This window comes from Nipponia nippon, unplaced genomic scaffold (genome assembly GCF_047370975.1).
Source record: "Nipponia nippon isolate SJK-2023a ecotype South Korea unplaced genomic scaffold, ASM4737097v1 scaffold_21, whole genome shotgun sequence".
In the NCBI taxonomy this organism is placed as follows: domain Eukaryota; kingdom Metazoa; phylum Chordata; class Aves; order Pelecaniformes; family Threskiornithidae; genus Nipponia; species Nipponia nippon.
This window is the reverse complement of record NW_028262338.1, coordinates 768,207-837,144: the sequence shown is the minus strand read 5'-3', so window position 1 is coordinate 837,144 and position 68,938 is coordinate 768,207. Positions and strand designations below refer to the sequence as shown.

At 59.0% G+C, this 68,938-nt stretch overlaps 1 protein-coding gene across 4 annotated transcripts; it reads left to right on the top strand.

Annotated features, from left to right (window-relative positions):
- The first annotated feature begins 23,118 nt into the window (after positions 1–23,118).
- CXXC5 (CXXC finger protein 5) lies at positions 23,119–62,295 on the top strand. Of its 4 annotated transcripts, none has more exons than XR_015705323.1 (3): positions 23,119–23,252; positions 55,209–56,338; positions 61,281–62,295. XR_015705323.1 is itself a non-coding variant. In XM_087760212.1 (3 exons), the coding sequence occupies exons 2-3, from the start codon at positions 55,469–55,471 to the stop codon at positions 61,323–61,325; spliced, it is 828 nt and encodes a 275-aa protein (XP_087616338.1). In that variant the 5' UTR covers positions 23,119–23,252; positions 55,209–55,468; the 3' UTR covers positions 61,326–62,295. The 4 variants fall into 4 exon arrangements, 3 of the variants coding, with proteins under 3 accessions (XP_087616338.1, XP_087616335.1, XP_087616336.1); XM_087760212.1 differs by having other exon boundaries at positions 55,209–56,254; positions 61,284–62,295; XM_087760209.1 differs by having other exon boundaries at positions 55,209–56,254.
- Positions 62,296–68,938: the final 6,643 nt, after the last annotated feature.

Sequence of the window (68,938 nt, the reverse complement as noted above, 5' to 3'; positions counted from 1 at the left end):
CCTTCAGCCCTTCTAAAAATAACAGCTCAGAGCACGGCAAGCGCTGGGTGCCTAACTGGAACCAGCTTTCCAAACTCCCAGCTGGAAGCAGCTTTCGAAGCCTACACCAGCCTTTCTGGGAAAGAGCAATTAAAAATAGCGAAGGACTGAAAGAGGCGTCCCTGCTGCCCATCCTGCCCCTGACCGGGGAGGACATGGAGAGCTGGGTTCGGAGGGCAGGCGCTTCCCCTTGCTTGTCTTGTAAAGACCAGCAGGGCCTGGACCAACGGAGGCAGGGCTGGACGAGTGTCATGGGGGGGATTCATTTCACAGGAGAAAGGGGAGGTGGTGGGGCCAGAGCCCCCCCAGGGAGAGTTGCTGAGGCTATTCCAGCCTTTTTCCCAGCTGGTTGCCAGCATGCTTGAGCTGGAGTTGGCATGCAGCTGGGGCTGCATCCAGGCTGGAGCCCAGAAGGGCAAAGGCCAGGCTGTCCCCAGGGGGGGAGCTGGATAAAGCAACATCCTGCAGCCCCCCTCCAGCCGGCCAGGGTGGCAGGATGGCTCTGGGCCCAGGCAGGGGGCTCTGAGCACCCCACACGGGCTCCAGCCCATCCACCCACATGAGCTCCAGTCCATCCTCTTTGGGGCTCAGCCCCACCACTCCCGCGGGTGCCCACGGGTGGAATGGGTGCTGGAACCCTGCCCATGCTGTGGCTGGAGATGGTGCCATGCAGATCTAGCCAGTGGCACTCACCCGATGCCATGTGCTAAGCCCATCACCTCTTTGGTCAACCATCCGTCATGCTGGCGTAGAGACCATGAGCCCGAGCGTCCCTGCTCCCACTGCGCCCCCAGCTCCACGATCACCCACCTTCCCCACCACCAGTCTTGTGGCTCAGCCCCTCCCCCACCGGGGATGGCTTGGCCCGTTGGGCAGCTTGGCTGTCCCCTTGGTGGGCATCCTCCCGGAGGCTCAGGGCTGCTCCAGGCATCCGTGCTGTCATGCTTTCCCCAAGCTGTGGGTCGCCTGCCAGAGTCTGCCTGTGTTTCCTTCCACCTCCCTAACGAGAGCAAATGGGGCCAGGGCAGAGCCCCCGAAACACCCCCAGCGGCGGCTCCCCTGGCATTTGTTTCCTCTCCGCTGCATTCGTCTCATTACGTCCTAATTCTCTAACGAAGGGCCATGAGAGAGGAAGTCTTGCAGAAGTACGTCCTGGCAACAGTCTTCCTGCTACGAACCCTCGCATCAGCTCCGACAGAACATGATTTCCTTGGGACCCGACAAGACCTAGTTCATGTATTTGGACTGGCATAAACCATGCAGCCCTCTTTTCCCTCTGGATTGAACAGGGCCCCAGATGTCCTCCAATTTTGCATTTAGCAAGGTCGCAAATGAGGGTGTCCTACACCCTCCTTTAAAATACCAGCAAAATGCTCATTTTTTCCTGCACCATCAGCACCCAATGGATTTTAAAGCACCTCTGAGCAGCCCAAGCTCTCCCTATGTGGTGGCAGCTGCCAGCTGAGCGGCCACCACTGGTACCCACGGCCAGACAAAGTCCTCCTGGGGCCTGTTGGGACATTTTGTTATCATCCTGGGATAGCGACTGTCCTGTCCCAGCAGGGTTTCTGAATACAAATGTGAATATCTGCCATCACAGGTTCTCCTTAGCAATGGGCTAATGCCTCTGATCACCTTTTCTTTATTGCTGCTAGGGAGAAGCCCTCACCCTTTTCCTTTGCTCCATGGTCCAGGGAGCTCCTTCATCCCTTGGCTTCCCTCACCAACTTCTTCTAGCTCCTGCAGACTCCTTTTTCTCCCTCATCGCCTGATAATGTCCTTCAGATCTGTGAGAAACGGTCCATGCGTGGGGCCATGTGAGCCCCTCCGGGCTGGGGCAGGGGGCCGGAGGAGGGACAGGTGAACGGACACCAATGAGTTTGTGCAGTTGGTGAGGAGCAGATCTGCCACCTCTTGGCACAGTGCTCAGCCTGGCTGCCTGCTAGCCATCCCTGCCAGCTCAAACAATGGATGTGCTGCCACTTCTCGGTAATAAAATCCTTCCTCCCCATACATTTATGCACAATCAGGGGCTTTTATTGAGTTTTTTGTTTTCTTTTAGAGCCAGCCGCATCCATGCAGCGACACTGGAGACACCAGGCAGACAGAGCAGCATGGGCAGGTCTTCTCTGCCACTGCCGCAAGAGCTCCAGCTCTGCAGGGCTGCAGTGGGAGATCTCTTCCAGACCATCAGGTACATGCTGGGATGATACATGTATGGTCCAGGGAGAAGAACATGTTGCTAATCTGGATCTGTTCTTCCATAGATTGACATCTTCTATACATCCACCTCTCCATCCTTCCCCTCCTGTTCAGCACCACTTGTTTCTCTGATTGAAGGTGACGGCCAATGATAGACTCCTCCATTGCTCTCTGAGTGCCAATACCCATTCCCAAGGGGACAGGAAGGAGCTCTGGTGAGGGAGCACAGCCAGCTTGCTATTGACCCCAAGAGCTCTGCTCAAGGAGCACCTCTCTGGATGCCTTGGAAGCAAAGCCAGAAGCCCAGAGAAGTCCTGGTGCTCCTCACCGTGGGATGGTGATAAAAAGCTGATGCTGGCCCTGAAGTGGCCTGGGGGCTTGCATACTGTGTTGAGAAGACATCCAGCACTGAGAAGACATCCAGCACATTTGGGACATGGAGAGAGCCCCACTACAAGATGACCACTCGGTAATACCTTCACGTCTTCAGAGCTGCCAGCTCAGCTCCTCGAGCGTGTCACCACATATGCCTTGCTTCAAGCCACCTGCGTGGCTTTCTGCCCATGGAGGAGCTGGTCCCCCAGGGCAGCTACCCCCAAGAGCTGCTAAAATGCCGTGAGCAGGGTCATGACATGGGCAACCACTTCTCAGGACGGCATCTCCTGGGGACAGCAGCCAATGGAGGGTGGACTGAGACTGAACTGTGAGCTGGGCTTGACCTAAAGGGATTGTTTCAATGAGGTGCAGGAAAAAATGAGTTGGGCAGGAGCCCTTCAACCACAGGAGACAGTGGGAGAGGGCTGTGCAGGAATGAGAAGGGAGGAGGTGGCACCCTGAGAGGAGGAGCCCGTGTTGGTGGAAGGCTGGAGGGGTGAAGGTGCCACAAGGTGTGTTTAATTCCCTGGATGGCTTCAGCAAAGGACGTCCTAGCAGCATGGCGCAGTTTCTCCCAGCTGTGCTTCTCTGCAATACAGCCATCCCTGCTTCCCCAAAATACTTGGGAGGGCTGGAGTAGGCCAATTCCACCACCCTCATCGATGCTGCAGGGAGCCTATTTTAAGCCTTGCTAACGTAGGAGGATTAAATTTGGCTGGCTGAGACACGTCCTGCTCCCAGCTGTCCCCCAGCCTCCCCTGAGGTTGGCAGCTCTGCTGCAGGCACGGCTCATGATGCAGGAGGCTGCCCTGGACCTCCAGGGTCATCTGCCCTGCACAAGGGGAAGCCAGAACTGGGGCATCTTCTCAGCCGCAGAGGCACCCGGCTCGGATTGATGGCAAAAGCTCTTCCAGGCGTTGGTGTCAACGGGTTGACCCACGGGGACTTGGTGGGAAGCACCGTGGGGTGAGCCCTGGTGAAATGGATGGATTTGAAGTGAGACGAGGTCTCCAGGCCCACAGTCCGCTCTGCAGGCACCAATGCCTTTGCTGGGGGGAGCTGAGTGATGGGGGGGTCCATGCTTCCCCCCCCATCCTGGACAGCCCACTGCCAGGGTGAGAGCAGAGAGCCAGCCCTGGGGCTGCCTGCCCCTGCCCTGCCTGCCGAGGATGCAGGTGCCCGGGGAGCCCTGCCAAGACCAACTTGGTGGTCCACCTCCACAGGCATCGGGCTCCCCACAGGGCATGCGGTCCTGGTGCTCACCCTTACTCCTCCAGACCCCCGCATACGCTATACATTCCTGGTCAAGTGCGTTGTTTTATTAATTTATAGAGTGCTTGTTGCTGGAGGCCTTGCAGAAGAGCCTCATGGAAAATTGCATTTTGCCTCTGCAGATTTATCTGCCCAGAGCCTGCAGTGTGTATATTTAAGTGAGCGTCACACCCAGCCATCGCTGGCTGCATTACCAAACGCCATCTGGAGGCTGGGCAGCGAGGGACAAATGTTCGGCTGGAGGAAATGAGGCAAGTGGTGGAGGGGAGAGCGCTGATTTACACCTGGTGGGGTAGACCACGACCTCCTCCTGAGCACTGCAACGGCCTCCGTTGCTGAATCCTGCTGCCACAGGGAACATCACTCGCTGGCTCTTCCTCCATTTGCTCATTTGGAAGACGGGGGGTAATAATACCCATCACCTATTTGCGAGGCTGTTGTGAATTTTCATGAGCTACCATCTGAACGGGGCTTTGAGCAGGAAAACTGCTGTATCAGCTCTAGGCAATGATAAACAATACTCAGCATTTACATATTCAAAGCACTTTGATTAACTCTTGGGGTTTAAGGACTTGAGTCGATTCCCACCCGACCGTAATGGCAGCTGGACAGGGTTAGCAGTGGTGCTGGGTGCAAGCTGGGGGGGGGGAGCTAGGGCTTCACCCCACCGGGCAGAGGCAGGGGAAACCCCTCGCCGAAGTCAGGCAGAGCACCTCCTGCCTTAAATCCCTGCCTAATAAAGGAGAAATAAATAAGGCTTGTCCCCGCCTGCAGGAAGGGGCGAGATCCCGTGATGCGAAGCGGGCATGGAGCGTGGAGTATCATCGGTTCTGCCGCAAAAGCTGTAACTAGGTGTTAAATAGCTGTGAAATTCTAACTTGATTCATGCAGGAGTTGCCAAATAAAGGGATTTTTTTTTTTACTTTATTTTTGGGAAAAAAAAAAAAAAGAGGGAAAGATGGGCCTATGCCTTCCCTGATGCAAAGTGCCATAGATATGGTGTGACCTCCTCCCCAGCCCACCTGCTAATGCCACGGGGGCAAAAAGCAAAGGAGACCAAACCCAGGAGCATGATTTATCATTTTATTCAGCAGACTTTTTTCTTTCTTACTAAGTCTTTTCAGTTCCCTGATTTTAAATGCCCCCCTCCCGCTCCCGTCCAGCGGATAATCGGTCTCCCCTGGGGTGCCTGCTGCAAGAGGATCCTTCAGCATTATTATTAAAATCACTGCCAAACAAGAGCAAAACCTGGTGAAACTTTGGTCCTGCCGTCACTCAGTGACTTCAGATCAGGCAGCAGCCAGGGGTTGCCTGCGCAGGGGAGGGGGTGTCCACGGGGAACTGCCAGCTCCCAGGCTAAAACCCTTCCTAAGCGCTGTCGAGCTGCCCCGTCAGCTCCGTCTGCCATTAATTAAAGGCACTCTCGGAAAAAGTAGCTCTCCCTGCTCCAGCACTGGGGGACGGCCGTCATCCCCACTGCATGATTTCGGCACATTCTCTCACCCCAAGGCAGCCAGGAAGATGCTGCTGCAATGTCCGACAGCTGTCGTTTTATACTGCCACTGTGTCCCCGGCCCCGAAAATCCGGTACTGGCTGGGAAACATAAAGGGCAGAGACACAGCCATCCCTCCCGGGTGGCTGCAAGCGGTGAGCTGGGCTGCGCTGGCCGTGGCGCATGTGCACTGCGAGCCAGCCTCTTTGGTTTCCTATATTAAAAAAGCTTTCCCTGCCGCCAGGAAGGAAACTTTGGGCAACGTCCCCTGTGCAGCAGCCTGAAAGCAGCAGCCGGAGCAAAGCCCTTGCCAGCTCCAGGGACAGCAGATGCTCAGAGCTGGCAGGGATGGGGCGAGCGTGGGGGTCTGCATGGGCACAACCGCTCTGGTCCTCGTCCCAGCACTGGTGGCTGGTCGTGGAGCTCTTTGTGCTCGGTGGTGGAGACACCTGCGAGGAGCTGCGAGGCCCAGGGCTGTGGAACGAGACCAGCAGGAGGGCCGGATCCTGACGCCGCGTCTGAAACGGCTCCGTGAATTGCGGGAGGGGGAGACCCCAAGCAAAATGTCCCAGCTGGTGCCTTCTGCGGGAGGAAGGACCTGGGAGGGCAGGGGAACGGCCCAGGCTGGGTTTGGGGTACCGGGCTGATCCCATCTGCGTCCTGCTGGGCACCGAGGACACGGTGACAGGGCAGCGAAACTCACTGCCGGCTCCCGGGGGCCCGTGTGCCCCCGAACCCCAGCCCCCAAGCGGGTCCTCCCGGGCGGCGGGGCGGCTTCCCGCTGACCCCCGCACCCTTAGCGCGGCCCCTTCCGCGGGGACGCCGGGGGAAGGGCGCGGGCGGGCGCGCCCCGGGGGAGCCACCCGCGGGCTCCGGGGCGATGCCGACCGGGGACACCGGGGGGGCGGACCGGGAGGGGCAGGACCGGGGTGCCGGGTGCCGTGCCGTGCCGCGGTGCCGCCCGCGCCGCGATCGATCCGCATCGACCGTCCCCGCCGCGCTGCTCCACTTTCCAGCCAATGTCAGGCGGCGGCGGCGGCGGCGGCCCGGGGAGCCCCGCCGGTGGCACCGCACACCCCGCCTGGCGCGCCGCCCGCGCCGCGCTGCCCCGAAGAGCCGGCCTGGACCAAGCCGCGCCGCGGAGCCGCACTGCCGGGCCGGCAGCCGAGGGAGGGCAGCGCGGCGCCGGCAACGGCCCGGGCGAAGGAGCGGGCAGTCAGCTGGGCACCGGACCGGGCACCGGACCGGGCGCTGAACCGGGCACCGGACCGGGCACCACGCTGGGCACCACTGCGGCGGGCACTGAACCGGGTACCGGACCAGGCTAAGAACTGGGCACTGGGCTGGGCACTGCTGCACCGAGCACCAAACTGGGCGTCGAACTGGGCATCAAACCGGGCAAAGAAGCAGGCACCACAGCGGGCAGTGCCGGGCCAGGCACTGAATCAGGCACCGAACCTGGCGCTGCTGAAGCAGGCACTGATCGGGCATCGGGCCGGGAACAAACCCAGGCACTGAAGGAGGCATCGCATCAGGCAGAACTGTGCCAGCACCGAACTCGGCAGTGCCACACCAGGCACTGACCTGGGCACTGAACCAGGCACTGTGCTGGGCACAAAACCTAACTGGGTACTGTGCTGGGCAGCACCCAGGCAGCACCAAACTGGGTACTGCCACACCAGGCACCGAACTGGGCACTGAACCAGGCAGAGTGCCAGGCAACACCACACCAGCACCAAACTGGGCAGTGCTGTGCTGGGCACTGTGCTGGGCAGTGCTGTGCCAGGCACCACACTGGGCACTGCTACACTGGGCACCACTGCCCTGGGCACCATGGCACCTGGCTGCACTGCACCAGATGTAACCACACCAGGCATAACCACTGCACTGTGCTGGGCGCTGCGCTGCACTGGGCATCACAGTGGGCACCGCTGCACCAGGCACCGCACTGCTGCCCTACACCTCACCAACATCCTGCAGCATCACCCTACACCAACACCCAACACCCTACACCACTACTCCCATTCCACACCATCCCACTCCTCCCCCCAATCACACCCCAGTACCCCACCCTTCCACCCAGGGTGACGCTGTGCCAGGTCCGCACCCTGCACACCGCTGCCCTTCACACTTGCTCCCTGTGCCAGCAGACCCCCAGGAAGGTGCACATGTGCCCCCCAGGACACTGACACTGCAGCTCTGTCCCCATAGCATCCATGAGGGACAGCTTCTGCATCCGCCCAGCCCTGCCACCCCGAGAGCCTGTCCTAAAGGTGCAAGTGCCACCCACTGCCCATGGTTAACTGGGTGCAGCAGCAACAGGTCTGCCATCCCTGAGCTGCCAGGATGGGCGCAGCAGTCCCCCACTGCCCTTAATGCCTTTGGGATTTTGGGAAGGAGATGGATCCGTGGAGCTGGGGGCTTCTCCTGGCTTTATCCCAGTGGCCCCCACAGCACGGCCAGGCCCATGGTCCCCTCCAAGTGCCCACAGTGCTGGGAGGGTGCCATGGCCATCATGCAGCTGCAGGAGGATTGCCGGCTTGCGTTATTTCCGTGATAGCGCCGAAATATGTCCAAACACTGCCTCCATTATCTCCTCCTTGGTTCTCGGCGTAAGCGGGAGAGCGACCCGGGCATGTTTTGAAACGCAGCCTTTGCGCTAGGTACACAAACCAGCAACTTTTGCTTACCACGGAAACGCTCGCCGCTGACTTAATAGAGCAGCTTTTGATTGTGTGGGTAACGCTTTTGAAACCCGTCCACTGCTCGCCTCAACCGCTTTACAACTGGCAACGCAAACAGTTGAAAAACAAGGCTGGCTGAAGCCTGATTTGAAATAAGCTTCTAATAAAGGTCCTGCTGGAGGAGCTCCTCTTCGACCGTATGTTAGGAGCACCAGTGATGCGTTTTTTGAGGCATCCTTTGTGAAAAAGGAAGGGAAGGGGGATTTTTTTTTAAGTATCTAATGCCACGGCACTGAGTACTTCAGAGGATGGTTTTAAGGAGCAGCAAGTAGCTGGAGGGACTGGGAGAGGGAGAAATGTTGGGAGCAGCAGGAAAGGTGGGAAGCTGGGGGCTCCCAGGCTGCATTCAGAGCTGTGGGCACCTGTCCCCACTGATGGATCTCAAGCCTGGGCTGGCATCACCCGTCTCCTGCTGGGATGCCCCATGCTGCTCCCCGAGGCCAGGAATGTCACTCTGCTGGAGAGGCTGGCTCAGGCTGACTGCCCATGCGGGACCATGCCAGCACCCCGGCAGCGTGCAGGGCCTCTATAGATCATATCGTGTATTGGGTAAAAGTGCTGTGTGCAACTGGTCTTCCCAGCGAGAAGGCAATGGGTGCCAGCTGAAGCAGGCAGCGAGGGGGGCTGGCGGGTCCCAAGGGTGGGTTGGAGCACCCCCGATGTGCCATCATCACACGTGGCTGGGGCCAGGGGAGGTGAAGCCAGGACCTCGGGGTAGCTTTGGGAGGTGACTCAGTTTCCCCGCACTGACGCTGGCAGGGGGCCCGGCTGCCCCCACCTGCTCGCCAGGAAGCTGGTGGCAGTGGTGGCAGTGGTGGTGGCCGTTGGGCTGGCAGGCGGGCGGTTGCAGAGGCTTCCTGTTTCTGCAGGATCTGGCTGGCATTGTGCCGCACAGCGAGGGGGGCAGAGCCTCTTCTTGCACCTGCCCAGAGCATCTGCTAGGGAGAAAGTCTCCATGGCAACTCTGCTGGTTCCTCCAGCCCTGTTCCATGGGGGACAGGGGGCTCTGCCTCTGCCTCCCCCCGCACTCAGCCAGGATGTCCCCATGGTGGGGACAAGCCATGAGTGCCCTGGGATCTCTGCTTCTGGAAGAGGAAGGCTTTGCCGCAGGGCAGCCTTTTGCCATAGAAGCCTGCTGATCCCTCCCTGTGGGGGCTCCATGTCCCAGCCCATCAGCGATGGGAGGTGAGATCTGGGCTTCACCACATTTAGGGGGCGGTTCCCCATTTTGCTCCTAGCTTCAGGGAGGGCGGATGGTTTCCCATCTTCCCAGACACATCCAATCAGGACACACTGAACCTCCCTGTGCCTCAGCCGGAGTTGAGACCTTTGCCCTTTCCAGAGGAGGGGGAAATTTTGGGGAGCTGACCTGAGGTCCAACACAAGTGGGGCCAGGGGTCCTGAGCCTGGAACTAGCAGTGAGCCTGGCTACAGGGTGCAAAGTCCACACTGCTCATTTGGGCATTCTACCCTGGGAATCCTGATCGGGGGTGCTGGCAGTAATGAGGGGCCCTGGCACCTCCCCCTCGCCTTGTACAGGTGCAGGGGAAGAGATGGGAGATGCTCTCTTGGACATGGAGGTCCTTGCCTGTCTGGTGTCCCTTGGGAAGCTGAGCAGGGTGAGCACCCTCAGACCTCAGTCTTGCTCTGCCCTTGCTGCAGGGGCTCTCTGAGGGACTGCGGGTCCAGGCTCCACAAGCTGTGGGCACTGGAAGGGGCCACGGGCGAGGTGGGAGGAGATGGTTTTCCGCCAAGACTGGAGAGGAAATGGAGGGAAATGAAACTGGAAGCAGCATTTGTGAGGGCTACAGAGACTGTCCTTACATCATCTGTCCCTGCCATTTATACAAGCACAGATGCACCAGGGGAAATACTGTGTTTTTGAAGGTCTGGAGTGACTCAGTGCCTTGTAAACCCTCTTGTGGTTCCAGGAGCAACTGGGATGCTGGGGGATAACCCCACCTCTCCGAAGGCCACCAGTCCCTCTGGGGACCTACCACCCCTGCAGCCCCAGTCTGGCTGTTGGCACCTTTTCTCCTCCTTCCTGGGAGAGCCGAGCCCTGGGGGACACCCCTCCATCCCTTGCCTCCTTGCTGAGCCCCTTTCCCAAATCAGGGCATTTAGGCGACCCCTCAGCTGCTGGAAACCCACAGTTTGTGCATTTTTAAAAGGGGAAAGTAAATTACACTGCCAAGTAATTGAATGAAGGAAGCCCAGCGCTCACTCTAGATGAGGGTAGGAGCATTTCTCACGTGCGGACAGATTGCCTCTCTACAGCGGGATGCCCGAAGGTTTCATTTCTTCAGCCAGGATGCTGCCAGTCCCCATGATGAGAGGCAGCCTCTGTCCCAGAGGGTTTGCAAAGGGAGGATAAAGAGTGGCACAACTAAAGGAATGGCCTCTCTGTTTTATAAACGGGGAAACTGAGGCACGGAATGATTTAAGGACTCAGTCAAGCCATGTGTGACGTCAGTGGTAACTGATGTCAAATGCCGATGGCCTGAATCCCAGGCTCTTGTCTGAATTGCTGCTGAATTTTCCCAGAGGCAAAAAATAGCAATTTTGATTGCCTCTGAAGCACCCGTTGAGGATGCTGAGCCCTCAGGAAGGAGGGAGCAGTTAGAGGAAAGTCTCCCAGGACACCAGCTTGAGCACGGGTACATGGTCCAGCCAGGGGGGGAACAGGGGACAGAGATGATGTCCTCCTCAGGACCATGTTGGAGATGGATATTTGGGATCATCCGTGAACTGGAGTGAGTGTCAGCAGCCAGACCTCCATGGAGCATCAGCTAGGATGCATGGTGGTCCCCTTCCAGGAGGTCATTCATGCTTGGAGAGCTTGGGGCAGCTTGTACAACCTGCTGGTGCCACATGTAGATGGGGTCCTTGCTGGGACGGTCCCTGTGCCCATGACCAGACTGGCCCAGGAGCATGCAGTGGCCAAAGCAGCGCCAAAGCACTGCCCCAGGGATGAGGACCCAGCTGCTCTGGGACACATAAATCTGACCCCACAGCTGGGGCATTGCTTGAAGGAACCTGGTTTCTACCTCTGGGCAGCATTTGTCCCTTGCTGGGGACCTTGCTGGTGGGCTTGAGCTGGGTGCTGGGGATGGGGTGTCCCCTTTCTTGGCTGCTTGAGGGACATGTGCGCGCTCAGCCTGGCTTTGCCCCCGTCCTGGCTTACGTGCCAGGTGGTGCAAGAGTGTGGCCTTTGCTGCAGGCAGAGCGAAGCGCTTGTTGAGAACTGCCCATGTGTGAAGATAAAACGAAGGGAATGTCACGTCCTGGTGCTGCCGTCTCCAAGAGCAGCCGAGGGGGCTGGGACCGTGCCGGAGGCCAGCGCCGCTGGCGCCCGAGCAGCGATGGGCTGAGCTTACTGGTTTCACCCCTCTCAGACATTGTCTCTGTGGTTCGTGCAGAGTACAAGGACTCCAGGACCTCCCCAGGGGTGTCTGAGCCCCAAACCCTCTCATTTGCCCCACTGTGGAGGTTTGCGTCCCTCCCATCCTGCTGTGCCTGGACTCCAATGGAGGCCCTCAGCTGGCTGGGGAGGGTCGCATTCTGACCAGGTGCTGGACTTTCAAGCAGGTCTGAAGCACGGCAAAAGTGCTCTTGAAAGTGAGAGCTTTCATGAGCTACCCCATGGTTGGATGGCAGCAGCACCCGTGGGGTGGCTGGCATCCCTGCTCTGAGCTGTGATAGTGCTCCCGGCCAGGAGGCTGGGGACAAGGAGCTCGGGTGCTTGGGACCTGGGCAAGGGCTGGACAAAATGTGCTCATCACCCTGATTTGGACCGGAATCTGCTATTTTAGTCACTGTGACCTAATGCTCTGTAGGTGCCTTTGAAAATAGCCGGAGGGCAGTTACAGGGGCTGGGTTTCAGCAGGGCTCCCGAACCTGAGCCACAACAGAGCAGCACCAGAATCCAGCAAAACAGGGCAGTTAGACAGAGAAGTCCTGAGGAACTGAAATTGCTGAATGTGGAGCAAAGGAAAATGTTTGATCCAGATAATGCCAGAGCACAGGGTCGTTGCTCTATGTGAGAACAGGAAAAGATGGCAAAGTCCAAGGGAATGATGCTGAAGTCATCCACGTTAAAAATGGCACCAAAATCAGCCTTTTCCTGTGAAATAATTTGGCTGGAGTTAAATTGTTTTTCCTGATGGCAGCCAGCTCCTTTAGGGGTTAACGGCAGCCCTGTTTAGAGAACTGTAAAAGGTGTTTCCGAAATATTTCCACTGCCCCGTTGTTTTTATGGCCAGGAAAGGCAGGGCAGGCCTGCCTGGGCAGGAGGGGGCTGCTGGCTGGCCGTGCAGATGGAAACCAGGTTTGGGAGAGCAAGTGGGAATTTCGTGCTGGGCATTGGGAAAGTCACCCGACAGTGGGGGTGGATGCAGGAGGGAACCCCACCCATTGATGCACCCCAGATGCCACGAGGGTGACGAATGGTCCTCCATGGCTTGGGGGACAGTGTGAGGCTGCTCAGACGGAGGTGTTGGGGTCAGCTCTGGCCAGCTGCTTTCAGGTAGGGTTATGGAGGGTCTGGAGAGCCTGTGGATAGGGTTGTTTTTTGGGGGCTTGTGGAGTCACATTCAGCCAGCCTGATTTTCCCACCCTTGCCCGGTGTTGATGTGTAAGACCTTCGTGAGTCTCAAACAAGTGAGAGGATGGAGAGGTACCACACCCTGCTGATGGCGGATCTCAAAGTTGAAGGGGGGCAGACACACAGAGATTTGCAGATCTGAAGGCCATGGGAGATGTTGTGATGCTGCCCAGGTGCTCTCCTCTGCGTGCCCTGGGCTATTCGACTTCGTCGATGTGCCCTTGAGTCAGGCTTGGACACAGGTGGAAGGCAACATCCTGAGGGACACAGAGGGTGCTGGCCACTGACGTGCTGGACACTCCAAAACTCACCCCAAAAAGCATGTTGCAGAGAGTGTGGCCAGCAGGCGAGCTTTGCTCTGGCCCATGCCGAGCATCAAGGAGGTTCCCTCCTGCCTGATCCCTCCCTTCAGCCACCTCTAGCACTTGTGCTTGCTCCCTCCTGCTCTCCTGCGCAAGCCTCGGCTGCCCCTCTTCCCCGTGCTTTCAGGCTGGAGAGATTTCCAAGTGCTTTATGCTTAAGCTCAGGCCCAGAAATTTGTGTCCAGGCTGCGGCAAAGAAGCAGCAGCCAAGTTTGATTTGGGCAAAAAGCATATTGAATTCCCTGACCTGTTCAGTGCAGGACGTGAAATGGGAAGGTGGCTGAGTTGTCGCCTCTCCAAAGCATCTTTGCATTTGCAGGGGGATCGCAGGGGAGCCCAGCTGGGATGGTGGCTGGGTGGGGGGGCATGTGGGCTCTGGGCTCCACCGTACCTGGGAAAGGGCATTTTGGGGTTAAGGATAAATAAATAAAAGAGGTAACGTTTTGCGATGGGATTTCTGCAGACCTGTGTCTTGCATCCAGGGCCAGCTTGCAACCGTGTGCATGGGTGGCCAGCAGGAGCAGGCACTCGGTGGCCAGGCTCACCTGGCCGAGTTGAGGGGAATTTTTATTTTCGCTCTGTGCCTTTTCTCACTCTCAGAAGTAATGAAATGCAGGAGCCAGCATTAATGCACCATTAAGACTGCAAATTTCAGCACACAGCCATCAGGAAATGCAAATACTTGGGTCTACTGTCAGCTCTACCTCTGCCATGACAGCAGAGGAAGGTGCTGGCACATGGCTGACCTTTGCTACCATGATAAAATCCCCGGTAACGCTCAGCTTCTGTCTCTCGCCTCCCTCCCCAAACCCTTCATCCTCCCCCACCTATGTCTGGGCTCAACCCCCCTGCCAGCCCTGGGGGGTACAGGGGCGAAGGGGGTGGCACAAGGTAGTGTTTGGGCTCATCTGTGCCCGTCTGTGGAGGGTCCTTGCTTTGGGACCCTGTGCTCATACCTGTGGCTTGGGACGCTCCTGGGGGGCTGGGGTTCCCGGGGGGGTGGGATGGGGGAAGGCAAGCTGTGCTGCAGGTGCTTTGGCTGTGCAGGGATGTGTCCCCAGGCCACCGAGGGTGACAGCCTGAGGAAGAGAAAGAGAAGGGCTGTCAGCGGAGGAGGCTGCAGGAGTCCTTTCTGCAGCCGGCAAGCACCGCCTGTTCTACCTCGCGATTGTACTGTGCTTCACTGGCAGGGACCTGCTTTTCCATAAATTTGGGTGGAAGGGAGAGTTTGGCAGAGCCCTGGGCTGCAGGGAAGGATTTACGGCTGCTCTGGCTGCTCTGTGTTCTCCTTGCAGGGCTGGGGCTCCTGCAGAAATGCCCTGTGGGAGGAGGAGGAGGAGGTGGAGGAGGAGGCGATGGAGGAGGGAGCCTGTACTGGCATCCATCCAGGGAACGGGGTCCCAGCCAGCACCAGATCAGGGGAGCATGGGGGCTGGAGGAGGCAGATCTGTGGTGACCATGGGGTTGTGAGTGCCAGGGCAGGGGTGGGACCCCCATGCTGGGCTGGAGGTGGGTGATGCTGCCCAGCATGGGCACGGCTAGACACTATGTCTCCCAGCAATGGGGAAGTGGTGGGGAGACACCTTGTCCACCTCTGGGAAGCCAGTGGCATCTCCCAGCTCCAGCCTGGCCACGTGCCGCGGGCCCCTGGAGCACCTGGAGCCCCTGGAGCACCTCATCTCCTGGAACACCTTGAGCAAGGCCACCAGCTGCTGCAGGTCCCAGTGATAAGCACCATCCTCCTCAAGCAGACAACAGCATGCTTCGAGGTGCATGTTCGCTGACAAACAATGGGTTTCCACCACCACCCCATTGCCTCCTGCCTGGCTGGCAGCCTGGCGGATGGTCCTGGGTGTTCCCCCCGGCTCAGGTGGTGCACGTCCGTGCATCCCTCCTGGAAGACATTGAGCCCAGAAAGCATCTGGGGCTGGGTCACGAGGATGAAAACATGCTCTGATAGTTCCAGCTTTCTCTGGGCTAGCAGAGGTGATGAGTTGTGCTGCCCCAGACTGCTAGGAAAGGACATTTTCCCTCTTTCCACCAAGGTCTGAGTTTTCCAGGCAGCCTGAAGGAGCACTGGGGCTTTCCCAGCAGAGCCTCCTGGCTCTTCATTCTTCCTCTCTCTCCCACCCACTCTCTTTAACTTGAAACAAGAGTCACCCGAGGAGGGAGACGCATCTCAAATGTCCCTCCTCTCTCTTTTGTGGTGAGTGCAAAATAGGTATCGGCCACGTTTCCAGATGGAAACGTGAGGCCTGAGGATGGATAAAGAGTTTTCCAAGGCTTTGGAGCAAGGTGTGGACAGCGCTGAGAATAGCATCGCAAAATCTCAACTGCCAAGCCCTTAGCCTAACCAGAAGGTTATTCTTCTTCCCTTATGCTCATACATATCCATTAGGATGAGACCATATGTGTGAGATGTAGATGAATTTCTTTCCTCTTGACAAGTCCAGTTGGTCTTCCTAGGTAAGTAGATGGTGGTCTGTTCCCATCCAACTCTAGGCTGGCTCTTTGCCGCGATTTCTTGGGTTGCGTGTGCCCTGGAAGAAATGGAACTACAAGTGGGAGCTTCAGGCCTAGCTCTTCTCCACCCTCCAGGGCTTTTGATGCCAGACATCCCTGGGGAGCTGCAGAGGTGTTCCCTGAGTGTGGGAAGTGGGTGAGTGCAGGGAAGTCTTCAGCGGAGGAGAGCAGCAAGGTGAGGGCGGTGGGGAGGAGCTGCTGGCCGGTCCTCAGTAAGGACCCATGTTCCCAGCTAGGTCACAGAGGGCTTCCTGGTGAAGAGGTGGCTTCTCTGACAGCAGGAGCAGCAGGTGAGCGCACCCCAATGCTCCTGCTTTTCAGGTGGCTGCACAAGGTGTCTCCCAGAAGACCTTGATGGCACCCTTGCACATCTCAGCTTGCCCAAGAATTTGGTGCTGCCTTTGTGGTTGAACTCTGATGTTGAAGGGTCCCTTGAAGATGAAGCAAGGAGAGATATCCTGGAGGTTTCTGAGGTGGTTAAGGATGTAATGTGAGAGACATCAGTTATTGCTCAGCCTCTAAGCCTTCTTTCTGGAGGAAGAAACATCTGGACGTAACAGGTCCTTTTGACATCTTCCAATCCATTATAGGCTGCATATCAGCGCAGAGGTGGCATCGGCCTGGATGATGGATGGTGTTTAGGTGATCAAAGGGGGACATCTTCCTATACTCATAGAGTCGGATCTGTCAGCTTCTTTCAATAGCATTGATCACATGTTGCTGCTGACGTTTTTTACGGGCAGTAAATGGGAGCAGAGAGGAGTGCGGTTGGTTTGGGGCACTGCCCCAAAATGTAAGAGTCGGGGCATGATTGCTCCTCAGGTCTAAGATGGTGGACCTGGGCAAAGAAGACCAATCCAAGCGGAGAAGGTGGCATTTGAGAGTCCTTTCTGCAAGGAAGGGTGTGCATGGCTCATGTCCCTGGCTCCCCTGTCAACAGTGTCTCAGTCAAGGCTCAGCTGCAGCAGCATTGCTGGGAAGAGGGGATGCAAAATGGGGGGGAAATGCCTTCTGGCAGGATCTCACAGTGGAGGGACCCACTATGTGCCTTTTCTCAGAGGCCTTGTGACCGTGGGAGGTGACAGAGCATCCTTTGTCTGCCAGACCATCTCAGCCTCACTCAGACTTTCTTGCCACCAAACAGGGTGCCAGCCTGGGCACTCAGCGGGGTGACCCAACCTGCCTCTGCAGGGACACAACAGACAATGGAGGTTTCCGTGCGGAGCCTCATAACCCTTAGGGTTGAACTCTGCTCTGAGGTTACTGTGCTTCTGGGGCTCCCAAGAGATTCACTTTTCCAGAGCATCCCCCCAGGTTGGTGTCCTCGCTGGCAAGGGGCTCTGCTCCCAGGGCTCCTGGTGGGCCAGCTCCCCCAAACTGGGCCCTGCTGTGGTGCAAAGGGTTCTCTGTAAAATGGGGATGGTCCCCTGCTTAGGCAACCCAGAGATCATCGCCTTCTCCTGTGCCCATGGACATGCTGGCTGCTGGCCCATGTACACCAACGTGTCCAGAGGGATGCTGCCGTGAACCAGGTCTTATGTTACAAGCTCCAGGCCATTGCTTCTCCATGGCCTTCAATAAAACACAAACGTTCTCAGAAGAGACTTACCATCATCCTCAGGAACCTAGATCCCCCCTGCCTGCTAAGGCTGCCTGCAGGAAAGGTATATGGGCAAGACCTGGGGTGCAGGCAGAATGGAGGTTGATGTGCTTGGCAGAAGGTGATGTCCTGGCTGCCATACTGGCAAGGAGGAGGCCAACACCATTTTCACAGTTGTTTCTCCACGGCTCCTGACTCAACATGTCCAGATTAGTTCTTGCCATAAGTAACTTTTGATATTTCCCAGGGAAATCACTTAACTTGCACGTCTTCATCTAAAATCACGGCTGCCCTGACCTATTGATGTTTGCTTGTTTGGGTGGACGGCTGCTGCAGGAAGAAGCAGTTTGGAAAGGCCCCTCCGGCCCTGCAGTCCCCGTGGTGGGGGCTTAAGAGGAGGGACCATGTCGAGCAGGTGTCCTGTCATCCCGGGTGCTGGGTCTGAAGGATCCTGTCTCACCACAGGACTGATGCTGGATTCCAGACAGTGACACAGGGCTGGCCAGGAGATGAAATGCTGGAGGACACGAGCAGAGCAGACTCCCTCTGAGTCTGGCTTGCTCTGCATTTTAGCTCCCACCTGAAGGGCAACCACCCTGGTCTGAGAACGGGTGTTTTCATGCCACTAGTGTCTTCCCAGACCCGGCTGCTGAGCAGCCGCTTGGGGTGAGCCAAAAATCTGCAGGCATTAGGAAAGCTCCGGTGTTAATGTGACCCAGGACCAGTGTCCCCTGCCTGTCTGTGCATCACAGCACTTGCCTGTCCCTCTCTCGTTGGCAGGGTTTGGGCAACGCTTCCGTAAACCCCCAGCAGCAGCAGATGTAGGCAGCAGGAGCCACCAGGAAAGGATCCGAGCCGTGCCGACATGCCCCAGCCCTGCGGCTGCCTGCCCTGCCTGCGCAGGCAGATGGCTTTTGCAGGGCGCTCCGGATGTTGGAGCGAGGCTATTTTGGACCACGTGGGCGTCTGAATTCCAGGCGAATCCCCGGCTCAAAAAAAAAAAAACCCAATGCCTGCCAGGGTCCCCGGAGGTGGAAACACTGCAGCTCGAGTGTCCTCGTGGCTCTCCTGCCGCCTGGCACGTAGGCGGGCCTGCAGCTACGCCTGCTCGCCCAGCAGCCCACATGGCCCCCGGCTCCACGGTGGAGAGCCATCGTGCCCACTCGCCCTTCTTCCAGCAAAGGCTGCTTGTCCAGGGCACCCGGATGGCCACGGTATCCTTTGACACCAGTGCAAGCAGCTCCTCAACCCCCAGAAAAGGATGATTTGGCTGTGTGTGTGTGTCTTGCCTTGCCTCCCTGCTGCAGGCTGGAGGGGGATGCTCGCCGGCCCCTGCGGCTCGCCATGCCATGCTCCCCCTGCTCTCGCCCGTGCAAGAGTGGGAGAGGGAGAGGGAAAACAGCTTCCTGCCCTTCTCCCAACCGCCGGCGCGGCGTCTGTTTGCTTTGAGGCCCAGGTCCCTCCTGCCAGGACATTCCCGGGCAGCGGCTGCTGCCGTTTGCAGAGAAGCCAGAGGGACAGCCTGGACTGTGCCTCCCCAGCTGCAAAGGCCAGCGCTGCACGCCTGCCCCTGCACCCGCGTCCTCCTCCCCGAGCCCCCTGGGGACCCAGGTTGGGCTCCCACGAGGGGCACGAACCAGCCAGAAATGCCGTGGGCAGCGAGGGCTCATGGCCACCGCCCAGCCCTTTCCAGGCTGGTCCCTGCCGAGTGGCTGCGGCACGTCCCCGGGAAGTGGGGCCAGTGTGAGCCGCTGCAGCCAGTGCCCGCCATGTGGGAGACAGCTGGGGTTAAAAATTAACACAGACAGAGCCTCAATTAATGGGCGGCAGGGGCCGGTGGAGGGCTACGTGCTGCTCGGGGCACCCCCTTCCCAGGACTCAAGGCTTTTGCAGCTGGGAAGGTGGGGATTCCCATGGCCCCCCAGCCGGGGCACAAGGGGGTGCTGAGTCCCCTGGGCTTGGCTGGGCACAGGCAGAGCCCCATGACCCCGGGGCAGCCTGTGGCAGCTGGCTGAGCATGATGGTGGGTTACTCCAACCCCAGGCGCGGTGGGCACGCTCTCGGAGTGTTGGCACCCAAAAAGTGCCAGCTGTTCCAGCTCTGCTTTCCAGCACCATCAGGGCCAAGGGGAGCAAACTGGTTTCTAAAAAAAATAAGGGGTTTGTGCCAGCCTGACCCCAGCTTGCTGGGGCAGGGGGTCTCCAGGCACAGCATTTGGAGGAGCTCATCTGGCTTCCCAGTGCTGGGTCCCAACAGGTTCCTCCATCCCGGCAGCTGAAGAAATCCAGCCCCCTCCCTGAAATCAGGGATGTCACCAAGGTCTGGGGCTCCTGGAGCAGCGTCTGGCCAGATTTGGGTCCCCTCCACCAGAAGACGCCCCACACCTGGCCTGGAGGAGGTGACAAGTGAGTGCCAGCTCTGTAACCCACTTGGATGGCAGCAGCCGGGCTGGGGGGGGTTTCAGTTGGGTATTTTGGAGCATGTTTGCACTCTGGAGGCTGTTGGGATGCGTCTCCTGCTCATGCAGCCTTGGCAGCCCTGCAGCTGCTATCCCGTAGTACCCTGCTGCCACCCGCGGGGGCCACGGACCTGCGTGACCCCCCCTCACCGCTGCAGGGTCAGGCCGCCCAGCATCATCTCCACGTCCTGTGTCCCCTCCCGAGTTATTCCCAGCCCCGTGCCTCCGCCTGGAGCTGGGCAGAGGTCCTGGATTCGCGCCCTGGCCAGGGAGGAGGCAGCGCAGACCCTGCTGTGGGAGCCTCATGCCCGGCATGGCGAAGATTTTGGCACTGGTTCTGGCAGGCAGAGACTGGAGGCTGCGCTACTGTTTGCAGGCGGGCTTTCCACCCTGTCCCCTTGTCATCTGTTCCTGCTCCCCTCTCCTTCCATCCCTGTCCCCTGCGGCCTCCATCCCCATTCCCCTTGCCCTCCATCCCTGTCTGCCTTGCCTTCCATCCCCTTTCCCATCATCCTCCATCCCTGTCTCCCTCATCCTCCATCCCTGTCTCCCTCATCCTCCATCCCTGTCCCATTTGCCCTCCCTTCTCATCCCTGTCATCCTCCACCCCTGGCCCCCTCACTCTCCAGCCCTGTCCCTGTTATCTTCCATTCCTGTCCCCCTTATCCTCCATCCTTGCACTCCTCGCCCTCCATCTCTGTCCCCTTTGCCCTCCATCCCCACCCCCCTGTCCCCCACAGCCCCCAGCACGCCAGGGGATAAGGGTCCAGTAGCAGGACGGAGGCTCACAGGCTGTGTCCCCAGGAGGACACCCTTGCCCCCGTGCCATGGGGATGTGCCAGCTTGAGGGCACTGGGCGACCCTGTCCTCCCTGGGGCTGGAGCATTGGGTGCTGGGCAGTGGGTACCAACTCAGGGATGCTGGGGAGCCTGAAAGTTTGCTGGGGAGCACTGGGCTGCAAGCAAGTGGAGCAAGTCCCTGCTTCACTCCGTGCCTCAGTTTCCCCTCTCTTAGAGGACTTCAGCCCTCAGTAAAGGCAATTTTCATTCATGTGAGTTTTCCACATATGCTGAACGATGAAATCCCGCTGTGGCCAGGAGAGGACCTTTGGTGGGCGGCAAGCTCCAGGCGCAATTGCTGCGGGCCCTGCCTTTGCAAGGGCGACATCAGTGCCCTGCATCTCATGGTGGCATCAGGGGGTCAGGGTGTGCTCAGGTCCTTAAAAATAGCAAAAAAAGGCCAAACGAAACTCCCTGGGTGAAGCCCACTGGGGTGAGAAGGTGTCGTATGCTGGGCAGCATCACTGGTGTCACCGCAGCTGGGCTGTGGCGGCTGGGGCGCGGTGCTAGCGGGATGCTGTGCCCTCACCTGCGTCACCGGTGCCACCCGCATCCCGCACACCTGGCATGAGGCTTTTCCGCTGCCTTTTTTGGGGGGCCGAGAGGCTGAATGGCGGAGGCAAGCAGGGGAGGAGTGCGCCGGGGAGGGCAAGCGGAGGAGCTGAGGGTGCTGAGCCGGGGCTGGCGGGGATCCCAGCTGGGGACCGGGCACAAGGGGTGCGCAGGAGGACAGGGCAGTGGCCCCCATAGCTGCCACCCAGGAGGGAGACTTTTGGGAAGCCAGAGCATCATCACAGCGCCCGCGTTTGAAAATCCCAGTCACTAAATATGCGAAAGGCGCATAATTAACAAAACGTGGATCAAATACAAACAGTGTATCCCTGTTGCTCCCCCCCCCCCCCCCCAATCTTAGATTTTTTTTGTTTCATTTCGAGGCAGGAGCAGGGTGGGAAGCGATTTCGCATTCCTGCGAAAAAAAAAATCAATGGCAACACAAACCCAGTTTCATTTTTGTCAGGGTTTCTGCTTTTGGGAGGTTTTGGGTATTTTGCTGGCAACCGAAAAGGCTGCAGGAATTGGGGGTGGTGGCTTTTTTTTTTGGGCTGTTTGTCCCTGGAAAGCTGCTCTCAGCTGAGGTGTGGGGGTTTAATGAATTTTTTAAACTTCCAATTTTTCAGTGCCGACCCCTCAAAGGGGAAAAAAAGAAATCTTCCCCCCCCCAGTAGCAAAAACCAACCCTGCCAAAAAGTTGAGCAGAAAACTTCTGGGCCAAGCATGTGTCCCCCCTGTAGGGGCCAAACCTCGCGGGGATTTGTCCCTCCCTCCAGGTGACTTACTGGTAGCATCAATTATTTGCCGTTTATTCAGGGGGATTTCAACTGATGCTGCACCTTGGGGACCGGCGAGGTCCCTCCTGGTGGCGATGGCAGGCTCAGGGCTCAGGGGCTCCGTGGTTGGGGTTCCTGACCCCCGGACCAAAGCAATGCTCCCTGTGGACCCTGGCGCGGCGGTGGGATGGGGGGGCTCTGCACCCCGGGGGCCCCCCCTTCTGCACCCCAGGCACTCAGGGGTCACCCTGGCTTCTGCGCCCCACTGCCAGCTGCACCCCACGGGGGGGGACAGAGGGATGGGGCACATGCTGGGGGCGTCCCATGGTGGGGGACAGAGGGATGGGGACCCCACAGAGGGGACAGAGGGATGGGGGCCACCTGCCGAGGTGAAGCTTCATGGGGTGGATGGGGGATGGAGGCGCACCCTGGGGTGACACCCCACAGGGGCAGATGGGACATGGGGGTGCGCAGGGGGGTAACATCCATGGAGGTGGATGGGACACAGGGGGGACACCATGGTGACACCCATGGGTGCAGCTGGGACACGGGGTGCATGGTGGGGTGAAACCCACGGGGGACAGGTGGGGCATGGGGTGTACAGGGGGGTGACACCCGTGGGGGTGGATGGGACACAGAGAGCACACCACAGTCACACCCCCCGGGGGCTGATGGGACATGGGGGGCACAGTGGGGTGACACCCATGGGTGCAGATGGGACACGGGGGGCACACTACAGTGGCATCCTGTGGGCGTGCGTGGGATGTAGAGTGCACAGCAGGGTGACACCCGTGGGGGTGGATGGAACATGGGGGGGGCACACCATGGTGACATCCTATGGATGCTGATAGGACATGGGGGGGCACCCGTGGGGGTGGCTAGGACCCCGTGGGGGGGCACACCACAGCGACACCCGTGGGGGACGGACAGCCCATGGGGGACACAGCGGGTTGACACCCATGCGGGCAAGCGAGACACGAGGGGCACACCGCGGTGACACCCGGGGAGGCGGCGGGGCCCGGCGGGGGGCACACCACGGTGACACCCGTGGGGGGCAGATAAGACACGGGAGTCACAGCAGGGCGAGACCCGTGGGGGGGCAGATGGGACACGGGGCGCACGCTCCGCCAACACCCGTGGGGGCGTGTGGCCACGGCGGGGCACGGGCGGGGGGCACCAGGACACGGCGCCGGGGGTCGGGCGGGGGTGTGCGGCGGGCGGCGCGCGCGTGGGGCGGCGGGGGGCGCGCGCGGAGCGGCGCGGCGCGGCGTGGCTAGGCGCGCGGGGCGGTTCGGTCCGGTCCGGGTTTTGCCGGCAGCCGCGGGCAGCGGCGGCGGCGGCGGCGGCGGCGGCGGCAGCGCCGTGCAGCGCGATTCGGGGGCTGTGCACTCCCAGAGCGAGCGGCGATGTGGAGGTGGGTGTGCGGCGGCGGCGGCGAGGCACCGTGCCCGCCTCGGCTCCCTTCTCCCCGGCGCCGGGCAGGTGCTGAACCTCCCCCCTCCCCTTCTCTCTTTCCCCAGCTCCCGGGCAGCCCCCGCCGCTCCCGGCAGCGCTGCCCGCAGCGGCGGCTCCCGGACCGCCGGTAGGTGCCGGCCCCCGGGGCCGCTCCGGCGGGCGGCGGCGGAGTTGGGGTGTGCGTGCGCGGGGGGTGGTGGTGGAGAAAGGGGAGAGGGGGAGAAGAAAAAGTTTGGCGGGGGGAGGCTGCGGCTCGCCCCGCTCCGCCCGGCGCCGTTACCGGGCTGCCCGCGGCGGCGGCGGCCGGGCGCGGAGCTGGCCGCCTGCCCGCCTGCCCGCGCCGGGGCCGGGCCGGTGCTGCCTGCGCGGCGCCCGAGCGGCCCCGCCGCTTCCCGGGGGGGGACGGCGGGGTAACGAGCAAAGTTTTTCTCGGTGCGGCTGAACCCCCCCGTCCCTCGTCCCCTTTGCGGGAGCCGGGGGGGGAGGGATTGGGGCGAGTCCCGTCCGCCCCCCCCCCCGCCGCCCCGGGGCCGCCGCGGCATCGCCCGGTGGTTTCCCGGGTGACAATGGTGGCGGCGGGGCCGGGGGGCGGCGGGGGCGGCAGCGCCGCGGCGCCGGAGAGAGGCGGCGAGCCCCGGGCAGCGGGCGGCGAGCGGGGCCGGCCGCTGCCACTCGCGGCGGGTCTCGCGGGGGGGGGGTGGGAGGGGGTCAGCGCCCCCCCCCCTCCCCCCGCCCCGGCGCCTGTGGCTTGCGGCGGCCCCGCCGCGCTCGGGTTCCCCGCGTGGGTTGGCTCCCGCCTCCCCCGGGGGTGCGCCCGGGTTTCAGCGGCAGTTTGGCTCCTCCACCGGTGACCGGCAGCGGGGCGGCCGTGGGAGCGGCGCTGCTCGCCATCGCCCAGCCATGTGCAACAACTAACCCAACTTTATTATCCACCACCCCCCCGCAAGTAATTCACCCCCCCGCCTCGCCGTCAGATGGGATTTGCAAACCTCCCGCTCCCCCCTACCTCCGGCGGGGAGGGCACCCAACACACCCCGAGACCCAAAGATCCAGCCGGATCGCAGTGTCCGCCGCCTAATATCCCTCGTACGCGCCCGGCACGGGTGCTGCCAGCCCCAAAGCCATCGTGGGTTTTGTGAATTGTGCCTGAACCCTGGGAATTAGAACTCTGCCAAACAGGCCCCACGATGGTGGTTTTTTTCCCTGTTATTTTTATTATTACTATTTTTTTTTCACCGCATCCCGCAACCGGCGACATCCTTCTTGCGGGCCCGTGTTTGCTTTGGGTCGGTTTATTCTTTGCTGGGATGATTGATTGGGGAGAGAAGGAGCGGGGGTGGGATGGGGATGGGGGGGGCAAAGCTCCGCCGCCCGCCCCGCTCCGCGTCCCACGCATAAACAAAGCTGCGCACACATCCTGCGATAACGGATCACATGTGTGCGCCGCGCCGTCGCCCCTGACCCCGGCCAGGCAACCTTTACCCCCCGCCGCCTGCTCCCTGCAAGCGACCCTGGGAAGGGGGTGGGGGTAAGATGAGGGGGGCTGACATGCTGCTGGGATGGTGGGGTTTGAGGCAGGATTTGGGGAAGGGGGGGGATGCACAAGCCTGGCTACCTGGGGTGCGGGGCCGAAGCCGGCGGAAGTTTTGTTTCTCTGGAAACGGGCCCTTGCTGTGTCAGCAGCCCCTTTGTGCCGCTTTGTCCGTTCCCCCCCCGGCCCCCTCGCCCAGCAGCGGGGCCGCACCTGGGGCTGCGGAGGGACGGACCCCCCCCCTCCACTCCCTGTCCCTTCGCTGCTCCCCGGGGAGCTGAGTCTCATCCCCCTCCCCGGGAGGGCAGCAGTGTTGAGAAGAGGAGGGGTCAGATGGGAAGGCGGGGGTTGGGGGGGGGGGAAGGTGGTGACCCCCCAAAGGTACCGCTCAGCAGGAGCGTTCGTAGGCATGGAAACCCTTCTCCGTCCATCTGTCTGTCCGTCTCTCCTTAAAATTTCTATCCGGAAAAGCTTTGCAGAACCATCTTCTTTAGCAGCACCCTCTGTTCCCAGCATCTGAACCCGACAGGGATGCCAGCTCTCGCCTCTCCGGAGGTGCCGGCAGCTCTTGCTACCGCATCGGATTCAAATCGGTCGCGGCGTCACGTGGGCCAAGCCTCGAACCCAAAAAGTGTCACCATGCGTGGTGGCTCTGGCTCCCGGCAGATACCCAGCGAAGGCCCGGCAAACCTGGCATGCTGGTACTGGCGTTGCCTCGACGATGCCACCCGGCAAGCTGGCAGATGTCGCGCCCTGACCTCGGGGCCGGCGTCGGGGTGTGTGTGGGGGGGGACACGATGACGGGACGATGGGGACGGGGACGCGCTGGCATGTGACAACAAAAGCAAAGTAACAAAGGACCCGCTGGTGGCGCTCAGAAGTTCATCCCGGCCCCCTGCCGCGGCCGTCCGGGGATTTGGTGGCCTTGTGGACAGGGTGGGGGTTTTGCCTGTTTGCTGGCCGCGGGGGTGCAGGCAGGGGTTTTTGGGGGGTGTTTGTGCCAGGGGCTGTGCATGCGTCCACCCCCCCCTGCCTCGGTGGGAAGAAGGCAGGAGGCGGCTGAGTCGTCCTTGACATGGATTTTGTGGCGGAGATGCAGGCAGCCGGCACCGCGCTGCCAGGCGCCTGCCTGCACCTCCTGCCCGTGGTGCGAGGTGGGCGGGCAGGGGAAGAGGGGCTCTGGGCACCGTGCCCCGAAATTCAGCTTGTCCCTCCTCTTCCTCCTCCTTGGCAAACGTGGGCGGTGGGGGAGATGCCGTGAGGGCACGGGGGGGGTGTTTTGGGGATCCCCCACCCTGGGGGTCCCTCGCCGACTGGCATCCCCTGGTGTCACTGAGGCCGTTCCAGGCTGGGGACAGGCAGGTGTCGGCGGGGCAGGTGCTGCTTCCCTGGAGCCTGGGGATGCTGCGGGACTTGGGGGTGGCGTCCCCTCCCCAAAATTGTCCCCTCTGCCAGATCTCCTGCTTGGGGGGCTGGGAGGAGGGCCGGATCCTGGGCGCTGGGCTCTCGCAGCCAGCATCCCCCTCGCACCTCCTGTCGTGGCCGTTCAAGGCTCAGCTGAGGCTGGATCTGGACCCAGCTGGTCCCGGACCCTCCATCTCCGTCCCCCCGCCCCAGCAGGGACATTCCCCGGGGTGGCGGGAGCGGGTGCCTCTGCTCCTCTGCATCTCCTCATGTCGCCGGTGCATTTGTTTTCCCAAACCCCGGCTGCAGGAGCAACCTCTTGATTAAGTGTATTAATAGTTAAACTTTCAGCTCATAGCTTAAACTCACCAGACCACGAAAAGCTCCCTCCTTTACTCATGCTCTGTTGCTCAACTAAAATATTGCACTCAAAGGGTTGGGTTTTTTTTTCTTTTCCCCTTCTTTTCCCCTGACTCGACTTTGACTCCTGGGAGCGTGGGGGGTCTTGCAGGGCTCCCCGCCTGGGGGGGACCCCCAGTTGTCCTCACAGCCACCCCTCTGTGATGAGCCCAGGCAGAGAGGTTGGGGGGGGGGCTCACCTGGCCTGGTGTCCCCCCAGTGAATGGGGCTCTTGAAGCCCAGCCAGGCCAGGGAGGAGGATGGGAACCACCACCCCGGGGAAGTGGTGGCCTCCTGGCCTGGTGGGGACACAGGGACAGGTTGCAGTGGCTGGGGATGGGATGGAGCTGCTGGTGTGTGGGATTGGCTGTTTTCCTGCCAGGCAGGCGATGGGGCAGGAGGAGTGGTGAGAGGTTCAGCCATGCCAAGTGCCAAGGTCCTGCAACTGGGTGAGGACAACCCCCAGTCCCAGCACAGCCTGGGGACAGGGGGGTTGGGAGCAGCCCTGCGGAGAAGGACTGGGGAATACTGGTGGGTGACAGATGGGACATGAGCCGGCGTTGTGCACTGGCAGCCCAGAAAATCAACCGTATCCCGGGCTGCATCACCAACAGCGTGGCCAGCAGGTCAAGGAGGGGATGCTCCTCTGCTCCACTCTGGTGAGACCCCCCTGAGGCACTGCATCCAGCTCTGGGGTCCCCAGCACAAGCCAGACATGGACCTGTGAGAGCGGGTCCAGAGGAGGGCCACCAAAATGGTCAGAGGGCTGGAACAGCTCTGCTATGGAGAGAGGCTGAGAAAGTTGGGGTTGTTCAGCCTGGAGAAGAGACAGCTCTGGGGAGACCTTATTGCAGCCTTTCAATACTTAAAGGGGGCTTATAAGAAAGATGGAGAGAGACTTTTCTCCAGGGCCTGTAGTGACAGGACAAGGGGCAATGGTTTTAAACTGAAAGAGGGTAGGTTTAGATTGGACATAGGGAAGAAATGTTTTACGATGAGGGTGGTGAGACACTGGAATAGGTTTCCCAGTGAAGTTGTGGATGCCCCATCAATGGAAGTGTTCAAGATCATGTTGGACGGGGCTTTGAGCAACCTGGTCTAGTGGAAGGTGTCCCTGCCCATGGCAGGAGAGTTGGACTGGATGGTCTTTGGAGGTCCCTTCCAACCCAAACCATTCTCTGATTTGATGAAGGGGAGCAGTGGCATAGGATGGGCAGGAGGGAAGAGCAAGGGAGTGACTGGAGGAGGAACCACCTCTGGGAAGAACCAGCCAGGAAAGCCTGCGTCCAGACCAGTGGGGAGGAAATGTGTGGGTTTGTTCCTGCTCAGGAGTGGCTCTGCCATGGGGAATGGGGCAGGATCAGGCCTGCAGGAGACTTTGCCTTCACCAGAGGGATCTGCCCTGGTTGGGAGGTGGGCTGTGACTCCTCGTGCTGGGGAAGCTGCCGGGTGAGCATCAGGACATGGGAGCGAGGAGCAACCTGCATCCCCATCCATGCCCCGTGTCCCTTGGGGTGCTCACAGTGTTGGAGCCCTGGGAGAGCTCCAGGGAGAGCCAGACAGCAGGACAATGTGACCCCAATGAGTGGCTGAGGGTGACCTGCGGGTCCCATCACCTTTGGGAGAGTCCAAAGGGCGTGTTTTGCCCTTGCCAATGGCCCTCGGACGACTGAAGACCAGGGTCGAAAGAAGCTTTTGGGTCCATCAGCATCTCGGTGCCGATGGTGTGACCGTGCCATGGAGCAGGTCCTTGTCCTGCCCGATATTCTCTCCTTTCGGGGCACTGCAGGACTGCGGGGGCACTGATAGTGTCTTTGGAGTGGTTTCATCCTAGCTTGCAAGCAGGTGGAGGGCACTGATGGTCTGAGATGACAGCCCTCGCTGCACATGGGTGGCAGCCAGTAATTATGTGAATAAAAGGGGTGTGTGTATGTGTGTATATATATATTTTTATATATATATATATATATATATATATATATATATATATAAGGTCACAAGGTTTTCAGGAGGCTGCCTTGGTGTCTCTGGTTTCCACCCATCCGTCGTTATGACATGGAAAAGGGACTTGATTAATGGCCCTGCTGTGTCCACCTTGTGAAGGCTTGGCTCCTAAGCCATGGTCTTCCCTTGGGATTTGTGGGTCCGGGTCTATGTCCTTGTACTTGAACAGTGTCACTTGTACCAAAGCATCTTCCATTGCCTGAACTTGGATATCCTCTGTGCTGGGAGGATGAGGACCCATCACCTCCATAGAGTGATGCCTATGGTGTGGAGGCCCAGGCGTGTGAAGGTACGTGTTGGCCTCGACCCTGGAACTGATGGCAAAGAAAGAAAATGCCATTTTCTGATATTCCAAGGAGGATGTGCTTTTCCATCTCCACTCTCCTGGCTCAGAGAGGTGGGAGCTGGAAAAGGGCTTAGGTCACTGGCTCTGCCCCATGTCAACGTTGTGATACACTTCTTCAGCAGCAGCACAATGTGTATGATGGATGGGACCTGCACCATGGTGTGAGACATAGCCTGTCATTTCTGGGTCACTTCTGAGATGGCCTTCGTCCCAAGGGTCTGATTGTCACCTTCATGGCACCAGACACTGGGTGGTGGCAGGGCTGGGGAACAGTGCTGTCCTGGTTCCACAGGCTGCGAGCTGCTTCTGGGTGAATCCAGTGGGTTCTGGGTGGCTGCTGCCACCCATGAGACCCCAGCTGACCCTGGCATACCTTTGCTCAGCACTTGTTGGGCTTCCTGGGGATGGCCCAGGCTTGAGTGAGGGTTGGGTTTGTGTTCTGGTATGATGAGATAGGGCGTGGTCACCTCCAGTGTCCTCTCGTGCTCCTGTCTCTGGTCATCTCAGTTTGCTGGTGGTTGCGCGCTGTTGGAAGGCAGCCCTGGTCTTGGCTGTGGCTGTGGCTTGATGGATGTTTCATTTTTGGCTTTGCAAACCTGCCTTGAGTTCATGCCTCTGCTCTAGCTCTTCATAGGGATATCTGGGCAATATCCATCTCCTATGGTCTTCCTTATGAGAGTCTTCAGCTGTGCCCAAACGAGCAACACAGCTCCACCTGCTCAGACCCCAGGTCGTCTCTTGATGTCTCCAAGGGTCCTGGGGTCATCAGTTCTCACTTACTTTTGTTGGGACTCGCCCATGTGGCTTTGGTGCCTCTTTCTTTGCCTCAGAGGCTGGCTGAGAAAAGCAGTTTGGCCTCCAGGTCTGAGTCTCGAGTCTCTCACTTGAACATCCTGAAGGCTGAGGGGTTCTCACTTGAACATGCCAACCCTGAAGGGTCCCAAGCATTTGCAGATCCAGGTGCTCTCAGCTCTGCTGCCTCTGTGCCCCATAGGCTCTTCTGTGCTGCACCCGCTTGCTGCTTGGAGGCAAGTTCTGGCTCTCCAGCCTTTCCTGGAGCTGGAGCGTGGCCAGGGAGGACCATTCATGCCTAAGGAGCGTTGATGTCTTGGGGATGGCTCGAGATGCTTCGACGCTGGGTGCAAAGCCCGATGGAGGGAGGTCTACACCCGTAGGAGGTGCAGACCAGCACTCTGCCCTTTCCTTTGCAAGAGTCTGTCTTTGGGTTTGGGTCCAGGTCAACGGAGGACAAATGAACTGTGCCCGCAGATGTTGCTTGGAGGCTGTGTGGGGTCTTGCCTCATTTCATAGACTCAAAGAGTGAGTTTAGAAGGGACCTTCAAAGATCATCTAGTCCAACCAACCCCTCAGAAGATCTAGGGACACTAGATCAGGTTCTTCAAAACCCCGTCCAACCTGACTTTGAACAATTCCAATGATGACAAATCTACAACTCCTCTGGGCAACCTGTTCCAGTGTCTCACCACCCTCACCTTCAGCCAGGGTGGCTGAACCTGGGGCTGCAAGTGCCGGGCTGGGTTGTTCTTCCCCACCTTCCCATCCTGCATCTGTGTCATGTTCAGCTGGGATCACAGCAGGGAGGTAGATCCCAGGCACCCATTGCTCCCGGGTTCCCCATGGCCTCTCTCTGTTCCTGCACCCCACTACCTGCTGGGGACTTTTCCCCCAGTTCCCGCAGCACGTAGGAGTGAGCGGCCGAGGATCGCTGGCTTGGGGAGCGCTCCTCTTGCCCTCTGCTTTACCTTCTGCATCTTGCTAATCTGATGACCGGAGGTATGCGAAGCATTTCAAATATGGCCTCGTTAGCTGGCTCCGGACAGAGCACGCAAGAGGCGTTTCTTCACACTCCTATTCCAGCCGACTGTTGCTGTTCCCTCCTCCCACAGGCATCCTACTGCTGTTTGCCCTGCGCTGGCTGGGATCAGCATGGCCAGTCGAGCCCGTCCTGCCTGGCCATGGGTCGGATGCGTCCCTTTGCAGGTCGGCTCTCAGCTGTGCTGGCAGCTGTGGGCGGGCGTTGGGTCCCATGGCGATTTGAGAACATCGTTGGGTGCATGAGCGAGAGACGAGTGCATGCTGATGCTGGGGAGCGGGATGTCCCCTCTGCCCACAGCCTTGGCGGGTGCCCAGGCCTCCTGCAGCACGCCCAGCCTGCTGGAAAGACCTGGAGGGGCAGCCCAGGGCATGCATGATGGGTGGCCATGGCGGGGGGGGAGTCCTAGGAAGCCCCCTGGGAGCAAGAGGCTTTCTGAAAGGCACTGGGGTGGGGCATGTGGGATGGTGGGTGCTGGCTCCCGTGGGAAGCACCCAGCATAGGGAGGGGACTTGGCAGGGAGTGTGGTGCAGCTCTGGGCACAGGAGAGGGGGGACCCTGGGATCCCCAGGGAATAGGTGCTCCCCAAGGGGCCTGCAGCCCGTCTCTGGATGGCTCTCCAGGGTGGTTCTCGTGGTGCTGTGCCCGTGAGGGTGCTGTGGCACCCACGTCGGGGTCCTGTGCCTCTGCCTGACCCACCCCCCTGGGATGGTGAGCAGAGCATCCTGTCTGTCTGTCCATCCGTGTCTGTCTGTGCCTCCCCATCCACTCTGTGCCCCGGTGCATGTCACCAAATTGGCACGCTGAGCTGCCCACTGAAAGGGGCCCCATTGCCAACAGTGCTGCCGTGCTTCCACCTGGCTGGGCCGCCTGCCTGCAGTGCCAGTGCTCGCGGGGACCCTCCACTTTGGATGTCCCCAACATCCCCTGCCTTGCTGCGGCAGCGTGAGCCTGGCAGCGTCTCCCTGCTTCTCTGAAGGAGCTATTTAAAGCTGGGGCAGGGGGAGAAAAATAAATGTAGAAGATGAAGTTGATGAGGGTGGCTCCGGCCGCCCTTGGGGACAGCTGGCCCAGTGTCGGCGTCCCTGGGGAGGGGATGCCATGGCCTGGCACAGCCTGGCACAGCCCAGGCAGGGCTGGGAGCCGGACGCCAGGCGTTTGCACTTTAATGCATCAGGACAGCTTGCAAATTCCAGCCTGGCGCGGCAAGGTGCCGGCTGCGGTTGAGCGTGCGCTGTCTCGCGGCCGAGAGGGCCGTGCTGCCATAACCGGTTAGCTTGCCAGCTGCCAGCAGGGTGCAAGGGCTGGTGGGGGGCTGGGGGCTGGGGCAGAGCTGCGGGCACCCCCTGCCTCCCCCTGTGCTGGGGGGGACTCTGCACAGCCCCTCGCTACAGCAGAGGTGGGAGGCAGCCCCGGTACGGTGGTGGCACAGGAGGAGGTTGGCCTGAGAAGGGCAGATCTGTAGGGACCCTTGTCCCCCCATCTGCAGAGACCCCTGTCCCACCATCTGCAGAGACCCCCTGTTCCCCTGTCCCCTCCTGTCTGCAAGGACCCCTCTCCCACCCTTCTGCAGGGACCTCTGTCCCCTCCTTCTGCAGGGAACCCTGACCCCTCCTCCGCCCCTCATCTGCCCCCCTTGTCCCCCTTCTACAGAGCCCCCTGCTCCCTCATCTGTAGGGACCTCTGTCCCCCCTTCTGCAGGGACCCCTGTCCCCTTTCTGCAGAAACCCCTGTCCTCCCATCTTCAGAGCTCCATGCTTCCCCCTGTCTTCAGGCATCCCTGTCCCCCACTTCTGCAGGATGTCTTCAGGCATCCCCCCCGCCCCATCCCTCTATCTTGAGAGCCCTGTGTCCCCGCCATCTACAAGGACCCCTGTCCCCCCCATCCACAGGAACCCTTGTCCCCCTGTCTGCAGACCCCCTGTCCCCACCATCGGCAGAGGCCCGGGGTGATTCCTGAACGTGTCCCCCAGCACCAGTGATGACCTGGAGGCGGTTCAAGGGCAGCGTGTCCAGCAGGCTGGGGCCTGGCAGTGGGGGATGCTCCTGGGGGTCCTCGTGTACCTCGGCTGTGGGGGCGTGCAAACTGGTGGCGGATGGTTTTCCACCGAATCCTTTCTAAGAGGTGGTTTCTCATCCTTTCCCTAAATATTTCCAGGCTTTTCCTCCATCGCCTGGCATGCCCACATTTCCCCGCCACCACCTCACCTCCCTTCTCCCCATTCTCACATTCGAGTTCGTTAAATAAAAACGCCTTTAAAAACACGTATTGGCCACCCCACTGAGAAAAAATGGTGTCACCTTGAGCGCTAAACCTGCGGTGCCCAGGGGCCTCGGTGCACACTCGCCGGGCTCTGGGTGCTCCCCGGCCCCGCTCCGGCCGGGAGCAGCTGGTGGTTGCTGCATCTTGGGCCAGCAGAGGATGGGGCTTTTTTCCTTTGCGAAGGCGTTGGGGGATTAGTGAGAGGATTAGTAAATATGACCCCAGGTAAAGATTAAGACCCCCCCAAAAAAATGGAAAAAAGGTGTGGTTTTTTCCCTCAATGCTGATGCACCGTGAAGATTAAAACAGAATGAATTCATGCTGCAGCCAGTGGTTTGTTTAGGGGTGGGTGGGTGGCAGGGAGGGATGGGGGGATGGGGCAGTGATGGGGGCTGTGTCTGCGGGTCCAGAGATGCCAGAGCTGGGGGGGAATGGGGGACCTGGGGTGCCAGTGGCTGGTCCCCGGGGGCCAGGCTGCCTGTGGCTGGTGCTGGCTGCAGGCAGCCACAACCAGCAGCAGGTTACGGGGAGGGGATTTTAGGGGGGATGACATATTGATAACCACTGCCAGCCTAATCCTGGAAATAACTGGCACTGGGCTGCAGGATGGCGGCTTCACCAGCTTGTCCCAAAGGCCAGTAGCTCAACAAACAGGGCTGGGAAACACCTCTGGCAGTGGGGAATAATTCCGCCCCGCCGGCCTGCGGCTGCCCCTGTTAGAGGTGGGACGTGCTCTTGTCCCACCCGAGCTCCCCAGGCTGCAGCCAGCAAACCATCCCACCATGTGGCTGCCTCCGAGGATAACGGGGGACCTGGTGCTGAATATTCAGGTGATAAAACTCCTTGCCTTTGGCCAGGCCCTCCTTCCTCGGTGGCTCTGGGGCCATGGGGCCAGGGAGGGTCCTGGCAGAGCCCCAACAATCTTGGCTTCTCTGGTGATGATGGGATGAAGTGCTGGGAAGGGGGGACAAGGGGGTCCCCACCACACTGGGGACATGTCCCTTCCCGCAGCCAAGAGATAGGATACTGGACGACACCACCTATAACATTTGCACCTGGACAGCTGGGCGGGGACCAACTTCCCTGCCATGGTGCTCCTGTGTCCCTTTGGTGATGGAGGGGGTAGATGCTGAGACTGGGGGCAAAGGAAATTGGGGAGATCCCCTCTGGGCTGTCCAGCCTTTCTGAAGGACCGTGCGACCAGTATGAGTACTGGGAGGAAACTGGAGTGGCTGTCTCTGGGGAGGGTGGGCAGCGGTGACCCCGGCGCAGCCATGTCCTCGTCCCTTCTCCTCCCTGTCCGCCCAGGGCAGGGCTGGCCCCGGGGGAATTCCTCTCCTGGGAGCCCGGACCATTCCCTCGGTCCATGGGTGCTCTGGGAGGTGAAGCGGAGCTGGCCCTGCTTTGGGCACATCCTGGCAGGGTTGACCCCTCCGTTGGGGCTGAGACTTTTTGGGAGGCTGAGCACTGGCTCGGTGGTCAAGCACAGTTTTGGGGGTCTGGGCACCGTCTTGGAGGTCAAACACAGTTTTAGGGGGCTGAGCACCGGCTTGGAGGTCAACCATCATTTTAGGGGGCTAAGGACCAGCTTGGGGGTTGAGCACCATTTTGGGGGACTGAACACTGGCTTGGGGTCAAGCAGTGGTTTGGGCTGTTGAGCACTGGGTTGGGAGGCTGAGCACTGTTTTGATGGGCTGAGCACCGGCTTCGGGGTCAAGCACTGTTTCAGAGGGCTGAGCACCTGCATGGGGGTCGAGCACCATTTTAGGGGGCTGAGTACCAGCTTGGGGATCAAGCACTGTTTCGGGGGACTGAACACCAGTTTGGAGTCTGAGCACTGTCTCGGGGGTTGAGCACCATTTTGGGGGGCTGAGCAGCAGCTCAATGGTTGAGCACTGGTTCAGAGGGCTGAGCACTGGCTCAGGGGTCGAGTGCTGGTTTGGGGGTTGAACACCATCTCAGGGGGCTGAGCACCATCTCAGGGGTCAAGCACTCATCCAGGAGGCTGAGCACCTGCTCAGGGGTTCAGTGCTGACTTGGCGGGGGCTTGGGAGTTGAGCGCCATTTTGGGAAGCTGAGCACTAGTTTGGGAATCGAGCACTGGTTTGGGGGGCTGAGTACCATTTCAGGGGGCTGAGCACTGGCTTGGGGGTTGAGCAAGGGTTTGGGGGGGCTAAGCGCTGGTTCTGGGGTCGAGGCCCAGTTTGAGGGGCTGAGCACCAGCTTGGTGGTCAAGCGCTGGCTCGAGGGGCTGAGCACTGTCTCCGCAGCTGGGTAGGCAGATACTACATTGAGGTGATGTGGGCAGGTCCGGCCACCGCTCGCTCGGGCGTTTCACAGCCTGTGGGGTTGGATCCAGCAGTGGTGAAGACCAACAGGCAGCTGGGGGCTGGATCCTTCCTGAGAGTTCTGGGGGGGGGGGTTCCTGCTGGGAATGTGCTCCTGCCTTGCACCCTGTGCTGTGAGGCTGGGGGCTGGTGGTGCTGGGGGGTGTTGTTCCTGCTCCTTCTTTGCTCCCTTTCCTCCTCTGTGCGCACTCGTACCGGGGTGGCCACGGGATGGGGAGTAGCACAAAAAACCGAATCTGGGTCCCTTTGCTGGCACCAAGTGGGTGGGTGCAGCGGAGGTCTTCCAGAGGTCTCCCCACTGCCTCCTGCCCATGGGGGTTCAGTTGTCCGGCTGCTCTCCTGCCAGGCTGCCGTGGGGCATCCCAGGCCAGACAGGCAGGACAGGCAGGGATGGCAGGTACCCTGGGCAATGACAGGGTACCAAGAGCATCCCTCTGAGTATTCCCCAGGGAGCTCGGGTGCAGTGGGGTGTGCTGGCAAGCCCTCGCCTGGCCAACTCCATGCTGGAGCCCGAGCCTGCTCTCCCAGTGATCCCGGCAGCCATCACCAGCCAGGAACCGAATCCACCAGGACCTTTTCCGGGAGCAGAGGTGCCCCTTGAGCCAGTACCCATGCCTGTGCCATGGTGCTGGTGTGTGAGGGGGTGTGTGCGTGGGTGCGGGGAGCACCGTCCCCTTCCTGCTGAGCTGCTGCTGTTGGAGAGGGGAGAACCATGCGGTCCCCTTCCCCAGGGGTCTGCAGGTCCATGGTGGCGTGAAGAGGCAGTGAAGAGGAGCCTGAGGTGTCTCCCAGCCCCAGGGCAAGGAAGGGCATGAGCCCACTTTTTTTTACTTCATGGGTCACGTTGAATCCTGGCAGTCCTGGCCATCCTGGGGACCCATCTGTCACCCTGCCTGCGCCTGGGATGGCAGCAGCTGCACCTTCCCCTCCACCCCGGGGGAGGCCAGGGGATGAAAGCAGGGCTTTTTCCTGGGGCCAGGGCCGTGCTGTGTCCCAGGGCTTGTCCCTCATGCTGTCCCTGCCGCAGCACCTACTCTGGTAGTGCTGTTGGTCTCCTCGTGGCGTTTCCTTTCTTTCCATGGGAGGCAGGCCTTCTCCTTCTTGGGGATGCCCCCTCGCCACCTGAGGGGTGGGGGACAGATCCAGGGCAGGAGGAGGATGCCTGCATCTCCATGCCCAGTGTCTGCATCGCCAGTGCTCCCTGCCATGGGGCCAGGCTCTCTCTACGTCCCCCAGTGGAGACTGTGCCAGTGCTGTGTCCCCATGGGCTTTCTGGGACATGGTGGCACTGGGAGCCGGGCAGGGTGTGATGACGGTAGAAGGTCCCCTCGTAGGAGAAGAAGGAGTGATGCCGCTGGGAACACTGGTCTCGCCGAGTCCCATTGTGAAGGACAAAATCCTGCTCTTCCACCCACTGTCTGGCTTTGCCCTGGGGCGCTGCTGCTGGCTGTGTCCCCAGCTGCCCCCAAAAAGCTCTCCCGGGGTGTGACTATGGGGTGAGGAGCCAGGGGTCTCCCTATGCCCATCCCAAACTTGCTCAGGGACCCCATCCTGGAGCTGGAGTCAGTGCCCTGGAGTGGGGAGCAGCTCCTGGGTCCCTCAGGTGCGGGTGCACCCCACCTGGCCCTGCTGCCCCTGAGCACCCAGCATCATTTATTTATTGGGTGGAAATAAAAGCAATTAAGGAGAAACTTGGAAGTATGGGGTTGGAGAAGGGCCCAGGGCTGCCTGTGGAGTTTGAAGGTGTGGGCAGGTGCCAGGGGGGCAGAGGCTGTCACTGGAGCGTGGGCAGACACCACACAACGTGGCTGGCTTTTTTGCTGGACATGGCAAAACCTGTTTTGTCCCTGTCCCCCACCATGTGCACTCGGGGGACAGGGACAAAAGAATAAATGATGCTGGGTAGCATGAAAACCTGAATCTGTGTCCCTTAGTGTGGGCACATCCCAGCCCTTCCCTGCCTCAGTTTCCCTCCAGTAGCAGAGTTATGCCAGGGGTCTCCCTACTGCCTCCTGCCCATGGGGGTTTGGTTGTCCGGCCACTCTCCTGCCGGGCTGCTGTGGGGCATCCCAGGCCAGACAGGCAGGGCAGGCAGGGATGGGAAGGAATGTGGTGCCCCACGGCAGGGTGGCTGGTACCCTGGGCGATGCCGGGATGCCGAGAGCATCCCTCTGAGTATTCCCCTGGGAGCTTGGCTGTATGTATGTGCAGGGGCTGGGTGCTCCAAAAGTGCCCTGTGCCCTCAGGGCTGAGACTGGTCCAAACTCATCTCATAGGTGAAAATACCCGCAAGGCAAGGAGGATGCTTGGGCGCGTCCCTGCCCAGCTCTCCTTCAGCTCCATCCCGGCTATGGGGGCTGCCTTGCTCTGGAGGGACCCTCCAGCGGGAGCCCCCAGTCAGGCTTTGTGCTGGGGGGGCTGCAACGCGTAGGAAATCACGTGGGTCGGGGACCTGGGGCTTTACGGGAAGGGAGGGTCGAGGCGAGGGGCGGAGGGACCTGTGCTGGGCAGCTCCCATCCTGCCCGGGGTCAGCTCGGCCAATATTAAGCTCAGGATTGGGCCCCCAAACCAGCTGCCCCGCGGCAGCTTCCCAGCAGGCGCGGGGCGAAGGGCAGCAAGGGGGGGATGACAAGCCGCCATCCCTCCCCGGAGCAGATGGTCCCTCGGCAGCAAGCTGCCCCTTCCGCATCGATTACCCAGGCTGGCCGTTTAACGATTGCTTTCCGGGGTTAATTAAACTCTCCTCGCCGAGGGCTGCTGTGCAGCAGGGCCCTACCTGCCTGCCGCCCCGGTAGACCCCCCAGAAAAGGGGGGGACGAGCCTGTCGCTGGAGCTGGGGTTTGCTTCCAAGCCAAGCCTCGTCCTTAGTATTCGTCCTGGAGTGCGGCGGTGGTGCCAGGAGGATCGCTGCCGCCAGCTGCTCTTCTCTCTAGGGCATCTGGAGCAAGGTCAGCTGCGGAGCCGGGCTGCATCCTGCTCCCTGGGCAGCCTGGGGTGCCAGAGGAGAGGCTGGCTGGCGTCTTCCTCACTGAACACTGTTTTTTTTAGAAACAGTCCCCACTACCTTGCTCCCGTAGGGTTTGGGCTGTGACTGACCGCATCTCTATTTGCAATGATTTTGGAGAAAGGCGTCAAATATTTGGCAGCCAGATGGTGACTGTGGAGCAGCGTGGTTTGCAGAGCAGGTCGCCAGCCCTGCAATTGTTGGGAGTTGCTGCTTCTTGCATATCTAAATGTGCCCTTTCAGTGGGCGCTCTCGGTTGAAACTGCCATCTTTTGCCTCATTGTCAACCTCAGCGAGGTTACGCATCGTTTGCTGACTCACAGCCTCCTGCTCTAATTACTCGGCTCGACTCCCTCCCCGGAGCCACCCAGCCAGCCCCGGCACATTGTTACCCACGGCCGGGCCATGCTGCTTGCTGGGGGAGGGGGGGGGGGGCGGCGCTGGAGCCGGGGCACCCTGTGCAAACCCCCTGCTTGCACCCGTCATTGCTCTGTCTCCAAGCGTGGCTGAAAGCTGCTCTCATGGTCGCCTGCTCTGGCATCCCACTGCTTGCACTCCCCCAGGATGGTTTTGGGTGCTGGCAGGGCAAGCGCATGGTGTTGCCCAATCCACTGTTCAGGCGTGATGCCGGCGGGCTTCAGGGCTGGCTGCCTCGCCAGGCATGCCCCTAGATATCGCCCCGTGGAGGGATGCTCGCTGCCACGCGCACCCTCTGGGCTTCCTGCAAGTATCCTGGGTGCACAGCCCCCCCGGGGTGAGCGGGAGCCTGGCCTCCCCCGTCGGTGGCAGTGCTGGCTGGGACGAGCTGTGCACTAAACCCGTTAGCTGAGCCTCTTTGATCCCCATCTGATATGATCAGCCTGCTGGTAAGCTCTCAGCCGGGCCCAGCGTGATTTCCAGTGTCACAGCGATTCGAACAGACGCCGCAATTACTGCTGGGGTCGGGCTGGTCCCGCTCCTGGTCCTGCTCCTCTGCGCTGGCTGGGGCTCCTGTCCGCCCAGAAACAAAGTTGCAAAGGAAAGCACCAGCTCTGGCCTTAATTTTTTATTTATTTATTTATTTTTAAAATATTCCCCTATCCCGGGCTTGCCATCACAGTGTTGTGCCGGTGGGAAGAGCCTGCTCTCCGCTCCAGCATCTTGTTTCTCAGAGGCTTGCATCTTCTAAGGAGAGGGGACCCAAATCCACCCATCCCAGCAAGTCAGATGGGTGCAGGGGCTCAAGTTGGCTTTAATTAATTTAATTTTTGTCTCCCCTTGCGTTCGGGCGGTAATATTGGGGCAGAAACAACATCCCTGCAAATCCATCTTGCTAACGGAGGTGAAACCAAGCCGGGTAATCTGGTGGTAACAACAGCGCTCCAAGCCAGGTAATGCAGTCGCGCTCACCTTGGAAGGGGAGATATTTTATTTATTTATATATCAAGAAAAAACCCCATATATGTGTTTGCACAGGCTTCTGTCTGTCACAGAATGGTACAACCACGCATCTTATCTCGTAAAGCCATATTTTGGCCCTTTTTTTTCCCCCAAGAAAGTGAATTTTAAGCACCGGGAGACAGTGATGGTTTCTTTGGAGCTGTTACGATCTGCCATGTACAATAAATCCGTCTTAGTTTGTGGATTATTGGCCCAATAGACCGTAACAGCTCTGTCAGCCTCTCCTGGTGTGCTGTGTCCGGCAAGCTCAGCCTTCTGTGGGTTTTCCTTTATTTTTTTTATTTTTTAGCAGAAATTTCCTAAGGATTTTTCCTTGCCGTGTGCATGTACAGCAGCTGATATGTAAATCACAGGAGCTCACTTACATGCCCAGGTTTTTTGGTTTTTTTGCCTTTTTTTTATATATTTCCCCTCTGAAAATACCTGAAGGCACAAACCTACACACCGGAGCCCAAGCCCCCAAAATATGATGAAGCAGGAAGGCAGAGCTGTCCCTGCTGGAGCGTGGCAGGCTGGTGAGGGGCTGCCTCGGCAGCACAGGTCCGGCTTGTCTGGTATGGGGTGTTGCTGCTTTCCAGCAGGATTTTCCCTGGATGGCCCTGCTGCTGCTGGCCGTTGTTCCTGGTCCCCTGTGCTTGATCCAAACCTGGAAAAACAGGATTTCCCGGGGATGGCGTGGGATGGTGTGCTGGCCCCTCTGTCCTCACTGGGCAGGGTGCTGGGTGGCACATGCTTCTGTCACCCCCAGCCTGAGTTTGAGGGGGGTCTGAGCCCCCAGGAGAAGGCTGAACCTGCAGCTGGTCCTGCCCTGATCCTGCCCCAATGCCAGGCACCTCCTGGTCCTGCTGCATGGGCTCCGCATGGCCCTGGGTGATGCAGTGGGATGAGATGTGGGGTGAAATGTGAGGTGCAGGCATGGGGCAAGATATGGGACACAGGCATGGGGTGAGCAGTAGAGGGTGGGCGCAGGATGCCAGTGTGGGGTGCAGGGGTGAGGCATGGGGTGCAGGTCAGGCATGGGGTGCAGGTACAAGGCGCAGGCATGGGGTGCAGGATTGGGGTGCTGGTGCAGGGTGCAGACGCAGGTACAGGCATGGGGGTGTGGACGCTGGCACAGGCAGGACCAGGCATGCTGGCTTGCCCTCTGCCGCCGGCTTTCCTGCGTCCCACTCCTTACCTGAGCCGTTCCTCTCTTCCCTGGTACCTGTGGGCTCTGCTCTCCCCTGGGGGTGCCAGGGGCCAGTGGCATGGGGTGGGGGGGATGAGATCTACTGTAGGGATGGGGCAGCTGGGGGGGACACGCATCTGCTTTTGTCCTTGAGGCCAAGCAAGGGACACCTGCCTGGAGGAGGGTGCATGGGATTTAGGAAGGGGTGGGAACGGGGCTGAGCGCTCAGCACTGTCAGCAATAGCCCAGCTGGGATGGGGCTGGCGGGTGGCCCCTGCCGTGCCAGGGACGGCTGGTGTCAGTGGTGCCACGGGGGGCTGCCGGCCAGCGGCGCCTTTAAGTCCCCCAAGCCCCTGTGCTGGGGGAGCTGCTCTGGTCCCAGCAGCTCCATAAGCCCATTAAGAGCTCAGGGGGCCTTACCCCTCAGGGGTCTGCAGGAGAGACTTGCACTAGTTCAGGTTAAACCCCTTGAGCCGAAGTGGGGCCGCCCACTGCGGGGACACGAGGATGTCCGCACCCATCCTCTGGAGATGCCCATCCTGAATTCCCCGCAGGTGCCAGCCGCTTCCCTTGGTCGCAAGAGATGGTGAGGGCTGCAGCCCTGGGAGCGCCCTGGTGCAGGGTTTTGGCTTTGATGCATCATTAAAATGCATAGTTGGGGTAAAGAATTACCTCTTTCTCTGCAAAATCCTTAAGGAGGATGTTCCTCCTCCTGGTACCAAGGTTCGCCTTCACATCATGTAGGAGAATGGTGTGGGGAGGCCACGTGGGTCCATCCAGGCTACACAAGGATGGGGAAGCCACCCTGGTCAAGGGGAACCTGGTCAGGAAGTGCTGGGGAATTTTTTTCTACTCTTAACCTGGACGTGCCCCATATCAAATGTGTCAAAAGCTATCAAAGGAGGAAAAAAAAACGCCAAGTATGGCTCTTTGTGAAGCCCTTGGGGTGGTAATGCTCCTTCCTCTGTTTTGTGAGCGCAGTGTTCTCCCCACCCTGCCCTCAGTCATGCCTTGGGTTTGCCGACCACTCGCCAGAGGAAGGCATTGCGGACAGTCCTTAAAATACCAGCAGCTCATCCTAGCTGCAGGGATGAGTTTCTTTTTGTCCAATCCACCGCCTGCTCCCTGCCCAGCTTGCCCCCACAGCCCCTGCTTGTTCCTCAGGCTCCCTTTGGGCTCTGCTACCATGGAGCAAGTCACCATGGGCAAGGTGTGTGAGTCTGTGGCGTGGTGGTCCCGGTGTGGTGGTCCCAGCATGGGGAAGAGGGAGGAGGAGATGGAGCAGGCTGGAGAAAACAGCAGATGGAGGAGGATGTCCATCATGGAAGCTGAGAGCGGGCGGTGGGGATGTCAACCTTGTGGGTTGGTGCCCTGTGCTCTGGAGGCCCCACTCCTCCCATCTCGGGGGCTTGCTAGTGCTGTGGCAGGAGGACCCACCCAGAGATGGAGATGTGGGTGTTGGGTTCCAGGAGGGCCTGGGATCAAACCCTTCTGCATGGGTGAAGGAAGGCTGTTCTCTTGGGGGTGGGGGTGGGGCGTCACCAATAGAGGTGGTGCCAGGTCCTTGGGAAGAGGCTGGGAGCTCTGAACCCACCCTGCGCTGGCTGGGGAAGGGGTGGACCACCACGTGGCAGGTGCTGGCCGTGACAACCACACCCAGCTTGTCCTGGCATTCCAGCTTGCCACCTTGTTTCTCAGCTTTTTGGGACGTGAGAAAAGGCAGAAGCATTGATATCTAAGTCTTTTTTAAGTTGTAGACCCTCAGAGGCTGGGACCAAGAAGGACCAGTGAGTCCAGAAGGACGCTTACACCCTGTAATCAAGTCTCCTCAAAGCACATCTCCAGTGCAACAAGCTCACCACATCGAGCCCTTTCCAGCTCCCATCACGCCGTGTTTCCTTCATGCTCAGGGCTCAGTCTTGCGGCTGTTCCCCATCTTATTCCGTGTTGCGACATCCTGTGAGATGGATTATTCCACAGCCGGTCTCCTTGAGGCCACACACAGAGCGAGCCCCTGGAGGGCACACAGTTTCTTACTGTGTGCCCTGCAGGTCTTTCATCTGAGGGTCCCCCTGTCCTGACTCATGTCATGGCTGGTGGTGGCGATGGTCCCTTCCTCCTTCCCAGGGCCCCAGCTCTGCTTTCCGACTGTCTTGTGGCTGGTTCTTTGAGATCTCCAGCCTCCCCTGTCTCACTTGTGCTTTTTTGATAGGGCATGGTGCTGGTAGTTAAATTACCATAGAATCAGAGAATGGTTTGGGTTGGAAGGGACCACCAAAGACCATCCAGTCCAACCCCCCAGCTGTGGACAGGGACATCTTCCACTAGATCAGGTTGCTCAAAGCCCTCTCCAACCTGACCTTGAACACTTCTAGGGATGGGGCATCCACAACTTCTCTGGGCAACCTGTTCCAGTGTCTCACCACCCTAATTGTAAAACATTTCTTTCTTATGTCCACCCTAACCTTGCCCTCTTTCTGTTGCCCCTTGTCCTGTCATGACAGGCCCTGGTAAAAAGTCTGTCCCCATCTTTCTTAGAAGCCCCCTTCCTATATGGAAAGGTCTTGTGGCTGTGTGCGAGATATCCAGTGAAAATCTAAGTGTTTTGTAGCAGTCCAGTTGCTTTCTGCAGCCAAACTGGTATCCAATCAAAGACAGAAGCTGGGCCTTGTTGGTACAACCCCTCCTCACCATGCCACCACATCCCTGAGGCAGGACTTTGTGTCCCAACAGTTTGCTGGGAACTGTTTTTCTAATGACTCTTCCCATCAGCTTGCCCGGGACTGCTGTTCTTCCATCCTTCCACAGGGAAGGAAGACATCCTTCCTCTGGGGCTGATTCTTGAAGAAACATCAAGAACCAAGAGAGCTTTTAGACATCTCCTCCAACGGAGAGCTTGGTGTGGGGTTGGTGCATCGCCTGTGCTCCTCTGATCTCAGACACATTTGTCCATTCAAGAGCATGGTGTGCGTTCAGTGCAAGTCTCCTTCCTGGCTGTGGTCTGGATGAAGGTAGAACTTCTTGCTTATGACATCACAGTTGGTCACCATCAAAGCCCCGGCAGCCAGGATGGGGCTGTTCTCACTCGCTCACCCTGGGGTGCCCCAGCACCAGGGCTCACTGATCCCCAGGACATGGTGCAAACCCTCCCTGCGGCTCCACTCTCCTGGAGGACAAGGAGCTGGTTGCTCCCTGGACTCCATCAGGTACGAAAGGGAGGAGCATCATCTTCTTCTTCTTTATCCTGGGATGCTCCAGCTCAGAGTTGCATTGAGCGCTGCACCAACATGGTTTCCTTGGCTGCCCTTGCCCTTGAGTGTGTGGATGGTTTGGGAGATCTGGGTCTAGTGTTACGACTACATGTCACAGAGAAGCCAAAGGGGAGGAGAAGGGCAGTGAGGGTCGCAGGAGACCCAAGGACCAGTGAAACCAGTGTCTGTGGCATTCCCTAGGGTGAACTGAAATGATGGAGCATCTGTGGAGCATCACAGGTCCTGGAGGTGTTGGCAGCAAGTGTCCCCATTCTCTGGTACTCGCTGGCCTTGTGGTGGCAGCCTTCTCTCTGCCCAGGTCTCCAGCACTGTCCTCTTGCTCAACGTCTTCCAGCCTGGCATGCAGAGCCTGGCAGGTCATGCTCAGCTCGCCTGTGCTGCCTTGGGTTATCCTGGGCTCTCCAGTTCCATCCCTACCGCCTCTGGCAGGATCTGGCTCGGCACTGGGGTCACCCGTGACGTCCCAATCATGCCGGGGAGCGGGAACCTCCCGGGGCGCATGGCAGCGAGCTTGGGCAAGTGCTTCCATCTGAGCTAGAGCACGCTGGGGTTTGCTCTGTATTATTCTGGATTTAAAAGGAAAAAAGTGATTGCTCTTTCCCAGTTCCTGCATTTCCTGAGAGCAGTCTAGCTCCTAGCTTATCTTCAGACAGCCTCAGGGGTATTCCCTTGGAGTTTGGGAGTTTAATCAGGCATTGCTGGGGCATGTGAACTCTGTGTTGAGTTGCCGTTCCCATGGAGGGGAGCGCCTCTTGCAGATATTTGGGTTGGCGTGCCTGGGTTGGGGGCTGGGCTGGCTGGGAACGTGCTGCTCCTTTTCCTGGGGATGCAACTGGGAATGGCCAGGGGGTGATGACCTGCCTGGCTGGGGGTGGCTCGTGGGCAGGATCCTGGCAGCAGCTGGGAGCAGGGTGGCTTCCCGAGGGCACCCTCTGCAGCAGGGCTGGCTGTGCTTGGATGCGTTGGTTCGGCAGCGGTGGGAGAGAGCTTTTGTCCCCTCCAGCCCTGCCTCTGCCACCTGCCTCATTTTTTTCTGAACCTGTGGATTTTCCTTGTAGCATCTTGGGTGGGGTCCGCTGGTCCCCACCAGTGGTCCTGACCCGGCACCCTCCTCCCGGCCCCAGGCAGCTCTGGCCCCTCTGGCCCTGACCCGACTCTGCTGCTCGTTGTATTTCAGGTGATTCTGAATTCAGCAGAGGATCAGGACCTGGGTGGAAATGCCCGATGCCGGGCTCTGCTTTGCCGGTGAAATTGAGGGCTTTTGTTGCTGGCTCTTTAGCAGGCAGTATTTCTTTTTTGGGGGCTGGATATATTCCTGGCAAGTAAAATGACGGATGCTCTGTTTCGTTTCCAGTGGCAGCGTTTCAGATTCCTTGCTCCAGGGCAGGAGCCGAGCGAACTCCAATTCCGGAGCAGCTCTGGTACCTTGGCAGCTTAAAGGCCACGGGGTTTGCTTGAATGACAAGCGGTGCCGAGCGCGGAGAAAGCTCGGGAGAGGCGGTTTTGTGTGGCGTGTCCTCCATCTCTTGCAGGAACGAAAGCCTGCTGAGCGGGGAGGCAGATTTTTATTGTCTTCGCACTTCACAAGCAGACTGGGTGGTGGTGGAAAGGTGACGCACAGAAGGATGGCAAACCCTGCCTTGCTGGCGAGCTGGGATGCTCCCTGAGTTGCTTCTGGGTAGATGGGGAGAAGCGCAAAGTCTTGGGGCATGGCTGTGCATCTTCTCCCTAGGAGCTCTTGGATGCCTCTTACCCCAGCTCTACCCACACCTCCTGTTGTACCCAGCTTGGAGGGATGGGTGCAGATCCCAGCGGCTGGCCGAGCCCTGGGAGCAGCATCCTGCGGTGTCGGTGAGCCCAAGCCATCAGGGAGAATGGGACCTGCCAGTGGGGCTTGCCTGCTGCCTGGGATGAAGCGTGAGGGATGGGGGTCCACAGCCTGGGGGTGTCAGGGCAGGTTGGAGACTTGCTTTCATGAAGCTCCGAGCCTTTTTGGCCCATCAGGATGGATCTGAGGCGTGTGCAGGTCTGCAGGCAGGGCTTGCCTGTCCCTGCCGGAGCTCCCCTGCCCATTCTTTTGCTGGTGGAGACAACCCCAACTGCTGTCTGCGCAGGAGGGTGCTGGCAGCTGGGCAGTGAGACCTGCCCCCAAAACCTCTTAACCTTCTCTGGTCCACTGGGCATACTGGGGTTACTGGGAGCAATTCCCCTGGGCACCAGGGGAGCCTGCGATGCCTGGACTGGTCAGCTGCACCGTGCCCTCGCTGCCGGCCTGGCCAGTCCCATCACTGTGGCAAGCTTTGGCCATGCTCAGTGAGGCTGTGAGGAGACCGCCTGGGCTCCCTGAAGTCTGCGGAGTGCCCCACGGCCCCCCCATCCCTGGCCAGGTGGCCTTCCTCCCCTTCCTCTTCTTCCTCCTATTTCCCTCCTGCCAGCGAGGCCAAGCAAAACGCGATGCTGACCAAAAATAACAACCGCTGGCAGTTCCCGACAATGGATAAACCCCCGGCGAGGGCGAGAGCGACCCGAATCCTCCCAGAGGAAGACGGGATTATTCGCCGTCCTCTTAGACATCTGTCAGTAGCTGCCGTTTGTGGACCCCAGTGGCTTTCCAATGGTGCCACTGCTTTCCCAGCAGTAGAAGCGATTCCTCCAAAGTGGTCACCTTTGGGAGCAGGTGCTTGCAGGGTGTTTGGTGGGGGATTGCACACCTTAATCCCACCAGCGCAGAAGCAGTGGGGACTCAGCCCTCTGGAGTGTTTCTGGTGTGAGTGGTGGAGACGCCTCTTGGATGTCAACGTCTTCTTCAGCCTGCAGAGGGGTGGCCAGCTGGGCTGCATGCTTGCTGCACCCTTGCTTGCATGGCTCCTGCCTCACTTCCCTGTGCTCACTTGGTCCATGGGGCGCAGGCACCAAGGTGCTATCCTTGCCCTACTGCCTTTGAGGTGGGGGTCTCATCACTAGGGACCATGAGGTCCCCACCACCCATTAATGACCAAACTCAAATCCACTGGGCTGACCCTGGTGCTCCCATGGCAGGCGCGCTTCTTGCTTGCCGTAGGTGACGGTGACACAGGCACTGGCATAGGTGCTCCGGCGCTTCCTACCACCAGCTCTCCTGGGATCTTGAGCAGCCTCTCGGTTTGTGCTCTGCCACCACGGAGCTGCCTGGTGGGATGTGGAGGGATGAGGTTTTCAGAAAGCTGAGAGAACAAGGGGACCTGTCCAGGCTGGGGCTGCTCTTATAGGTGGCACTGATGGGTTTGGGCACTATTGGAGGTTGTACTTGGAGGTAGCACTAATGGATTTGGGCACCACTGGAGGTGGCACTTGAGAGTGGCACTGATGGATATGGGGCTCTTTGCCATCAAATAGTCCCATGTGGCTGTGCCTACAACTTTTTTTCTTATTTTTAATTAACTTCTTGGAGCTCTGCGCCTGCTGATCGGTCTCTCCGTGACCTGGTTATTGGTTAGACCCCAAGTAATTTATGCTGTAATTGCCCCATCTGTTAATGGGAACAATTCACACATCTTAGCCTGGCCTTGGTGAAGCTGTGTGCAGGTCTCCCTGGGGCAAAGCCTTGCCTGTGCCCCTTGCAGCCCTTTGCAGTGGCTCTTGGGGCTCTTGCCCGGATGCCCGTTGATGCTGGCATCTGCCACTGGGCAGCACCTGCCTCCTGTTCACCTGGCCCCAGGTTATTCAACCTGGTGTCCTGAACATCGCAGCCCTGAAGTCACCTTGGGGACCTCCCTCTGTTGCAGGACACTGGGAACTAGCTGGCCCAAAGAGCTGGGGTCCTTCCAGGAGGATCTGGGGGGCGCTTTGGAGAGGGCAGGGGGGTTCTGCTGGGCTGGGAGTGATGCCTCATCTCCAGGGGGACAGCGTCAGGCAGGGCGATGCCAAGCCGGGGGGAGTGGGCGAGTGGCAGAGAGCCGTGCCACGGCGCGTGAATGTCAGATGCTGCTTGGCTGCGAGCTGGGCTTGTGCGAGTGCAGATCTGTTCAATCCCATTTGGAGGGGGGGAGAAGTGGGGGGGGGGAGAAGTGGGGGGGGGCCCTTCGCGAGGCTCAATCTGGTAGGTTTTAGTTACAGTCATTGTAGGATTTGGGCAGCGAATTGGCGTAGCTTTGGCACGGGGAGGGGGTGGATGAGCGCCGGGGAGGTGAGGCTGCCAAGCCTCCCTCGTCCCCCCAAACTGGGGAAGGGGGGGTTGCGCAGGTGGGTGCAGCCCCTGGGCTGCACAGTGTGGCCATCACCCGGCTCTCTGGGCAGCAGCTGGGTGAGCGGAGGAGGGGAGGAGGTGCCTGGCGTTGTCCGCAGGGCACCCGCAGCCCTGCAACGCTCGGGTGGACGCTTCAAATCGTGTTATCTCCATAACCGCCCAGCTCTGGCCGCTCCGAGTGGCAGCGGAGATAAGTGGATTTCCAGGGAGCTCCTGGTCGTCTGACATTTAAGACTCCTTAATCCATAACCACCGCCCCATGGAGGCAGGACGCAGCCACGTTTCCCAACTGGGTGGCATGGGGTGGCCTGGGGCGCAGGTCAGTCCCCACGGTGGTGGCTCCGGCTGTGCCGGCACCATAGCTCACTGAGGTGGCAGGGTGTGCACGGGGCTGGCCACAGGGTGATGTTCAAGGATACACATGGAGGCGGTGGTCTCCCTAGGGATATCCTTGTTCTCGCTGCGGTGGTAACCTCTTTGGAAGTCCAGTGCACGTTGGTGATAGGCTCTGCCTTGCTTGGGTGCATTTGCCCAAGTTGGGCATCCCTGCATGGCTGTGCCATACCAGCATGGTGTGCCAGCAGGTTGGGAAGCAGCCATGGGGTTACATGGGGAAACCCACCACCAGTGGGGAAAAATATGCCTTTGCTGGAGCTCTGGTGTAGGGAGTCCACCTGGGGAAGTGGCATCACCTCCTGCCTGCTCAGCTGGGCGGCGGCATGGCCTCACCACACTGTCCCTGGAGGATGTGCCTGGCAGGGAACATCTCTGGCCAGGCTGTGTGTGCATCCAGAGCTGCTGTTGGGAGGCACCACCAGAGCAGAGTGGCTGCCCGCAAGGAGGAGGCGGGCGAAAGCCACTCTGTGTGCCATGATGATTCACCGTCTGCTTCCAGGGCTAACTCCAGATGCTGGATTTAATCTTCCATAGCCTTTTTAATTCACAAGTTGGCTTCTTAACGTCCCTCAGTGCCACCTCGGCAGCAGAGATGAGCAGAATGGCTGCCACAACTGGCCCTTCAAAGGATGTTCTGGAGCACAGGAGATGAACTGTCTCCATGCAAGCTGCCCATCTGACAACCCATCATACCTCTGGCTCGTTAACCTGCAAATGCCCAGGGTGAGGCTTAGCATTTATGACACTGCCCAAACCTCCCCAGGCCTGGGCGTCCTCTCTTGATGTCTGGAGAAAATCTAGTGGGTGATGGTAACTTCCATGGTGCATCTAGGAGTCGATCTTCTGGCTGGACCAGTTTTTGAGAGGATAAACGCAAAGAGCAGAGCTTGGGGGGCTGTTGGGTTGACAGGGGTGATGGCTTGCAAACAATGTAGGTGAAGGACGTCCTTGTCTTTGCCTCAGGGTGCCTGTACCTGGTTATCAGGCACCATGTTCTCCCTGAATGGGTGTCCTGCAGGGATATTTAGCCTTGAGAGATCGCGGCTTGATTTCTCTCTTGGTTCACCTTGTTACCCCACATGGCTTTGGCAGAAGCAGCAGCCTAGAGGTGACAGTGCCATGAGTCTCTGCCCTGCCAGCAGTCCCTATGGCCAGCTCTCACCTGGCTGAGTCCCTGGCAGCTCAAGACTTGATGGTGCTTCCTTGTGTGGTTGGAGAGGTCCAGTAGCCCTTTGGTCTCATGCCTGCTGCCTGACTGCTGGTCGATGAGGCTGTGATGAGACATCAGCGCCAGCTTTCAGTTGACCTGTGTCACCCGGTGGAGGGAGCAGCAGGTTCAACTATGCTGTGGAAATCAGGTACCTGGGAGCTGAGTCGGGTGTTGTGGCACTGGGGTTGGAGGTATACTGAACCTTATCCTGGTGGTGCTTTTTCTCCTGAGCCTTTGACCTGGGTTGCAGCTGGACCCTGTGACCCATGACAGTGCTGCAGGGTGGTGGTCCTGTTCTGTCTGCTGGCTTTTCTCATCCCAGGGTGTGTTTCAGACACCAGGATGCCTCAAGGGTGTCTTGGGACTCCCCATGCATTGCTCCCACCACCCATGGCCCTGCAATCCTGTCCATCCCGAGGTCCTGTTCACGGCTGTTGGCCAGGGTGGTTGAGGAGCATGGGGCCCACCTCTGGGCCCTCTCTGGAGCTGTGAGTGGTACCTCCATCTGGGAAGGTACCTACCTACACCCTTCCTGGGATGCCTTGGAGTGGGGCAAGTGCCGGTGGTGGGTGCCCTCCTTAGGTCTACCCATGGCATGGCTGAGTCTGTCCATCTGTCTGTCTGTTCATCCATCCATCACCAGGGCTTTGCTAAGGAGGTGGGGGCTGTGCTGGGCAGGCGGCTGCATGGCGAGGGGGAGGAAGCGGGGACAAAAACCCGGTGGAGGGGACAATTACCGCCTTTCTTGAGGCTGAAAAGATGCCGGGGTCCCTTCCGTCCTCATCCTCTGTCTGCTCCAGGCAGACAAAGCCGCTGCCCCTGGTGCCCACCCAGCGCCCGGGGATTAGAAAAAAGCTGAACTTTTATTTTCTCCCTTTGTCTCCGGAGCCCGGGAGCAGCTCGGTTTCGGCTTTGCTGCTTTCTTCTCCCTTTACGGCTGTGTCTGTGCATGGCTGACCGACCGGCAGCTTTTCCGGGAGGAGGTTGATTTATTTAAAATCAAAGGAAAGCAGAAGTTCTTTCTCGAAGACGAGACTTTTTGCGTCGGCAGGAGCTGATGGCTTTCCAGCGATGCAGTGAAATAACACAGGGGAGCGGGCTGGAAATCGCAGCTTGTCATTTTTTTACGAGAAACGAAGCTACTCTTCTGCTCCCCTCTGACAGTAAATGGTGCCCGCAATCAGGGAGACAGTCCATCAGCTGCTGATGGTTCCTCTGGGTGCTGGACCACCAGAGATCCTTTTGCAACCTTTATATTTTTTGAAGATGTTAGGACTATTGTAGCGCGGTCCCCAAGGTCAGCCTGTGTGCTGGGCTGCAGGGAGCCCCGGGGCAGAGTGAAGGGGGGATACGGGGTGGTGCTGGGCTCAGCTCCGGGGGAAGCCCCGGAGGAGAGCTCCCTTTCTCCCTGCCTGGACTATGGGAGGGCTGCTGCCTCGCCCCAGCCGAGCATCTTGGGCTGGCGGGGGTCAGGTGTTTGGGGTGGTGGAAGTGGGTATGGGTGAAGTGGGTGACACCCAAGTGATAGCCTCGCCTGGGTGCTGTAGCGAACTGGTCACTTGAGCCCCCAGGGCACCCAGCTTTCAGACCCTGTGGGCTCAGCCTGTACCTGGCAGGGGGGTTGCAGTGGGGGACCAGGGTCCTGCAAAGGGCTGGGAACCCCCTGGGTGTGGGTTGGGGCCTCCTGACCTTGGTGGTGTCCCCTTGAACCCTGGCGTTCCTCCAGTCTGCTAAGCTGCCCAGTGCAAAGACCCAGGCGAGGGAGCCCATCACGTGCCCCTTAATGCCACGTCCGGGACTAAGCACCTTCTGACAGGGACCCAGATGACGCTGCCCGGCACCTTCCCCAGGGCATGGGGGCCAGAAAAGGGGCAGAAACGGGACGGGGGGGCCCTCGCAGTCTTTACTCGGGTCAATCATAAAGAAGGGATTAAGATCATTAATTCCTCCCCCCGCTGCAATTAGCAATCCGGCTGGTCAGAGGCTGGTGAGGAGCAGCTGAGATGTCTGCTGTGCTGGGTGGTCCTGCAGTGTTGGGGTGGGGGAGACATTCCCTTTGTGCAAATTAGCCAGGCACCCCACAGCAACCAGGTTCTGGGGTCCCTCGAGAGGAGACAGCATGGGGACAGACCCATCCCACCTGGCATGGCAATGGTGCCTGGTGCCTGCCACTGTGGAGGAGCACAGCCCTGGGGGGCTGGAGGGTAGTGCCGGGCAGTTGCAGATGGTGGGAGCTGGTGGAGGCAGAGCGGCAGCCAGGACAATGGCGGGATTGTGCGGTGGCGCCGCTCGGCACGGCTTGGCACGGCTCGGTGCAGCACCCTGTGCCAGCAGCTGGGCATTGCCTTGCACCGCTGGAGCTGAGAGGGGACATGGCAGTGTGTCCCTTGTCCCCATGGGTGACAGCTGAGCTGCATCGGGTGGGGTGGGGTGGCCTCGTCCCACAGTGCCACCCATCGCAGCAGTGGGTGCTCAGGGCAGGGGGGCGTGCTCCAGGCTCTGCAGCCATCAGCCGCGGTTGGAGGAGGTTGCGACTGGCAGGGGCTCAGAGCTGCTGGCACCCAATTTACGTGGCAGGGTGGGACCAACGGGCAGCTGTCAGCTAGAGCCAGCTGTGGAAGGCTGGCCAGTACGGCTGGCTGCGGAGGAAGATGTGAACTGATGGAGATGGTGACCATGGTGTGCTTCCAGCTGGTGTCCTCCCCACTTCAGCATCCGGACCCCGCCATCCTGTGCTGTGGGGTTGGGGGGGACCCCTCAGTGTGGCGGTGAGCCCCACATGGGCATGACTCGGACTCTGCCAGAGCGATGCGAGATGTGCTCTTGGTCATTGCTGGAGACCCCTGGTTAACGCTGCAGCAGCACCGCGGCTTGGCAGTTACAATGCCACAAGGTGCGCGGGCAGGCTGGTAAATCCTGGGCTGATTCGGCCCGGCGCTTGGCTCCCTGCTCGGCAGCTGAGTGGGGCTGCCACACCACGGGGCGGAAGAGGCACAGGGCCGCAGGAAAGGCAGCCGCGGGCAGGCGTGAGATAACACCGCCGGGCGGCTTTATCTCACATCCTCCCGTCCAGTGCTTTTCCTGCCGTGCTCCCCACTCCGGCCCCAGCACTCGTTGCTTTCGGCGTTAAGGTGTGACCCATCCTAATGCCTCCAGGGACGAGTCCCGCATGTCCCCAGCAGCCGGGGACAAGTGCCCCAGCTGCATGGCAGCGGCTCACCCACCCTCCTAGCACCCCAGCACCCACTTAGGGTGCACCCCAGCCTCACCACCGCGCAACATCCCCCTGCTTGGTGTGGAGCATGATGCTCGGGCAAGGAGAGTCAGTCCTGCCGCTGCAGCCCTCCCTCCCCACGTGGCCTGGCGAGCTCCAGGCTGGAACCCGAGCCCTGCATCGATCTGTGCTGCATCTTAAATCCCGCAGCAGCTGAAGCAAGCGGTTTTTAGTGTGAGGGCGGGGGGGGGTTTCTCCGCAGGCGAGCCGGCTCTGGCACCGGGGTGAGACGGGCTGTCTTCCTCTGCCAGTACCGTGGTGGCTGGCGCGGGGACCTTGCCCCCGTCAGCGTTTTAACGGTGATGCCCACAGCTCAGCTGCCAAGCCATATCTGTGAGGAAGGGTTGTGGGCTGTAGTGGGGTTGCTGGGGCTGCATTGCAGCTCGCCTGTGATGAAGGGGACACAAAGGGTGACGGATGAGCACGAGCAGGGTGCAGGGATGCCCCTTGCTGTGCTGCATCACCCCTGGGCAGAGGCAAGGGTCCCAGCAGAGTTTTCCACACATGGCCACATCCCTGCCCGGACGCCGGAGAGGAGGCTGCCGGGATAGTTGGGATGGAGGGATGGGGTAGGCGAGGGGCCTCCTCCTGGTCCTGCCCTCCCCCAGCTGCTGCCGGGGTGGGGACATGGGTTCCTGCTCCGCTAAGCCCTGCAGCTTTTCTCCTCTAAAGCCTGATTACTCCGGCGGTGCCTGTGCGTGAGTGCGTGCTTGGGAGGGGAGGAGGAGGAATTTCGCAACAAGTGTTTGCAGACACACTGGGCCCAGCTGCCCCAGAGCCGCCCCAGGGACGGCAGCATCACCCCCGCTCTGGGGAACGGTGCCAAGGAGGGGGCTCTTGCTGTTGCCGCTGAGCCCCTGCCTCTGCCAGACTGGCCAGGTGCCTGTGGTGGGCATGCAGGCAGGGCACGCCAGGGCGTTATAAGGAGGTCAGCACTGGGGCTTGGAAGTGGCTGCTGTGGGGTTTGAAGGTGGATGCTGCAGCTCCCTATGGGGTTTGGAGGTGGACACCATGGCTGCCTATGGGATTTGGAGGTGGATGCTGCAGGGGCTCAGAGGTAGACACTGCAGCTCCCCATGGGACTTGGGGGTTGACACTACAGCTTTTGGTGGGGTTTGGAGGTGGATGCTGTGGCTCCCTGTAGGGCTTGGAGGTGGATGTTGCAGCTCCCCATGTGGCTTCCTTCCCCTGCCCAGCTCTGGTGTGGAGTGCTGGCCCGGGAACAAGGGTCCAGGAGGAGTAGGAGGAAGAGGAGGAGGGTGAGGGGCGCAGCCTAGCCTGAGCTGGATGAGCAGCAGCATCTGGGGGGGCAGGGGAGCTGGGGCGTAGCCCTGCAACCTGCTGCCTCCGTGGCACCCGGCTGGGGAAACGTGGGTGGCTGCAGGGTGGGGACGAGCCATGAGCACCTCGCATGAGCTCCGGCTGCCAGCTCAGGGGCATCCTGCAGGCGCCTGCAATCCCATCCGGCGTGAGGGCCGCATGCTGCTGGAGCGGAGCAGGAAAGGAGCCCCATGACTTCCCTGGGGCTGCAGTCCCTCAGGGAGGAGAGTCGGGCACAGAGAGCCTTTAAGCATTGGAGTGCCATTGCTACCAGGCCAGGACTTCCCTGTGACCCCCCATTTCTGTCTGGATGACGACCCTTTTAAAGAGCAGCGGAACGGATCTCCACCGAGGTCCGTTCCCTGGAGTTTCTTTGTTCGCAGTGCTGAGACTTTCATGGCAGGGGGAGGAAGAGCCGCTTTGAAAAGCCCATTGGCTCTTGCCAGCGCTAACTCTCTTTTCTTTTCTACTTCCAGAGCCGCATGTTGTGTACCAGAGCTGCAGAGTATCTTTGCACTGAGATTGGACTGAAGTCCTCTGCGGCCAGCGCTGGAGGAGCCGTCCTGTTGATGAGCGTTCCTGTCTGAGCTTTCCCTGGTGGCTGGCGGGCTGGTGCTACCAGAAGGGCTTTGGGGGTCTTTTGCTTTGGCGTTGGGGGTGGGGTTTTGTTTTTGTTTTTTTGTTTTTTTGTTTTTTTTAATTTTGGGTTTGGTTTTGTTGTTGCACTCCGGGCACCATGTCAAATTCAGGCTCCCATCAGGACACTGGGAACAAGCCAGAGACAGAAAAAAATAACCAAGATGACTCTCAACCCCCTGTCAACTCTGAGAGGAGGAACAAAAGTGGAATAATAAGTGAACCTTTGAACAAAAGTCTTAAGAAGTCCCGTCCACTCTCCCACTATTCCACCTTTGGTAGCAGCAGCTCAGTAAGCGAACATTCAGAGAAAGGCAACCCCTTAGCTAATGGCAACGAAGCGACTGTGGATAAAAGTCATTCTACCTCAAAGCACAAAAACATCTCTAGTATGCTGAGCAAATTAGACCGGGTGTCGGAGATCTCCTCAGAAGGACAGACCGCCCTACAACAGTTTGCTCAGTCGACAGAAATGCTCAAAAGAGTGGTACAGGAGCATCTTCCTCTAGCAAGCGACCACGGGACTGGTATCTCTGACATGGAGGCAGTCTCAGCTGCAGAGACAATGAACGGCCCCTCTGATTTTCCTTACCTGGGGGCTTTTCCCATCAACCCAGGCCTTTTCATTATGACCCCTGCTGGCGTGTTTCTGGCAGAGAGCGCGCTCCATATGGCTGGCTTGGCAGAGTATCCCATGCAGAATGAGTTGGCATCTGCCATCAATTCGGGGAAAAAGAAACGGAAAAGATGCGGCATGTGCCCGCCCTGCCGAAGACGGATAAACTGCGAGCAGTGCAGCAGTTGTAGGAATCGCAAAACTGGCCACCAGATTTGCAAATTCCGAAAATGTGAAGAACTCAAAAAGAAGCCTTCTGCAGCACTGGAGGTAACCGGCCCCTCTCAGGCACCCTAACCCCTCCTTGGGCTGCGCTCCTGGGTTCGGACCTTGCCCTAGATAATAAAACACCTGGTACTTCTTACTTTTTTATTTTTCCCTTTTCCATTAACAGTTCTCACTGTGAGATGTGTGCTCTGCCCAGTGCCCCCAGTTCCTACCCTCCCTTATGTACTGGGATTGATTGGCTTGGGGAGGAGGGCTGGGGGTCTCTCCCTGGGGTCCCTGGGTGAACTGGGTTTCGCTCTCCCCTTTGCAGGCACGGGCAGCAGCAGGTCTCTGGTTGAGTTTCAGTGCTGGCATCCCTTGTCCTGGGCGGCCTGCAGCTCCCTGAGCCAGGGAGCGGCTTCTAACCCAGTGACTGGATCAGAGGATGGGGAGGCAGCTTTTCGGGGCAGAGCTTGGGGGTAATCGGTGACAGTAAAACCCGTGGCTGTGGTGCAGCTGGAGCCCAGCCCCTAGCTCACTCTTTGCTCTGAGCAGAACGGTGGTCCCTGGTTTTGGGTGGTAAACTGCAGCGTGCGCTGGGTGGCATCTCCTGTGCTGTGGCCATGGTGGGTCTCCCTGAGCCAGCATCCATCTGGGGGGATATGAATAAGTCCATAAGGCACCAGCTGGATTTCCTGGTGGCAGCTGAGCTGCAGTCCCCGCAGGCGGTGTGCCTGCTTCAGCACCCGACTGAGCCGGGAGCACACCTGCTCCTGCTGCACCTGCTGAGCGCAGGGGTGCCTGGATCCTCCTGCTGTGAGGCTTTGAGGTGGTACTCGGGCTGTCAGTGCCCACCACGGTCCACCCACGTGTGTTGCCCTTGGCCCCAGAGGAGAGCCACTGCAAGCTGCTGTTGGGTTGGGGTGCCACCTTGCCAAATCTGCTGTGGAGGTGCGATATTTACGTGGGGAGTGCAGGAAAAGTCTGGTGACTCAGGTCATCACGTAGGTCTGAAATTCAACCAGGGCCACAGGCAGCTGCTGATGGCATGGCGTGGCGTGACATGGGTGAGGCCTGGATGCCAGCAGCACTGTCATGCAGTGCAGGGGTGGCATGTGGGCACGCCACTCTGGCAGAGCCTGCCTCTTGCTGCACACCCGTGGGTGCTCTGGGCCAAGACCTGTCTGCTGGGTCCCCCACATGTTGTGCTTAAACCGGGTTTGATTTTTGCGGGAGCTGATTCCACTGTCAGCTGTGTCGGCGTGCTTCTTCCTGCCAGTGAGTGCATCCCCAGAGCCAGCAAAGGCTAAAAAGTCACCCAAACATCAGCTGGATCACACATCCTGGCATGAGGGCATTGCCCATCCTCTGGTCGTCCCAAAGAGACAGCCCACCATTTTCTTAGCCATGTGCTACATTTTTCAATTAGCATCAGCTCTGAATGAATAGTGAAGGGGAAAAAAAAAAAATCTATTTGGGCGGTGGGGTTGAGGAGAGGGGGACTGTGTCTTTCAAAAACCGCTGTATTGCTAAATTATATTCTTGTTCTAATTTGCTGAGTCAGTGATCTGGAAAAAGGGAGAAAGGGAAAAAAAAAGTTCATCTCTTCCAAAGAGTCCTAAAGCGGGTCAATAGACTCAGAGCTCACAGCAGCCGGAGGAGTCATTCCCTTCTCCTGGCGCTGCGCTGGGTCCAGGGATGATAAATAGCACCAGGAGCCCATGAAACCGTCACCCCCTTGATTGGTTTCCCCATCCTGCAGCTAGCTGAGAAATTGGAGCCACTGAAATAGGGCTTTTCATGTGATAGAGTTGGGCCCCACCAAAGATGGATCCCCGTCCCTCCTGGGCACGACCATAGGTGTGTTGAGGCTGAAAAGAGATGTTGTACTGGTGGAGATGGACACCTGGGCAGATGTGGGTTGCTCCAGGGCATCACCGTCCCCTTTTCAGAGCAGATCCTTCTCTGTCTCAGGATATCCACTTGCACCGTGTGTCGACGTTGCTAGGGTTGAACAAGATTGTGGCCATATGTGCCTGGGATGGGGATGCTGGGACCCCAGCTGATGTCCCAAGGTCACCTGAGTCAATGACTGGGTTGTTAAACCTCGCCTTACGTCAACCAGCCTTGGTAATGCGTTGCGTTGGGCCAGCCCTAGGGCAATCACCAGCACCTGCCTTGTGGTGGAGACCTGTCTGGAGGTGGTGGTGGCCAGGACATAGAGGTGCTGCCAGCTTGGCAGCTCCATGGACCACTGGTCCTGGTGGGGTGCTATCGCACCATAGTGCTTGATACCGGGACAGGAGGGGCCATTCAGTGGCCCTTTATATGGGGGCTGAAAAACGCATAGGGCTTTGTGAAGCATTGTCCCCCTCTGCAGAGAGATTTGCCATTGCCCGGGAGAAGAGCAGCTGGCAGTGACTTTGGTCTGCCAGCCTGGTGCATCCAGAGGAGTGTCCTTGGAGAGCCTGGACAGGGGCTGCAGCTGTGATTAAACGTTGATCTAAAATCAAGCAGAAAAAAAAATAGAATTAAACCTTTATGGTGGCATTAAAAAATGGGTTAAATCCCTCTGCCACTGTTAAGCTTTATCTGCCCATCTACAGAGCCCGAATAACCGGTTGCTGCTGGTGTCTCAGTGTGGTGGTGGCCGGCTGAGGCTCTAAGACTGGAGAGGCAGGTTGGATGCTCAGAGCAGGCAGCAGCATGTCCCTGCACCGACCAGGATCCTCCAGGCTCTGCCAGCCCCAGCAACCCTGGGTAATGCTGTGGGGGCTAGTGGCCAGCCCTGGACAGGTCACCCTGGGCTTGTCTCCAGAGCTGTAGGTCACACGAAGGCCATGAATAGTTGGTATTTGACTCAGCAGAGCTGTCCTCCATCTGGAGAAGCCTCGGTGAAGTGCCTTGGTGCCCCAGCTAGCGCTGGAGAGAGGGTCACTGCCACCCTCATGTGAGTCTCACAGAAAGAGGCTTTTCACAATGCCTGTCGTGACAACACAAGGGGCGATGGTTTTAAACTGGAAGACGGCAGGGTTAGGTTGGACATAATGAAGAAATGAGTCATGATGAGGGTGGTGAGATGCTGAACAGATCACCCAGAGTTGTGGCTGCCCCATCATTGGAAGGGTTCAAGGTCAGGTTGGACAAGGCTTCAAAAAAAACTGATCTAGTGAAAGATGTCCCTGCGCACAGCAGGGAGGTTGGACTTCCAACCCAAAACAATTCTGTGATTCTGTGTTCCTGGGGATGAGGTGGGAAACTATCCTGGGCATCCACATTAGAGCTGGTTGTCCATCTTTCTTTAATAATGAAGGGGCAGAGTTGCTTAAGGTGACCTGTATCAGACATCTCCTTCCAGACCCATTAGGACCCCCCTCTCTCCTTGTTCCTCTCTCCTGGGATGATGTATCTGAGTAAGTGGCCCTTGCTGGTGAGTCTGCCACGCTCTGCCCTGCCAGTTCTGCATCCAGCGCCTTGGGCAGGATCCAGCATGGGCCCCATGCATCATTGGCCAGAGGCATTTGTGTCTTCCCCAGATGCCTGATCACATATTGCAGAGGCCTTTGGGGAATTGGTGATGCCTGCAGCTCTCTGGTTGTTGACTGCCCCAGCTCAGTTTGCCCCAAGGACCAGACATGGGCCGGGAGCAGGAGATGGTGCAATTTGTCAGCAGCCTAGCTGGGCACCACCATCTCTTGCTCATTCTTGCCCTTTGCCCCCCTCCCCTTGCCCAAGCCCCATGTTTGGCTCACGGTGCCTGTGGAAGTGAGCAAGTTGGGGTCTTTCCCTCAGGAGTGGGGGGAGACACTGCCCTGATTACTCATTGAGGCTTGGGGGTGTCCTGATCCAAGAGAAGGACCTGATGAGAGCTGGCTGGCTCCTGCATGGGGTTAGGGACCTGAATATGGCATGGTTTTGACTTTTGGGACAACACATGAGGTGCCCTAGCACTGCTTAATGCTGGGAGCTGGTGCTGGGGCTGGCTGTCCCCACCACCGTCCCATGGCAGCCCAGCCTGCTGCCCTGCACCCATCACCACAGCCTGTGGCTTGTCTCCTGTTGGTGTTCCTTACTTGTTTGGAGATGCAGGAACCAAAAGGCCCTCTGAGGCACGTCCTCTTGGTAATTGCACGGCCCTATCTGCTGGCTAGCTGGCCTTGCTTGGGGGCTCTTGGCACTGAGAGACATTGTGGTCCTTGCATACTCCACCCATGGTCTCATGAACGTCATGTGTTCCCACCCCATCCAGCTGGGAAACGTCCCAGGTTCTCCTTCCTGAGGACCGCAGAGCCTTTGGGGCCATTGCCCCACACCACCTTTCCTGGAGGTGGCTTCAAAGAGGTCTCGTCCCTTGTTAGGCGCTTTGTTGAATGTGGGGTTGAGCCTGGTGGGACTCATCCCTCTTCCCCTGCAAAATGCCGAAAGGTCCCCAGTGGTGCCCAGGGCTGCTCTGTTGGGGACAAGGTTGTTCATTGTGGCCGGGTGGCAGCGGGGTGATGTCCCCTGTGTCCTGAACAGCTCCCAGGTCTGGTAGCCCCAAGCCCAGCCAGCTCACTCCCTGCCTCAGTTTCCCCCAAAATGCCCTCCTAAACCCATCTGTTGGCTGGGCTCCTGTCCATTGGGTGTCCATCTGTCCATGGCAGGGGAGGTGGGGGCTGGCAGTGAGGGGGCCGCTGTGTCGGGCCATGCTGGCTCACCGTGGCCCGGCCATTGTGCTCACTATCGGCTGGAGGGGAAGTCAGGGGCCGCGCCATTGTGCTGGCTGTGGCGTGGGGATGCGGGAACAATGGCCAAGCTGCTGTGCCGGGTGCCCTGCTGGGGAGGCGGGGGCTGGTGGTGGGAGGACCCCTGTCTCCCTCTGGCTGCTGTCCCGGCATTTGCCGGTGGGCTGGAAACCTTGGGATGCGCAGCCGCGTCCGGGGGATGCTGAGCGTGGGCTGGATCCGTCCTGAGGCCTGGGATGCCGGGATGGGGATGGGGGTTTGGGGTGCGGGTGCACAACCCTGGTGCTGCGTGTCTGTGCCGGACCCGACCTAACACCTTGTCCCTTCTTCTTCTGTCCCCCCTCCCTGTCTCTCTTGCTTTCCAGAAGGTGATGCTTCCTACAGGAGCCGCGTTCAGATGGTTCCAGTAGGAACGGGAATCCCAAAGCTCTGTCATCCAAGTGCAATGTCACTGCTTGCTTGTGTTGTCTCAGGCAAGGGATTTTTGGCTGAAATGAATGGATGCACCTGTGTCTCTTTAGAACCAAAAATATTTTCTCGCAAATCTCATTCCTGTTTTTATAATTTTTTTTTTTTGCGTTCATTTTAACATCTTCGAGTCCTAGTCAGACATTTAACTGCTTTTCAAATAAAAATAATTAAAAGAAAAAAACAATGGATCTGTAAAGTACCAAGACTTAATAGACAGAGTATGGACAATCAGTTTCTTTCTGTGTTTTGGTGTTGATGTTGTTTATGTGTGAAAGATGCAGTACTTGTGTAGGGAATGTAAATTTACAGTAACCTTTTAAAATCTAGTTACTAATAAGCACTACTGTAATTTAGCACAGTTGTTTAATTGCACCCTCATTTATACTTTTATTTGATTCTTTCCCATCATACAATAGAGTGGATAGTTTCTAGAATGCCTCAACTTCATGTTTATAAATGAGAATATGTTTAAAGCGATGTAGTATCCCTTTTCCTAGCCATTCACCTATGTAAGTTTAACCCGCAAGAGGTTCGGTATAAAAGGTGTAAGAAAACAATTGCTACAAAACTGGCAGTCTTCAAAAAAGGAAAAAAGAATAAAAAAAACCCAGAAAAAAGTCACTGTTAGTTTATTAATATAGAACAAGAAACACTGCATACAGAAAAACCTCCTAATTGCAACGGTTTACTCCTAGAAGTAATTTTTGTAAACTTACTGAAGTTAAAATCAAAATAAAAATAATATTGCAGGACCTGTGCTGAAGCAGTTACGAAAAGTGATATTTCTCTTCTGTTCAAATCCCCGTCTCTCCAGCTCTCTCTACATCATTAAATTGAAATGCTGTTTGTAATGTTTTAGCGATCCAGGCTGTTTTTGTGAATAAAATGAATGCATGTTTTGTGTCATGATTTACAGCTTTGTTATTTCTCTCCCACCCCTCTTTCCAGCCTTCCAGGCCCCGCAGTGCTGATGGTGGCCAGTCCCCCTCTGCCTTTGCCTGCCCGGGCGCACCGTCCCTGCCACTGCTGCCGGCTGCCAGACGCAGTCCTGCCGGCTGCCGGGGAGACCTCACTGGTGACGATGCCGGAGCATGGCGGCGGCCGGCCCAGGCAGGACGGTGCGATGAGCCGAGCTGGAGTCGCCCCGGCTGCTAAATCTGCACAGTTAATCCCAGCAGTGGCTGGGCTAAGCCAGCCCCGGCTCCTCCTGAGGATGTTTCCTGGCTTGACCTGCCTGGAATTTTACTGGGTAGTGCAGCGCCATTTGTTTTGGTAAAACAGTATCATTACCGTGCCATGGAGAACCATGGTGAGGCTCGTTTTGTTGGGACAAGTCCAAAATGAGGTCTCAAAGGTGAGTGAGCTCAGGGGGCTGAGCGTTTGGCACAGCTGATGGAGGGTTTTCCAAGCTGGCCTCATGCCGGCACTGGGTCAAGTGGGAGCCATCCGGGATGGAGGGGACGTTGGATGGGCTTGGCTGTGGTGGACAAGCCGGCGTGGTCACTGCCGGCGCTTGGGGCACTGTTCTCAGCATCACGGCTGGCAGGTGGGCTGTATGCCCCCTTCCAGCCCCCAAGAGGGTCTCCTGGCCGCGCAGACAGCATCAATCCCAGCCTGTGGGAAGAGGCAGATCTGCCTGGATGCAGCAGTGCCAGCTCTGCCTTGCCGGGAGGAGGTAGCCAGAGCCTTTGTCCCTGGCTCCAGCCAACGTTTGGGCCAGCATCTGTTGACCAGATGTGCACCCGGAGGAGGGGGGGTTGACGGCAGTGTGTGGGCTCCATCCCTGCTGGGCAGCGACCTGCCGGGACCGAGCAGAAAGTCCTTGGGGAAAACTGCCCTAAATGCCCTCGCCAGTACGTTTCCACCCAGCTGCCCTAGCAGCTCCCAGGGTGTTTGGAGCTCAGCCCTGGGCACCCAGGTGACGCTGGTGGCTGAGCCCAGGGGTGCCTGCAGGGATGACTGGAGCTGACAGTGATGGTGATGGAGCTGGGCCAGTGTGGCAAGGGACCCTGCTTGCGCCCCAGGAGTGCTCCAGTGCGTGGCATGCCCAGCTCATGCACCGACTGGGGTGGCACTGGCAAGGGGCTGCAGGGAGTTGGTTCTCAGTTTGTGCTGCTCGGGCAACAGCCGAAATCACTTAGCAGGAATGTGATGGCGGGGGTGTTATGGGTAAAAGGAGTCTGGCTGTCTTTTTACGACTGTGGCTAACGGTTGGGGCTGTGTGAATGCACAGTCCTGGCACCTGGGGGGGAGTCTGCCCCTACCTGGGTAATGGCAGATCATCCTGGCTAATGGCAAGCACAGCCCCTCCCCAGGCCTTTCCATCCCTGACCCTCTGTGGGAGTTGCATGGGGGTGGTGGTGCTGCTTCACTCCACCAGCAGCCAGGGCTGGGAACTGCTGGGGCTGCCCCACAGGGCTGTTTCCCCTGGTCTGGCTGTGTCACCCACAACAGAGCTGTGCTCGGTGCTGTGTGTGCAGCACGGGGAGCTGCCGTTGGCACAGACTAGTGCTTGGTGAAGTGCCATTGGGGCAGTTGCAGATGTGGCAAACCCCACTGTGCCACGCTGCTTCTCTGCTGCCTGCTCCCCCCAGGGACAGCAGCGTCCCCAACTCTGCTTTCCCCCGGGAAAGCATAAGGCAACGGGGCATGTGTCCCCCATCACCCCCACGGGCATCATACCGGCACAGTGCATCGTGGCAGCCCCAGTGCTCCAAGGAGCCCCTCAGGGGAGGCACAGGGCAGCACCCAGCCCCTGTGGCCAGGGAGCATGGAGGAGGATGGTGCAGCCACTGTGCATGGTGCTGCTACTGTACAGGCAGGTGGTTTGGGAGCGATACCCTACCAGAGCCCCTGCCTTCACTGCCACACCGAGCCCAGCGCTGCCAGTGCCTGCATGCTCCTCACTGACAGGGTCCATGGGCATCTACAGGGACCATGGGCTTTTGCAGGGACTGTGGGCGTTAGCAGGGGAGGTGGGCACTGGCAGGGGAGGGGAGTGATAGCAGGGCATGTGGTGCTTGCAAGTTGGATGTGGACATTAGCAGGGGACGAGGAGAGCAGGGGCTTCCCCATGAAGGATGAAGGAAAATGGGTTTGGGAGAAAGGAAGGAGCCAGAGAGAGGGTGGGATTCAAACCCTTCCTGTGAGTGGGATGGGATGATGGGGTGTGGGGTGGTGGGGAGATGGGGAGGTGGGAGATGGGATGCTGGGGCTGTGGAGTGGCCCCTGCACCCCACTTCTAGCTCACCCCCATGCTGGACTGCATCCGCGCCTCCCGGGTGAGCGTGTAGGTGGATGGTCCTGTGCTCACCAACAAGCCTTGCCTAACGAGCTCTTGCCCAGGCAGGCAGGACCTCAGGCATCCCCTGAGGGTGAAGACCATCCTTTCCACCATGCTCAGCCTCAGTGCCACTGTCAGGCACAGCCCCTGTGCTGGGCTGTCCCCACTGCCTGCCCAGCTGCTGGTGGGGAAGTGGCACTCAGGGCTGCTGTCCCCAGGACTGGGTGCCAGGGTGGCCACTGGCAGCCGCGTGGCATGGGGAGCATGGGGTGATGATAACGAGCTCGGCATGGTGCTGAGGCAGCACCTTGGGTACTACCACAAGGGCTGGCCGGGGGTCGGTCTCAATTAACATCCTCATTAAACAGAGTTAGCAGAAGGGCAACAAAACCTGCCTCTGGCCCAGAAGGCAAAGCCATGTCCGAATTCCCACTTGGCCTTGGTGGCTCTCTGTGGAAAGGTGCCAGCAAGCGATGCCAGGAGAGGATGAACCCTGGTGTGGGGCTGGTGCAGTGGCACAGCGGCGATGCCAGTGGTGGTTTGCATGGTGGAGCTGGTCTGGCTTTGAGAGGACAGTGTCCGCAGCCCTGAGTCCAGGGTGAGCTGCAGCAGAGCCAGCAGCAGGAGCTGCAACCTCTGTGCTGGTGCCAGAGACATGTCCTGTCCAGCCACAGGGGCACCCCAGCACCTTGGGGGGTGCTGGGCTCGGCTGTGGCGTGTGTGACAACCCATCCCTCTCTGCAGCGGGACCCACTGCTTCCCCTGCATTGGGTTGCAGCCTGGCACGGTGGGCTGGCAGCCGCCTTGTCTCCCGGGGTTCAATTAGCAGCCTGACCCCGGGCTGACCCACCCCCCCGGTGCGGGGATGGGGCAGGATGCAGGAAGCGCCGAACAAAATGTGCTTCAGCTGAGCCGGATGGCGGGCTCGCCGTGAGCGCCGCTGGCCAGGCGTGACCTCCCGGCTGGCAGCCTGCTCCCACTGCCGGGGCAGGCCACGCTCCCCACAGGGGCTTGGAGCTGCAGGGAGGGAGCTGGTGGGACAATGAGGAGCTGGGGTCTTGGCAAGAGGGGCTGACAGATCCTTGGTGGTGGGACGGGAACGGCCATGAGCATCAAGTCCTGATTGCTGCTAGGTGATCCAGTGGTTCACCCTGTGGGCAAGAGGGTGGTAGCAGGTTGAGATGGTGGGATCTGCTCAGGCTTGCTTGGTGGGGACACTGCACAGCCAGGGGGGCTGTGGGGCCAAGGCAGAGTCCGTCCGGCCCCCAAACCAGGCATTAGAGACGTCTAGTATCTCCTGCAAGGCTAGGCCGTTTGTGGATGCTCCCCAGTATGTCCTGGTGCTGAGCTGACACCAGCTTGGTTGGGGGTTTTGGCAGCTCCGCTGCAGCCAGACACGACTGATGCAGGTCTGACGGGGGTAACTGTCCCTCACCAGGCATGGGCAGCCATGGGGGATGCTCACCACCGCACGGCTGGCTTTGCTCAGGCTGTCTGATCATCTTCAAGGCTGTAGCCTGGGGCTGCTGGGCTGCTGGGCTGCTGGGAGCATTAATCTAAATAAACCTCCCCAAGTTCAGCTCCCCACAGCTGGCCAGGTGACCTTCCCTGTGTCACACACCTCCTGGGAGCTTTCTGGCCCAATTTTCAGCCCTGGCTGAAGTTCTTCCGAATGGTTGCACAGTTTTCAAATTCAGGCTAAGGATCCCTTGTCTCTTTGTAACTTCTCCACTGGGAATGAGCACTGTGGTGGCTTCTTTCCCCAGAAACTGCCTGTGCCAAGGTGTGGGGCAGGGGGGCAGGAGGGTCCCACGAGGACTCTGGGATGCTGTGCTCATCACTGTCTCCATACCAGAGCAAGCCTGAAAAGGGCTTTTCTCAGGGAAGAGGAATCATGGGAGATCCTTTATCACCCAAAAGCCTGACATCCACATTGCTTCACCTCTGGACTTCCAGACTTCCTGACCTACCACCACGTGCTGAGATCTCCCTGTGCCTGAGCCGGGGCAGGAGGATGTTTACCTGGCAGCATCCTTGGAAAGGATCCTGTAGGGTGGGAGCTGACACCCATTCCTTCATCCCGCCAGCCCACCCTGGGATGAGCTGGGTCCCCAGCAAGGCAAAGCTGAGGCTCCAGCTGGCCAAGTGCCCTGGCTGGCCGTGCTGCTGCGTCTCTGCAGGAGGCCGGGGACTTTGCTGCAGCCATCACTAGGTGTTTTCTGGGGCTGCACAGAAACTGCCCGAGGTCCTCCTGCCCTGGGGACTGCTGTGCCACCAGACCCGGTACCCTGCCTGCAGCTCAGCAGTGCTGCCTCTGTGGAGGAAGCTGCCTTGGTCTGGGGTCTCAGCTCCCATACCTGCAGCCCATAGAGTGAATGACTGCTTCCAGTGTGCTGGTTTTGCTTGCACGAAGGAGGATACCTCTTGCACCTCCAGCTCCTTCAGCCGCAGCAGAGTGCCCCAACCTCTAGCACCCCGTGGCTGTGGGCAGCAAGGACTGTCTAGCCTGGTTGAGCCGTGATGTCCCTCTTTTTAATCAAGAACAATACCTTATTATTCCTGATGAGCACGTAGGTGCTCTCCGATTCGAGCCACACTGTGGCCGCTCTTCCAGCCAGTGTCTGCTGGCTGCAAAGCCCATGCCAAGCCGCGGCGGCTCCCACTTAATCGGGAACTTGCTGCTGTGCCAAGGCCAGTTTCAGCACTGCGTCAAGATGTTTTAAAGCCAGAGCAGTCAGGATTTGTGAGAAATAGGTCGGCCTGTGACAGCAGAAGGAGGCTACTCAGTGCAAGACGCTGTGTTATCGGGCAGGGGAGGAAGTGGCTGGCATGGCATTAGCCTTCAGCCTTTGGGTGATGATGGGTGAATGACAACAGCTGAGCAGGGGCTTAGCAGAGGCAACAGGTACCAGTCCAAGCTGGGGGGATTTGCAGCCTGGAACCTGCCTCCCCCTTGGCCAGACATTGGCAGTGACAGCCCTGGTGAAGCACTGGTCTGGGGTGTTTTATCTCCCCTCACCAAAATGCTGCAAGTGGACGTAGTGCTTGTGGAGGTGTCCAGATGGTACCATGGGTAGTGGGAACACAAGACCAGGCTGCCCTGTCCTTGTCTCCACAGCCAGTCCTGCAGCCCCCCTTGTGCCTCTGAGCCAGGGCTGGAGGATGAGATGCCCATGGGGCAGGAAGGATGCTCTGCCCTCTCCTGCCTTGCCTTTGAGACACTTGGGCTGGCTTCTTCTGCAGCTGGCCTGGCTGGACACCATGTCCCAGACCTTTGAGACCCTTGGGCTGCCTTCTCCTGCAGCTGGGCTGGCTGGACACTGTGCCCCAAGCCTGTCTCATCACACAGTCCACTCTCGCTGAGCTCAAGCAAGCCTGGGGCAGACCTACCTGGGGTGGAGGAGCTGCTGACCTATGTATTGTGGGCAAACCCATGAGGCAACAAGTGCATAGATAGGTCAGGTTATACTAAACCCAGGAAGAGTACAAGAACAGGGCAAGCATGGATGAGACCTCCTGAATTATTAAGTTCCTTTTCCTTGATGTGCCAGCTGGTGCCACCTACTTTCTGGCCTTGCCTGTTCTCCTCCTCCTGGTTGAAGAGGAACGGTGGCCAGTGTGTTTCACAAGGCCACCTTCTGCTGTGAGGGTTCCCCATGGACAAGAACAAGAAAGCAGGACAATCTCCCCCTCTCTTACCTGCATGTGCCATAACACAGCATCATTTTGCCCTGGAAGAACCCTGGGTGATGGTGGGTTTCTGCATCTCCTCACCTGCCCTTGCCATTGGGGGGACACCCTCTTGTCTTGGCGGACATGGATGTGGGCAGGCAGGTGATGCCAGTGCCCGCTTCCCTTCTGGCCATGCAGGCTGGGACTGCAGCAGTGCAAGTCAGCCAAGCCCACCCTCAGGAGCCAAGGACTGGGGCTTCTATCAGTACATCCTGCTTGACCTTTACAGTCATTAATTTCTGCATTTTATCTCACTTGCTGGCCCTGTTCTTTTTAAAGCTCCATCTGTTGTGGGTAATGATACCCTCAGCAGTGGCACAGCCATGAGCGTCTCCACCTCTGGCAGATTTAGTTTTCCAGCTTCGGGAGTGGACCAGCCAGGAGATCAATGCCCGTGAAGGCCTTGCAGGTCCTGCATCTCTCTCCTGCAGAGCTGGATCGTGCTGGACCCCGACAGTGAGCAGGAGCGCTCGACATAGCTCAGCACCTCTCAGCTGTGCCCTGTGACCCTCCAGCATCTCCCACTCATGTGGCAGT

Coding starts and splice junctions, on each gene's coding strand:
- CXXC5 (XM_087760209.1), top strand. CDS start 55,469: ATGTCAAATTCAGGCTCCCATCAGGACACTGGGAACAAGCCAGAGACA. Junction 56,255..61,280: donor AGCCTTCTGCAGCACTGGAG/GTAACCGGCCCC, acceptor CTTGCTTTCCAG/AAGGTGATGCTTCCTACAGG.